The sequence below is a fragment of the Leucopleurus acutus genome, assembly GCF_964270905.1.
Source record: "Leucopleurus acutus genome assembly, chromosome: 10".
In the NCBI taxonomy this organism is placed as follows: domain Eukaryota; kingdom Metazoa; phylum Chordata; class Mammalia; order Artiodactyla; family Delphinidae; genus Leucopleurus; species Leucopleurus acutus.
Window position 1 is genome coordinate 84,315,588 of NC_139153.1, and position 70,293 is coordinate 84,385,880.

At 44.9% G+C, this 70,293-nt stretch overlaps 3 protein-coding genes across 8 annotated transcripts; all 3 read right to left on the reverse strand.

Annotated features, from left to right (window-relative positions):
* Positions 1-302: 302 nt before the first annotated feature.
* BTN1A1 (butyrophilin subfamily 1 member A1) lies at positions 303-5,771 on the reverse strand (the record flags this gene model as incomplete). The annotated part of the gene is made up of 7 exons (XM_082847511.1): positions 303-976; positions 1,396-1,422; positions 1,521-1,541; positions 2,033-2,182; positions 3,012-3,293; positions 5,091-5,438; positions 5,693-5,771. 7 exons carry the CDS (start codon positions 5,769-5,771, stop codon positions 303-305), a joined length of 1,581 nt encoding a protein of 526 aa, XP_082703637.1.
* Positions 5,772-17,759: 11,988 nt separating this feature from the next.
* On the reverse strand, positions 17,760-29,680 carry LOC309968060 (butyrophilin subfamily 2 member A2-like). 3 transcript variants are annotated; one of them, XM_082849174.1, is made up of 8 exons: positions 29,629-29,680; positions 29,016-29,130; positions 27,917-28,264; positions 22,957-23,238; positions 21,374-21,541; positions 20,890-20,910; positions 20,769-20,795; positions 17,760-19,282 (listed from the first exon to the last, which is right to left on the reverse strand). In XM_082849174.1, the coding sequence occupies exons 2-8, from the start codon at positions 29,098-29,100 to the stop codon at positions 18,660-18,662; spliced, it is 1,554 nt and encodes a 517-aa protein (XP_082705300.1). In that variant the 5' UTR covers positions 29,101-29,130; positions 29,629-29,680; the 3' UTR covers positions 17,760-18,659. The 3 variants fall into 3 exon arrangements, with proteins under 3 accessions (XP_082705300.1, XP_082705299.1, XP_082705301.1); XM_082849173.1 differs by having other exon boundaries at positions 21,320-21,541; XM_082849175.1 differs by lacking the exons at positions 29,016-29,130; positions 29,629-29,680 and adding an exon at positions 29,277-29,374 and having other exon boundaries at positions 21,320-21,541.
* Positions 29,681-32,636: 2,956 nt separating this feature from the next.
* On the reverse strand, positions 32,637-57,254 carry BTN3A3 (butyrophilin subfamily 3 member A3). 4 transcript variants are annotated; one of them, XM_082847184.1, is made up of 13 exons: positions 57,243-57,254; positions 57,127-57,153; positions 45,164-45,229; positions 44,034-44,155; positions 40,636-40,725; positions 40,051-40,398; positions 38,331-38,612; positions 36,298-36,498; positions 36,094-36,114; positions 35,980-36,006; positions 35,551-35,577; positions 35,080-35,106; positions 32,637-33,552 (listed from the first exon to the last, which is right to left on the reverse strand). In XM_082847184.1, the coding sequence occupies exons 5-13, from the start codon at positions 40,718-40,720 to the stop codon at positions 32,849-32,851; spliced, it is 1,722 nt and encodes a 573-aa protein (XP_082703310.1). In that variant the 5' UTR covers positions 40,721-40,725; positions 44,034-44,155; positions 45,164-45,229; positions 57,127-57,153; positions 57,243-57,254; the 3' UTR covers positions 32,637-32,848. The 4 variants fall into 4 exon arrangements, with proteins under 4 accessions (XP_082703310.1, XP_082703307.1, XP_082703309.1 ...); XM_082847181.1 differs by lacking the exon at positions 57,243-57,254 and having other exon boundaries at positions 44,034-44,229; positions 57,127-57,196; XM_082847183.1 differs by lacking the exons at positions 57,127-57,153; positions 57,243-57,254 and having other exon boundaries at positions 45,164-45,264.
* Positions 57,255-70,293: the final 13,039 nt, after the last annotated feature.

Sequence of the window (70,293 nt, forward strand, 5' to 3'; positions counted from 1 at the left end):
TAAGCCCATCTTGATCCCTGAGCTTCAAGTGCCTTCCTATAGGCTTTGGCCCCAAGGGCCAGGAGAACGCGAGAAGCGGTTGGAGCCCCCTCTCCGCCCCCTGAATATTGAAACAGAAACGGAAACAGATTAGGAAGGTCCTACACCCCACACTCTATCAGCAGCAACACAACCTTCTCAAGATTAATTAATCCCTACCCAACAGGAAGAAACAGGGGCTGGGTACAGCTGGCAGATGAAGCCCCAGGGGGTGATAGAGAAGGGGGTAAGAGCGAAGGGAAGCGGTTGAGCTGGGGTATTCCTTAAGGTACCCGTTGGCTGGGCTGGGGAGGGATCAGTTTAGAATGGAGGGTGTCTGTATCCCCAGAGGCAGAGTCCTGCCCTGTGGGCGAGAGTGGGATGTCCTTAGAAAGGTCCTTGGGATCAGCAACTACTGTGACTCCCTCAAGCCCATTAGTGATTGGGCAGATGGTCAGGGGCTTTTTACCACAGGACCACAGGCAGAAGAAGGGCCGGAGGGGGCCTGAGAAAGAGGCATTAGAGAAAGTATAGATATGGGATCCATCGGTCATGTTGTAGAAGCAGATGTCTCCTGACTCACAGTCCAGGAAGATCCCAACTCGGCGGGGGGGTCCCGCCAATGGGAGAGGGGTCCGCAGGGGGGTGAGAGCCCAGTACCCGTTTCCATACAACTCCACAGCCCAGAACCCATTCTCGGGAGTCATGGGGTCAAATCCTTTCTTCATCACGTTCTCCCTACACACCCCAATTGCCCAGTCAGTCCTGTCTCCCACCTCCACCTCCCAGTAATGTCTCCCCGAGGTGAAGGCCTCACGACCCAACACACAAGGCCAGGAGTCAAATCTCTCTGGTTTCTCAGGCAGTTTCTGACGTGAATCTTCCAGTCGGACAGATTTTGAATCCTCATACAGAAAGAGGTGGGGGTGGGCGGTGTCTGGATCCAGAGTCACATCAACTAGAGACAGAGAGAAAGTGAGTCTGAATATCAGTGAATGTTAAAGGTTGAAAGAACTATCCTTTCTTCTCCAAAGAAGTGGGACACTGCTCTACAGTTGACAGGTCTCCTCCGGAATAGAGCTGCCTGGCCTGCTCAGCTGTCTCTAGTCCCCTCTTCCATCCACAGCCACAGGGTGATGTATGAACTGACTGCCCCCCGTGCCCCATGGGACCCTGTCAGAGGGGACTTGTCTTCTAGCCATCTTCCAAGGACCCTCTATGTGCCTCAAGGAAAATGTTGAGGCCATTTGCCATCGTCTATCCCCTCTATATCCCCATCACTAAAATATGTTAGTGTTTTTATTTCCAAGTACTGTAGGACTTTGAATCCCTGAAAGGTAGCTCCTCGGAGCCCTTGAGATATTTAGAGTCACTGACCTGCATGCAATGTAGCCTTTTTCCATTCTGCAAGGGGGGAGGGGGGAAAGAGTGTTATTGACACGTTTTATAATAAGAGAGAGAAAACCTTGTGGATGAAATAATGAGAAGAAGATAGAACTTACTGAGCTCTTCCAGGAGTTTCTCTGGAAAACAAACAGAAATACCTTAGTGACCTTCTAGAGTGGGCATGAGGGAGGGGACAAAACAGGTGTAAGAAACGCACAAAGGAGTAACTGTTTACTTCATGACTACCTGATTGTTGAAGCATTATCAATAAAGGAAGAACAGGGATTATGTTTTGTTTTCTAAGAAATATGCAGGAAGTTCCTACTGGCTTGGGATCAGATCTTTAGTCGTTACTGGGAAACCAAGTTAAAAGTAAGGATAGAGTCTGAAGGTGAGTAGTGAATACACATCAGGTCTATTCTCTCAGAACTGGTTTTGACTCGTCTTGTACCCCAAACCTCTGTTATTCTTCATATTGGGTGCCACTGACTTCAGGAGCCTTATAATCCCCTCTGACTTTCAGAATTCTAGAATCAATTATCTTCCCATTGGCAGTCATCCTAAAGGACTTGCATCCAACCCCACTTGGAAGCATTCCCAAAAAGAAGACTGGGATTCTATGACTTACCTTTAGAGCTGAATTCATGCCTCTTCTGTCTGGATCTTTCCTTGTATAGTCTCCAAGTGAAAAATATGGACCCAATTGTGAGAAGTCCTAGGACCATCAAGACCACAGCCACAGCCACCATCCAGGGAGTCAGCCTTGGGAAGAAGGGAGCTAAAACAAAATCCCCAAGAAGGACATTTGTTGAGAAGCTCAGAGCAAGTCCAGCTCCTCTCCTGACTCCAAAAGGGGGTGGAAGAGAGGATGACCTGGACCTCTCACATTCCTCCCATGGCAAAATAGTCCCTCCAATGCCACTCTGAGCTTTTCAGATAAATTTTGATCTTAGGTAACAGAGAGCAGAGAAAGAGAGGAATGAAGATGAACAAGAGTCATTTGGGGACAGGACCTGTGAGATAAAAAATATAATGGACCAATTCCTGTTTTCATGGAAATTTCTCCTTAGCTATCAATGCAGGATGGGAGCCAAGGGGTTGAGGGAAGTAAATAAGGAAGGGGAAATGTCACATCTGAGTGCAACAGAATGGGACTCAATGACCAAAGAATAAGGAAAAGTTCCTGCCTGAACCAGAGATAGTGTGTAAGGAATAATGAGAAGATTTGCTTCCCTGAGGACCCTGGACACTTAGACAGAGCTCTAGCATGGAATGGGGAGGAAGGCAAGGCAAGGGTGGAAACAGGAGAACTAATTTAGTTAGATCCAGAAGACCCCCCCCCCCCAGAGACAAAGCTTCTCTACCAAGATATATCTCCCAAGATAGAAAATCTGGAATTTGTATGAGATCTAGGTAAAATTTATGCCTTCAGAATCTCTACTCTTTTAGTGAGGCTGGTGGGGCTTCGTGGGCAAGAGTTTAGGTGGGGGAAAGCTTAAGGTGAGGAAAATAGACAAGTCTACCATGAGGTTACAGCCGGGCAGGTGTCCCATGTGATGTGGCCCTGAAGCTGTGTCAAAAAGGAACCTAGCACTGATTTCACTGACCTGGTATAGAAATCTCTACTTCCTTCTCTTGGCCGAGAAGGAGGTTCCGGATACAGCAGGACACATTCTTCATGGAGGTGTCCCTGATGATCACTGAAGCTGCCACGGTGAACAGACCTTCTTCATCAGGGTTCCTGGACTCTGACACGGATGGAAACTCCTCTCCCTTGGGAGTTCGCCACTGTACCCGGGGCTCTGGGTACCATCCCACTGAGGTACACTCCAGCCAGATCTCTCCACTCTCTTGAACTTCCATGTGGATGTGAGGATCAGAGCCCAGAGCTATGGAGAAAGGAGACAACTTACTCCTTTAGCGGACATCCTTCTGGGAGGCTTATAACCACAGGGCTACGTAGTTTGAGAAAGAGAAACCCAAGGGAACTGGGGATGAGGGGGACTCATCTCCATAGTTTATTACACAAGGAAACAGAGGTATCAATAAAAGAATACATCTTATCAGAGAGGGGTGCTGTGTTGGGATTTAGTATTGGAATTGTGGGCAGGAGATGGTGGACAGACAAGGGGTCCGGTCAGCGGGAACAGCAAGCCCAGTGGCTTAGGGGTGGGTTAGTGAGTCTAGGCTGGGAGCTCCAGAGATGGGAGAGAGCTCTGTGGTTGGAAGTATCATGAGAAGGCTTTGGGTAGGAAAAGGGCTAGGATTGAGAATGTAAGGATAAACAGAGAAGGAGTATCCTTGAGGAGAAGGGGGATTGGAGGTTCTTTGCACTGAGATTGTAGTTGACAATTTAGGTTTCACTTACCTGTGATACTGATTCAGGAATTTTCTTGAATGATTTCAACCTCATCTACCCCCACCCCCCAATTAAATTGACGTAAATCAACAGGAAGCTGTTTTTCCTTTCTGTTCAGCCTAATTATTTTCTTACAATTCCACAAAGTACAGAAAAACAGCTAGCTTCAGAGAAGAGTTCTTAAACACATATCCACAACTATTGGTTGAAATCCATATACCAAGTTGTGCGTGTACGTGAAAATGTGTATTCTTTTCATGAAAAGGGCCACCACCCTCAGCAGATTCTCAAAGGTGTCTATCACTCAGAAAAGGTAACAATGACAGCTTTATGCTATCAAGTCTCTAGGGCTTTATAACCAACCTTTAAGATACTTCCCTAAAAAGGAAATATGAGTTATATATGATGCTGCCACGTGGGGCACTCTGTTATGAGGCAGGGACCCAGATTTCACCCAGGTATTTTTCAAACTTTATATTTATTTGACTACATACATGAAAAGCAATATAGTTGTATATTATACATTGTAGGGCAGTCGAGGCACAGTAATAATATCTTACAAGTACATAATGCTTTTAGAATTGACCAAGCAGTTTCTCATATATTGTCTCATTTTATTTCATTTCTGCAAAACCTTGCTTGAGAGGTGGTGCTTTCCCAGTTTTACAGTAGGAAATATAGCTCAGAAAGAGATCTGTTTGATGCCAAGTGGGAAAGTCAGACCTCAATGTATACTTTCCTCCTGAGTGTTTACCATTTTCCTTGTTGTTTTACTCTGAAATTTGGCTTGAAAGGAAAAAGGAAACAAAAACAAAAACTTTTGTAGGTAGATCAAGACCCTTAACAAGCAGCCGTGCTCCATGATTTTAGGAAATTGGCCTTTGGGTACTAATCCATAAAGCGGCGTCAAAGTATGCATTGGGGTTGCTCACCACAGCCTTAATGTAATGGTGAAAAATAGACACAACTGAAATGGTTAATTCCGGGCTTTGATCAAGCAAATTATGGTCTATTAATAGAAGAGAATGTTATACAGTCATTGCATCTTACACTTATTTAATTAATAACATGGGGAAATGCTTATGCTATAATTGAGAAAGGCAGGACATCATTGAAATAAAGCTCCGCCCAGAAAGGTAATTCCGCTGCTCCCTTTCCACTCTCAACTCAAACCCCCTTCCTACTCATCTCCTACCCTAGGCCTGCCAACCTCTTCCAGCCTAAAAGGGATTTGGGGAATGAATGTGATGGCTTCCAAAGTAACAGATCCATAGGAAAATATATCCCTCATGGAGTCACCGGAGAAAGTCAAAACCGGTCTACTCACCAGCCACCTTCAGATGCACGGTGGCCTCTTCGTAGTTTTCGTCCTGCCTGAAAAAGCATCGGTACTCCCCATCATCAGAGGTCTTGACGTCCTGTATCCTCACAGCGACGCGCCCCTCCGCGATGCGGTCCTCCACCAGCGTCACTCTCCCCCGGTACTCGGCCATCTGCTCTCCGGGCTGCTCTCGCCCTTCCCGGCGCACGAACACCGCGGGAGAGACCTTCTCTCGGAACCACCGCAACTCCATGCGCTCGGCGCTCACGTTGGGGGAGAGGTGACAGGGCAACTCGGCAACTTCACCCACCACTGCCAGGATGGGCCCCGGGGGTCCAATCACGTCAAAGGGAGCTGCCAAAAAACCAGGAGGGTCAGACAGAATGTGGAGGTGGGAGATGAGGACTGATACAGACCAGGATCCCGCCGAAGGGCGGAGACTCTCCCACCATTTCTCTTATTCCTACGACAGCCCAAGGGAGTCCATCTCGACCCTTATGGAAGTCGCTCAGGAGAACCAAATGGGATTGTTTACAATTACTGAGAAATTTCAACCTTGTAGGCCAGAGAAAGAGAGAGAGAGAGAGAGAGAGACAGGGGAGACCTACCAGAATCCAGCTCGGGCACCTGGAGGAGAATGAAGACGAGCAGACACCCAGGGAGACAGGAGTTTGGGAAGACTGCCATCTCCAACCTTTGTGGGCAGCAAGATGCTGCTGGACTCGAGTTTGTCAGGAGCTTCAACCTAGGAGGCAGATGAACGGATAGGAGATAGCTATGGGTTGTTGAGACACTGTTCTCCCAGCGTCCTCCCAGCACTTCTTTCCAACTTGGAAAGAGTCATTTGCACCTGAAGCTTCCTCCTTACCTCCCCCCACAGGGCAGACTTTCAGTCCAGGCGGCCCTCAGCACGCTCTCACCGACCACCCTAAGTCTGGTCAATCTTGTCTGTATAAAACAACAAAATGGGCCCTGAATCCCCAAGAGAGACTTAGGATAAGGGAATTGTGAGGCATAGTACCCATTAATGGGTTTCATATAAATAGAAGAACCTTGGAACCACTGCCCTAAAAAACCTCTTCTTTCAAATACAGTAATTTGGCATTTGCTTTTAGCAATGATAGTAAAGATACAGTGATGGAGGTAGAGATGGAGACCAGGCGAATAAGTTGGAGGAGAAAGGAAGAAAGATTGGGAGCAGATAGAACAAGAAAGGGGAGCTGAAGAGAGCTAAAGGGCTTGAAGAGTAGAGGGCCTAGGACTAGGGAGGAAGGAGCCAGGGGGAGAGAAAATGCCTCCTGGCTGCTGGCTCTCTCAAGGGGTGAGAGTAATCCCAGATACTGACCTCTGATGTTGGAGGAAAAGGCACCAACAAGCTTCTGCTACCAAATGAGAAAGTTGGTTGTGGCCCCAGGGGCAAAAGTTAAAGGAGGAGGAAGGGGGAAGTGCTCTCAGGAAAGCCTGCCCCCAGGTCCCTGATGTATTTACTTTGGGGAAAAAAAAAAGTTTTCTAGAGAGGAAAAGGTCTGTGGATTTGTGGTCTTCAGCTGAGAAATCAGGATATGCATTGATGACCTGGGCTAAACAGAAGGGGACAGGGCAAAAAAGAAAGAGGATTCAAGAAAACACTAAAAGAAAAGGTAAAGCCTTGGGCCATTAATTCACCTCTCCAAGCCTCAGTTCTTTTATCTCTAAAATGGGAGTATTGTTAATAATACCTTCTTTGGAGTGGTGTTGCAAGGATTAAATGATATTAAGCATGTTAAGTGCTTAGCATATAATAGGGATTTAGAAGAGAGAAAGTTGTTATTCTATTACTATTTATGTGAGTTGAAAATTAAAGATAGGCTAGGAATACATTTGTGTGTTTCAGTTTTCAGGGCCCCAAAGTTGTCTCTCTGCCAAAGCTACTTCCCTAAAAGCAATTCATGAGGCCTGCAATTTCTTGTTTTGGGTTAAACCCCTTATCGTTATGGAAAATTTAAAAATATGTATATTTTTGAAAGTAGAAATCACTCATAATGTCAGCAAATAATGACAGCCTCTGGCAGAATTGTTGATACTTTTGTAAATATAATTTGAAACATTGTTAATAGCTACATAATATCATATTGAAGGTTCCTATAATTCCCAAGACTGTGGGACATCTTGAGTTTTTTGCCTATTATAAATAGTGTGCTTTATACACAAGTCTTTGTCCACATCTTTGATAGTTTCCTGATAAACTTTCTGATGAATTCCCAGAAATATTGTCATCAGGTTAAACGGTATGAACATATTGTCAAAGTTTCTTCCTGAAATGTCAAGCCTACCACACCATCAACCGAGATGTCCTTCTCACCTAATTCCTGCCAGCATTGAGGGCTATTATTCCTCATCATCACTAATGGAATGGATAATGTTGACCAAATTATTATTTCACAATACGTTTATATAATGAGGCTGGTCATTTTTCATGTTTATATATTTTAATATATTCCGGAAGTGAATTTTTCGAGCTAATTGCCTTTTTTTTTCTAGATAGATTCTGGAGCTTTTTTTTTTTTTCTTTTTTAATCAAAATGTATGAACTTTTTAGAAATTAAAGACATCAACCCTGTATTATATGTGTGGCAAAAACCCTTCACCACCCATTTGTTCTTTGCCTTTTAATTGGGACTATGATTAAGACCAACAAAAAATAATTCCTCCAGTGGACCCACCTGAGTGCTAGGATTATGAATTTTCTCAAATACAAATCTGATCTTGTCACTTTTTGCTTAAAAATCCCTACATGTCTCCTTAGTGACCCCAACACCCAGTTCAGGCACCTTAATCTGGTCAAGAAAATGCTGTAAGATCTAGTGGCCTCCCTCTTTCCTTCCTCTCAGCCTCTTCTCACCAGAGCCTCTCAGTCTGTCCAACTCACATGAGAAACACTTTTGAAGTCTTTGGTCTTATCTATAATGTTTAAAGTAAATTAAACATTTTGCTGCATTACACATGAAATTTAAAAAAATATGACTCTGGCTAGACTTTGCCCCCTCCAAGTGAAATCAGCTCTCCAGGAAGATGGGCCAGGTTTATCCTGTGACATGGACAACTTCCTGGTCCCTCTTTGCTGGCACAAATCTGACCTGAATCCTACCGTGTGATGCAGATATATTTATTTTTGTCTTTTGTTTCCAAGTCTTTCTTCCCCTCCTAAACTGAGCTCTTTGAGGTCTCTGACCTCTTATCAACACATAGACCGAAGTAGAATTTGCAGCTTCAATCACACCCACCAGTCCTTGGTTTCCTAGTTTGAAATGTGCCTGCCTCATTCTCAGCTCCCATCTGTGCTTAACTTTCAAAAATATCACCGATAATGAGTTTCCTCTCCTCAACCCATTCTGATTAGACTTCTATCCCTCGCTCTACATTGTCAAAATATCTTAGAGGAAAATTTGGGGCAGGAGGAAGAGCTTTTACTTGCACCCAAGAGAGCTAGACTGAAAGAAAGGAGCTGGGGAAATAGAGAGCAAATGGTATTCAAGGTATTATGTGGCAGCCAAGGTTCTGATGGATAATATCTGAGTCATTTTGACAGAAACTAGCAGTTTTGGACAATCAGTGGCAGGATCTCTGAATTGTCCAGGCTCAATCAGGGAACAGACATTCTAGATGCCCCCGGTTTTCATGGCTCGCATTGTTTTTTAGGTGCCTTTGTGATGTGGGGCTACTATGAGCAAGTTCCTGTTATTCTGGGGTCCTAGAAACATAAACTGTTTCCTCTTAGACATGAAACCATTTGGGCTGAGGAGTGTGATGTGCTCCTCCGATGACAAGATGTCAGGGCTTCTCCCCCTACACTCCCCTTTTCACCACACACGATTCAAATTTCCTAATATTATAAATTAGTCAGATCCAATGATTATTCTCTTCCTCGTTTTACTTGACATCCAACAGCATTTGACTGAGGCAACCACTTACTCCTTTTTTTTAAGAAGTAGTTTTTATTCTGTCCAAGTAATTCATGCAAAGCATTTTTATTTTTTTTGCGGTACGCGGGCCTCTCACTGTTGTGACCTCTCCCGCTGTGGAGCACAGGTTCCGGACGCACAGGCTCAGCGGCCATGGCCCACGGGCCACGGGCCACGGGCCCAGCCGCTCCGCGGCATGTGGGATCTTCCCGGACCGGGGCACGAACCCATGTCCCCTGCATCGGCAGGCAGACTCTCAACCACTGCGCCACCAGGGAAACCCTCTTGCTATTCCTTGATGAATCCATTTTTAGATATTAATTTTCGATGCTCTATCATGAGCAGTGATGATTTCGTTTTTGTGGTGGCTGAGTTTATGTGTCAACTTGACTGGGCTAAGGACTACCCAGGTAACTGGGAAAAGGTCATTTCTGGGTGTGTTTGTGAGGCTGTTTCCAGAAGAGAGAAGCATTTGAATCCGTAAGTGAAGAGACCGTCCTCACCAATGCAGGTGGGAATCATCCAATCCTTTGAGGGCCTGAATAGAATAAAAAGATGCAGGGAGGGCGAATTTGCTCTGTGCTTGAGCTGGGACTTCCAGCTCCTGCCCTCAGACATTAGCACTTCTTGTTCTCTGGCATTTGGACTCTGACCTGGACTTACATCATCGGCTCCCCTGGTTCACAGTTCTTTGAGTTTGGACTGGAACTACACCACCAGTTTTCCTGGGGCCTCCAGGTTACAGAGGGCAGATTGTGGGATTTCTTTGCCTCTATAATCACGTGCGCCTATCCCTCATAATAAATCTCTTTCTATGTATCTGTATACCGTATAGCCTATTGGTCCTGTCTCTCTGGAGAACTCTGACTAATACCATTCTTTTATATCACCAATAGAAATATATCATTTTTGTTCAGTGTTTCCAATACCATGGTTTTGTGGCTATATTTTTATGGAGCTGAGGATCACATATGATTACATTTACTTTCCTGAACATCTTTTTTGTGTTTGAGGGGGATGGGGGAGGGAGGGAGTTAAATGATTCACCTTATTTCCTTTGTTTAGTTTTCTGTGTTCCCATCACAGATTTTTCCCAGCCCTTAACAGTCTCTAAGTACAGTCTCCGTAGTCAAACATCTCAGGTAATTTATTAGTGCTATTACAATCCCTCCCTAGCCCCATTCCCATCCCTCCCAGAGCAGCACTTCTCTAACTTAAATGAGCATATGCTTCACTGGAGGGTCTTATTAAAAATACGTTCTGATTTAGGTCTGGACTGCTACCAGGATTCTCCCTGCTGGCTGCTGCCGGTCCACAGGAGCTTTTTCCTCTTCCTTATTCAGAATCCGCAGCTGAAGAGGCAGCTGCTGGCTCTACACGAATTGCGGAGATGACCCTGGGGGATGGTTCTGGCTGAGTCTCGGGCTTATTTCTTTTGCACGTGTCTAAACCGAGCTAAGACAAAGGGCTGGGTGAGAATGGGCACATCCTGTGACTTGTAGTGAGCTTTGTGGTCAGCTGCTGTGTCTCAGGGCACACACTATCGGCATACTGGTAATAACTAGATGTGACCTCATGATATGTTGACATTATAATACTGACATAACCCCCCTATTTACCAAGCCTGTATTAAATTTATGTGCATCGTGTAGCGATCGCTTTGTAATGTATAGAGATATTGAATCACTGTGTTGTGCAGCATGGACTAACATAGTGCTGTAGGTCAATTATACTTCAAAACAAACAAACACACAAACTCATAGAAAAAGAGATCAGATTTGTGGTTATCAGAAGTGGAGGGTGGGGAGAGGGGGAATTGGATGAAGGTGGTCAAAATGTACAAACTTCCAGTTATAAGATAAATAAGTACTAGGGATGTAATGTACAACATGATAAATATAATTAACACTTGTATAATATATATGAAAGTTGTTAAGAGAATAAATCCTGAGTTCTCCACACAAGGAAAAAATTTTTCTTTTCTTTTGTATCTATATACGATGGTGGGTGTTCACTAAACTTATCGTGGTAATCATCTTACGATATACATAAGTGAAATCATTATGCTGTACACCTTAAACGTATACAGTGCTGTATGTGAATTATGTCTTAATAAAACTGGAAGAAAAGAAATTATGCGCATTGTAGCCCAACAGAGTGTTCCCTGGGAGCAAGAGGCTGAGGTCTGGTTGAGTGGTGACATCTTGAGTCATATTCCGGGAAACGCTTTTGAAATGGAGAGTTCCTAGAACAAAGAAGAGGGTCAGGAAAGGAACGTATGGGAGTCAATAAAATGAGTTTGGATTGTGCAAGGGAAAAATTAGAAGATTTAGGGAAGGGAGCAGTTGTATGGACCACTCTGAGTTCTTCTTAGAATCTACCCCATTGCCCCCTCTCTTCCCATTACCTGGTGGGGCAAATTCCTCCAAATCAGGGCTCTATCCACCCTCTGGAGGACAGGCTATAGAAAACATGAAAATACAGAGTTTAGTATTTTAGAAGCAGGCCATGAATTCATTATTGGTCTGACTTCACCTTGTTTTCCTCTTATCACAGATGTCACTCCATGTTCCCTGATCAGACCTTGTCTTAGTTTGAATTCTCCCTGAAACAGGCCCTCAGACACAGATATGGATGCAAGTAATTTATTTGGGAGGTGATCCTAGAAAACATGGTGGGGAAGGGAAGAAATGAGACAGGGAAGAGCTAATAAAGAGTGTGATAACACCCGGATTACTGTTATGGGTCCCTGGGACTCAATCTTGCTAGGGACTCTCTGAGAGATTGTGTGGAACTGGAAACTACCCAATTCAGAGTTGTCACCGAGGGATGAGAAAGCAGAAGGATTTATCCATAATCCAGCCCCTCATTGGCTGAGGATTTTCTAGGTGAACACCAGTAGGAAGGGTATGCCGGTGACCACCAAGGGGAGAGAGAGAGACAGACAGACAGAGGGGAGACTGAGAATCAGTGAATGTGAGAGATTCAGGGGGCATCTCTTTCTCTCCAAAGAAATGAGACACCGTGGTAGGAATTGTCAGGTATCCCCAGGAGACATTTTTCCGCCTGGCCCCTGGTCTCCATTCCTAGCCTTCCCCGCCCCAGCCCCACACCAACTTCTTTCCTGATTATCAACTACCGATTAGTGTGCCTGAACTTCAAGTTTCTTGGGTTAGCTAATCTTACGGTCATATTCCAAGGGATCTGTATGTCTCCTAAGGAGAATGTTGAGGTAATTTACCACTATCTCTGTTCTCTCCACCCTCATCAGTGAAATGCTGTCAGTATTTTTCATTTTGTGTGCCCTGAGGCTTTGAATCCCTGGGAGATATGAGCTCTGAGTCCCAGAGAAATGAAGAGCCATTGACCTGCACACGATTGTACTTTTTTCTATTCTGTAGTAACAGAGAGGTTTTATAAGAGATACAAAGCCTCTTTATAGAACAATGGAGGGAACACCAGGATTTTCTAAGCTCTTTTATGAGTTTCTTTGGAAAATAAACAGAACTAAGCCAGTTAAGATTTGAGTTAAAGATGGGGGAAGGAGGATTGAATGTGAGCATGAAACACACAATGGAGTGACTGTTCCCTTCTGTGAATACTTGATTATTGAAAAATTATCAATAAATCATGAACAAAGAATACTTTTTGTTTCAATTTTTGTTCTGAGAAATCTGCAGGAAGTTCCTCTTGGCTTTAGATACTGAGAGATTTTGCTGTATCTGGAGAACTGAAAGTCTGGGGCCAAATTTGGGGTGGAAGGGAGTGAACACTGGAGGCTGATAGTGGGGTTCTGCTTGCCTATGACCATGTTGAAGGCCACCAGCCAAAGTCCAACTGCAGTTGAATGAAATTGGATTTGTCGCTACTTGTTACAGCAGCGTGGATTCAACACACCATGGGGGTTTGGGGGGGTGTCTCAGTGAGAGGGTGTGGGAGAACTTATTACAGGATTTAGGTTTTTGTTGGGTGATTTGGGGGAGGTTCAAAGAATGAAGGGTTTGCTCTGGATGACTGCTGTAAGAAAGCAGCGGACTGATGTGTGATTGAATATTCCAATTTTTATTAGGAAGTGGAGGAAAAGAGTGGGCCGGAATTTCCTGGTGGTCCAATGGTTAGGACTCCATGCTTCCACTGCAGGGGGCGGGGTTCAATCCCTGGTCGGGGAAATAAGCTCCCACAAGATTCGTTTTTGTCTCACTCCATCACAATCACAGAATGGTGAAATGTTTAAGTGGAGAACGCTGGAGCCACTGCCAGGCTTGTTTCTTTCTTCCTCAGTCAGAGGCTGCCTTTTCCTTCAGATCTAAAGGTATTTGGGCCTTTATAACCTTTAGAGTCCCTTCCAACTTCGAAAAATCTAGAATCATATTTCTAAATTTCTAAACTAGGATGACTTTTGAGTGGAAGTCATCTCAGAGGGTATGGCATCCCAGCACATGTCTACAGATGGGAGGAGTCCTGTGGATGGAAATTCTAAGAGAAGGCTTTGAGGAGGACATAGAAATTTGGTTACATCTTAATATGATCTTGAACAATGGTTTGAAAGATTGAATTACTGAATCGCTATCATATTAAAAAACAACCTTCTAGGGGAGAGGAGCAATATAGAGGTTGGGGTATGCTGTTAGGTATAAAATGAACTACAAGGATATATTGTACAACATGAGGGATATAGCCAATGTTTTATAATAACTATAAATGGAGTATAACCTTCAAAAGTTGTGAATCACTATATTGTACACCTGTAACTTATATAATATTGTACAGCAACTATACGTCAACAAAAAATTTTTTTAATAAAAAATAAAAAAACAACCCTCTGAGGGTCTTTGGCTGGGTGTGAAAATTAAACTGATAAAGACAGATGAACAGGAGAAAAGCATCCACATTTTATTGAATTTTTACATGTACATGAGAGCCCTCACAAGAGGATGAAGACCTGAAGAAATGACCAGAGCAGGAAGCTTTAATACATTTTAGGCAAAGAAACAATAAATTTGTGAAAAATTGACATGGCAAAGGGGCTTGGGCTAGGGGTAGTAAATGGTGAAGAAGTAGCAAGGTTTGTTTATATAGCCTTCTCTCTGGTGATAAGGCTATCTCCCTTCCTCCTGGTACAGGGAGGGTACCTTTCATATGCGAGATTTATTTCCTGCTTTCAGGGAAAAAAGGCGAGAGCGGGAAGCCTTTCTCCTGCAGATTTCTCAGACTTTTTGGAGGAGCGTGCCCAATACCAGCTTCTAGAGGCTACCCATTTCTCCAACTTCAAGGCTAGTGGCATAGCATCTTCAGATCTTTCTATCTCTATCCTCTGCTTCTGTTGTTCTGTCTCCTCTGACTCTCTCTCTTAGAAGGAAATCATTAGGTGGTTTTTTGTTTTGTTTTGTTTTCTTGTTTTTGGCTGCGGCACAACCAGGAATTGAACCCGCTCCCTCGGCAGTGAAAGCGCGGAGTTCTAACCACTGGACCGCCAGGGAATTACCGGAAATCATTATGTTTCTTCCTTGTGTAAAATCATACAGTGGCTTCCCATTATATTTAGAAGAAAACACAAACTTCTTTCGCTGCCCCGAGTCTCCACTGACCTGGCTCTCCCTGTTTCTCTGGTCTGCCCACTCTTTCTCCTACCATCCTTTGGCTGCTCTCACCTTTTTGTTCAGGTGGTACCCCAGATCCAATCGCACCCTAGTCCTTTGCCCTTGACATTCTTTCTCAAACTGTGTAGTAAGAGGTCTGGCCTTTGTCCAGCTCCTGGGAAATAACCTAAACCCTTGGGATTTCCCGAGTGTTGTGTCATTCCTGGTGAGCTCTCTGGATTGTACCTGATCGTTTACTCTAATGAGATGACTCATGGGCAATCACCAAGCCAGAAAGTCCAATCATGTGATTAGGGGGTTGGGGCTTTGGGCTATGTGCTGTCAGCTTGACTCAGCAAGAGAGAGGGGCAGGAGATGGAGTTCAATCACTATGTGGTCAATGATTCAATCCATCAAGCCTGCATAATGAAGCCTCAATAGAAAGTGTGGCCATCGAAGCTTGAGTGTACTTCCTGGGTTGGCAATACTCCACTCATGTCACCTGTCCTAGTCACTGTTATTTTCCTCAGTGCCTAGACAGTGCTTGGCTCATGGCCAACAGCCAGCGATTGTTGCATGGATGTAAGAATAAGCTGCAGGTGCGTTGACTCATACACACCAGAAACTGCGGATATAAATGGATATAAATGGATATTAATGTTAGCTTATTTACTGATTATTTTACATGTACCTTATCTGTGTCAGATTACTTCTGTCTCTGATACCAAAGTCCTCTAAGTTTGATTAGTAACCGTAATTGAAAGGTCTGGGATAATTATACATGTGCCTTGTGGTACAAAAGGGTTGGTTTGGGGCCAAGCATGGGGGAGGCCGGGGAGAAAATGAAATGATCCTGTGAACCAGCCTGGCAGCAGTGTGCCAGGCTGTTTCATATATGATTAAGGAAAGCTCTTCATGAGTCCAGGGATATGTAAGTTTCACTTTCCCAGAAGTTGGGAAAACTTCTAATTATGGTAGGATATGCCAAGAAGACCTAACTTCCAATATCCCCACCCCATCTCCCTCCTTGGCCCAGCCTACTCTCTCCCACACGGGGATCAAAGGGTAACAAGATTAACCGTTGCCCAGTAATAACCGCTGACGATAACTTCCAGCCCATTCGAGGTAAAAGATTAAAGTCTCTCTTTAATCCAACATGCCAAAATCTGAAAAACTTCCACTGGAAGGTCTTGATTCAGAATTCTTTTTTTTCCCCCTCCTCTTGGGGTTGATCTAAGTTACAGAGCCAAGAGGGCAGGTGGGATCACAGATGCCGTGGATCTCAGCCACTGAGGGTGCTGGGATCACTACGCCAGGCCTGAGCCGTGACACCCAAAGAAGGGGAAGAGTCCCTGGGGGGCGTTCCCCTTTTCTCCATACTCTACTCCACTTCACTCCCAGCCCCCAAACCCAGGAAAAAGGAAATTCTGGAAAATTAAATTACTCATGCTGCTAAGAACGAGTAACCCAGGAATTGCCTGGCGGTCCGGCGGTTAGGGCTCAGTGCTTTCACTGCCGGGGCGGAGCCTGGGTTCAGTCCCAGATCGGGGATCCAGCAAGATATGCAGAGCAGCCAAAAAAAAAAAAAAAAAAAAAAGGTAAGCCTGCTGCCTGCTGGGAAAAGGAAATAAAAATAATTCTCGGGTGACTCCAGACATCTGTTCATTTGAGCTCTGGTTTTCAGTAAGACTCTGTTTGATTCTCAGCACTTTGCTGCAAGGCTCCAGATCGTCTGCTTTCTACTTGTTTCCTTCCCGTTCCATTCTCAATCTTTGCTCTGACTGTAGGGGTTTATGTTCCTTTAACTAGTTAGTTTATTTCTGCTTTGGGGCTCGTAATGCACAAGATTCCCAATGCTCGGGAATCTTTCTTAGTCCTCAAGTCTCAGAAAAACCATCACTTCCTCCAGGAAGCCCTCCTTAACTTTGCCATCTAAAGTGGTCCCCCTCAGCCCCCACCCATTCCTCTCCATAATATCACCCTGTTTATTTCCTTCGTGACACAACAGACCGTACATTGTCGACACATTAAAGGTGATAAATTTGTTGAGAGTGAATGAATAAGCAAAGATATGAAGGAAGACAGTAAAGGATAGGAGCCGAGTTTTACACTATTTACATATTTTATACAGTGACTAGCAGAGCATTGGGTTCATGCTTAGTTTCAATAAATACTTAAAACATTTGAAATTTATGTTTATAAGGCACCTTAAGGATGAGGCATGATTTATCAAAAAAAAAAGTATGAATGAAAACTCTGTTTTCCTTGAACAAACAAACAAAAAAATTGCTTTAACTTGCTAGACCTCACTATTTCACTGTGAAATGGGGATCAGTATATTTGCTATGAGAAAGCAAGGATACTGCATAAGTGAAAGTGTTTTGTAAACTATAATAAAAGATATGCAAACCCACTCAAAGCCTTATTTTACAGAATACCAAAACACCGAAAAGCTCTAACTTGCCTAAGATTAATATAGGCAGTTATTAGTAGTACTTGTTTCCTGACTCGCAGTCTGGTGCTTTTAGTTAAAACTGTTCAAATATTATTATAACAACAATACCAAAAATAAAAACAACACACGCACATACACATTAATAAGCCAGTCTTCCATCTCAACAAATCACTTACTTCAATGTTCCTGATTTTTTCCAGAATGTCTCCGTTTGAAACTGCAGTAAAACAGTTTTGAACTTTTGAAATACCTTTTAACGTTTTCAGCCAAGTTTTACAATTGGATGGCTGAATTATGTAAAGTCCAAAATACTGCCATTTATGTCATCATTTTAGATGACTGACCCAATTCCAGGATCCTCTATCCTGGTTCTCAAAAGATGTTTTGCAGATTTCTGGGTGGTCCCTGGAATACTTGCAAACAGTGTACAAGATTAATACTATTCCATAATAATGATACTAAGATACTATTTTTCATTTTTGCTCTCACTCTCTCACTAGTGTACAGTTACATTTTTTAGAGCCTACATGACCTGTGATATCCCAGCACTGAATACAGAGGCAGATGTGAGGATCTAGCCACCTTCGAGAAGCCAGACATTAGATTTGCAAAAACGTTAAAGAATACCACACTTCTCAATAAACTTTATTGTGCATTGGAAACAACAGTTATTTTTCATGAAAAATTTTTTATGTTAACCTGTAATTGGCTTGTTGCTATTTTTAATATAAATTAATAAATAAATACATTTTAAACATTTCTCAGTTCCAATCTCTAATGCCACAAATATTGATAGATACATAACCCAAATGAGCAAAAGCTCTTTAGGGTCCTCAGTAATTTTTAAGTGTCTAAAGGCAACCTGAGGCCAAAAAGCAGAAAAGCACTGCTCTCCCCACTGAACCTGAACCTTGAGATCCACTTGGTCCAGTGCTTACCTGCTCAGCTGGGACCTTAAACCTTAGGCCACTCTCAAAAACTAAGTACCGACACCTTGTTTATTGTAGGGACACCTGAGCCAGGCCACGCCCAGAAGTATCCTCATCCTTCATCCTTCCTCATATGGATCTAGGCCTGGGGAGCTTTACTGTATGCCCTGGAAATCTTGGGGGTGGGTGGTAAATGGACCATCAGCTCCTGGGACCCCTTAGCTGTAATGGTGGGGCTTAACCACATCCATAGCCTCGGCCCACCTCTCAGGTCTCACTTCCTCTATCTCTGACTTCCATTTGTGGTTCCCGCTCCCCTCTTACATCCTAGTGCATCCTCGCCCCAGTCCACAGTATCTGACGTCAACTCCAGTCTCAGGCTGAATGTGTCACTCTGATGTTAAAGCAACCGGTTTTCTGCCTGTCACGTTCTCACACTTCTTGGTTGGGAGCTATGTGGCAGCACTTGTGTTCCTGAGACTGGCCCCTGCCCCATCGTTACGTGCAAATGAGTTACTAAAGCAATGGCCTAATGAGGGAGAGATGGGGCTGGGGCTTGAGGAGGTGTCCAGGGGACCTCTGGAGGAGATTTTCTTCCGTGACCAGAAGGAAGGAGGGTGGTTTTCCTCCAGGGGGTGCTGTGCTGTGGTAGTAGAGGTGGCCTGGGCTCTCTACTTGGCTCTGAGACCGGGGAATTGGTCCTGGAGGCTGCGGTGGGTCTCTGCCCTGTGAAGGACCAGGCCGCCCGCAGGCACTGTGACCCCCTGGGCCCCTGTAAACGCTGGACAGATAAAGAGGGGGCTGTCATCAGACCCCAGCCTGAAGAAGGGCCTCAGGGGCCCAGAGAAGGGCGAACGGGGACACGTGTAGATGTGCGACCTGTCCCTCATGTTATAGAAGGACACATCTCCAGCTTCATAATCCAAGAAGATGCCCACCCGGCGAAGGCGCTCTTTCACGGGGAGAATCTTCTTCGGGGAGGACAGGACGCGGTACTTGTTCTCAAACATCTCCAGGGTCCAGAAGCCATTCTGAGGAACCAGTAGGGTTTCCCCTTTCCTCTTAACACTGTCTCTACAAACACCCACAGCCCAAACCATCACGTTTTCGACCTCCACCTCCCAGTAATGTCTCCCTGAGGTGTAGTTCTCTAGGCCCAGGACACAAGGCTGACAGTCAAATCTCTCTGGGTTGTCAGGCAAGCTCTGCCTGGAGGGACCCCGTCTCACACTTCTCCGGTCCTCTGACAGGAAGAGCTCGGGATGAGCGGTGTCTGGGTCCAGTACCACATCAGCTGCAGAGGAAGTCTCAGGTTTAGGCCTAGGATCTCAGGAGATTGTGAGATTCCTGGTCCCCAGAGAGATCCCAGAAAGCTGGTGGGAGATTCCCCCATGTGACCGCCTTTTCCGTGAAGGCCCCTCGATCCCAGATCCCAGGCAGCTCACAGAAAATTCCTGAGGCTGCACTTCTATCTCTTAAGTGGCAGGAGCACTGCCTCAGGTCGAGGAGAACTGGGGCTCTAAGAAATATAGAAAGTTCAGCAAATGAGCTGAAATTAATGGCTCCTGCTTTCTCTCAATGTTCTTAGATCTGCCCCCTTTTCTATTCAAAATATATGATCTCTGGGACTCTCTTTAGTTAAAAAGTTTCCCACATGGCTTAAACCAGCAAAGAGGACCTATCCCCTCCCCCTCCCCCAGTTAAGCCATTAAGGCCAATTTTTCCCTACACAGATAAGGGTGATAAAGTGTCCCTACACTGGTCCTCTGTGTTCTACCAGTTTAACCAGGTGACAACTGATTTAAATGACTAATAAGCGTATCCCTCAAAGGGTAAAAAAGAAGGATAATGTCCCCCAAAGTCTACCTGCCATACTTGCCTGAGAGGTGAGTATGGCAAAAGGTAGTTTTGCCTTAATAACATTGGTGTGACATCTATAGCTATGACCTCTCTGCATACAGGAAATGCCTCAGACCCCCGACTTTCTGCAGCCCTCTCCCATCTGCAGTTACTATTACTTAGTCAGTCTACATCGAACACAAAATCACTGTGTTAAAATGATTTGCTTCTTTCTCCAAGTTGTTATGTCTGATGGTGATAATTTTGAAATTCGAAAGAGGAAAGGTCCACGTGCTGTGGGATCTAGTAAAGCCTGCATTCTTTGATGCTTGTGAGCAGAACGTGACAAGTCATAAAACTCAAAGTGCTCATTAGGACCAGGCAATTGGACCCTGTGTTCTCCCACCTGCCCAGGTCCTCTCCACTGGCAGGCTATACACAGGGTTATCAGCATTCTCTTGGAGCAGGAAGGCATTTCTGGTCCCTATTTGTACACCCCTCAGCCAGGCCTGGGAAGCTTATTGCTTTTCCCACACGTGGCTCTTCCACTGTGCAGTCTATACCATCGCCCAGGTTATAAATAGCTAAGCCAGTATTGTCTTCTTTCAAATTAAGCCAGGATCCAAAGAGCAACAGCTACTAAAAGGTAAGCTTTCGGGACATCTATTATGTATGGTAGACCTTTGGTAATCATGGATGAACTTATTCTAAAAAAGAAAGGATGGTGGGAAGTAAGCTATAGAGTTGGTTAAGAGCTGCGGGGCTTCCCTGACAGCAGAGGTAGGCTCCGGCATTGGGTGGGATACTGCTGGTGAATCGACCCCAGGCTCCTGCCCCCGCTAGCCAGCCTTGGGTCTCCTTGTTCATCTCCTCTAATGTGTCCTGTTCGCTGCCTGGTGGGGAGAAAGCTCGGGATCTGAGGGAATGTCAGAGGCGCTCACCCGCATGTAAGAGGCTTCTTCTCCATCCTGCAATGGGACAGGCAAAGAGGTGAGCTTCAGGAGATAATGCAGGGCAGAATGCAAATCATGCAGGGAGTAGTTCAGGAAATGCTCAACTTACGCAGTTCTTCATGAAGTTGCTCTGAAAAAGAAACAGAAACAAATGAATGTCCTCAAGAGAAGAACTAAGAGAAATAGAGTTTGTCTTAAATGATGATGGCTGGTCTTCTATTTGACCACTGTCCCCCTCCCCGGCTGCCTTGGGAATTGTCAAGATACCAGAAATAACATATGATCAGGTGGCTGGATATTATCAGTACTTATTTGGGTTTGCTCTTGTCCAACAATATAGGGCTATACGTAGCCAGGTGAATGGATGCAACATTTGCAGAATGGAAGAAAGCGAGGTCTGAGGGATTCATTACTAGGACACGAAGAGTTCTAAGCCCTTGCCGCTGCCTTTATTCACGTCCTCTCTCTCTTTCGCAGGCTTTTAGCTGCCCGAGCTGTGTCCTTTTGTAAGACAGTGAACTGTGTTCCTACTCTTTTACCTTTTATTTGACGTTCTTTCTCTTTTTCCACACGTTCTTTCCCCAGTTCCTTACGTGCAATTTCTTTCTCTTCATTTTCAATCTCTATTTGCATGGACAGAAGCTTTTTTTCCATTTGGAGTTTCTTGACGATACAGATGCTTCCAGCGATGATGAGGAGCAGAGAAGGCAGGATGACAGTCAGGGCCACCATCCAGGGAGATGTGCTGGGAATAAAGGATTCTGAAAAGGGAGCCCCAAAGTCCCATTTAGTGAGAAAAAGGAGCCCTGGGATTAGAGCCCTTCCGGGCGCAGATCTGAAGAGCACCTCCCCTGCACCCCTGGCCCCCACCAGGTCCCTGCTCCGTCAGCTTCTCTCTCAGAAACCCCAGCTAGGGAAAGAGACTTTGGCTCTGCACTGGCTCGCCCCACAGTGATTGCCAGGGTTGGGGCCCCAGAAGACAAAAAAGCAGTAACATCTGGAGTCACCATGGGTAAGACCAGGGTGACTAAAAGCTAACCAGCCATACTGAATCAGCACGGCCACCACATGGTATAAGCCATCATCCCTTCTTGCCTGGAATTTTGCAATGCCTTCTCCCTGCTTCTGTCCATATCCTCTGCGGTCTGTCCTCAGCACAGCAGCCTAGGTGAGATCATGTTGTTTCTCTGCTCAAAACCCTGCAGTGTTTCCTACCTCACTGAGACTAACAGCCAAAGTCCATTTGTGGCCTACACTGCCTCATATGATCCAGATCTACTGTCTCTCTGGATTCATCTCCTCCAACTCTCCCTGCCCTCAATCCATTCCAGTCATACCTGTGTCTTGGGGGGGTCCTTGAAACTGCCAGATATGCTCCTGCCTCAGCTCTTTGCATATGCTGTTCCTGCTACCTGGCTTGCTCAGTCCTCAAACATCTGCATGGCTCACTCCTCACTTCCCCAACTGCCATCTTTTCCATGAAGCTTTCCCCGATCGTCTTATTTACAATTACAACTGCCTCATGCCCCTGACACTCTCTATCCCCGCCTCACTAATTTTTTTCTACGGTACTTATCACCATCTGATATAATCCACAGTTTAATTAATTATTTCACTCCTTGTTTTAATTCATGATTTCATTTACTGCCTTCTGCTCTTCTAGAATGTGAGCCCCATGAGGGCAGGTATCTTCATGTATTTTGTTCACTGATTTACCTTCGGTTTCTAGAACAGTGTCTTGAACGTATGAGACGCTTGTTCAGTATTTAATGAATTTATGAATGTCTACAGACAGAGAATTTCTCCAGCTCTGTCCTTTGGGAAATCTCTTGGGCAGGAAGGAAGGGCTTCAGCAGATACTACCTGCCCATAGATTTATGATTGTTCTACATGTTTGAAAATTGCTGCAGGATAAGGACCATAACAGAAAAACAAAACAAAACAAAACTATCAGATTTACCCTCAGAGAAGAGGCTTCCTACTCCTGTGTTTTGAGGTGATTTGATTTTCCTCTTGTGACAAGGGGAGAGGCCTCAGCTCAGCTGTAGCCTCTAGTTCTTCAGGGCCCAGGACCCTTCCACTCCATGCCCCTACTCCCATCCCCATGCTGGGCTCCGGTCTGTCTGCTGAGGATCCCGCCTCCACGAGATGAGCCTCCAGAGAGCGGGGAACTAACCTGGAATGAAAATCACAGTTTCCTTCTCCTGGTTGAGCAGGGTGTTGTTGACGGAGCAGGTCATGTTCCTCACAGACTCGTCCATGATGATCACAGCCGTGGTGACCATGAAGAGGCCATCTGCGTTCGTAGTGTAAGCCTCCTCCAGCGGGGGCATGATCTCACCATAAGGGTCCCTCCACACGGCATGGGGCTCTGGGTACCACCCTACAGATGTGCATTCCAGCCGGAGGCCTCCATCCTCGTGGCCCTTCATTTCAATAACGGGCTTAGAACCCAGGCCTGGGGAGAGAGACCAGCTAAAGAGGTAATGGTGTCTTAGCCGAAGTGTCTTAGCAGATCAGCTGTTAGTGATGAGAGCCAAGGGAAGCCACGAGAGAGCAAGAGGTTGGTGTCCAGAGAAACTGATGACGCACATTCCATTCTGTGAAGGGAGAAAGGAAGGAAGGAAAGGAGGGAAGAAAACCTTGATGTTGGAGAACACCAGGTGACCAACATGTCAAAAAAATTGTGAGATCTCTAAGTGGGGAAAGGATTACATTGTACTTTTCTTTGTGCTCCACCTACGGACCCCATCACAGAAGCAAGCATTTATCTGCCTCCTAATAGATACTGGTTGATTGATTCATTCAGCTAGAGATTTTAATTTTCTCACTTCCGGGTGGGTGTATCCACTGTGACCAGAAAGAAGCAGGCTTTCACTTTCTGCCCTGAGAGGACTTCTCAGTAGCTCTGGCTTCCTGAAGTTCTAGGTCAATACAATAAGGACAGAAACCTGCCAGGCTGGCAGAATCTTAAGAAACTTTTTGAGTTCAAGGCACTGACCCTCTTCTCCTGGTTTAGGACTTCACATCGCCACAGCTATCTGATAATCATAAGCAGCTGTTGGTTTTTAGGAAAATTGACAGAGCCAGTGTGCAAAGCCAACCCTTACCCCAATTCAGAGATGTTTACCTTCCAGTCAATTGGGCTCAGTCAATTAGGTAATTTTCTTACAGTCCCTTGACAACATTCCCCTATTAGATCTGGATGCTCCCGGGATCCTTAAGATAAAAACATCACCTCCTTGGGCTTCCCTGGTGGCGCAGTGGTTGGGAGTCCGCCTGCCAGTGCAGGGGACACAGGTTCGTGCCCCGGTCCGGGAGGATCCCACGTGCCGCGGAGCGGCTGGGCCCGTGAGCCCTGGCCGCTGGGCCTGCGCATCCGGAGCCTGTGCTCCGCGGCGGGGGAGGCCACAACAGTGAGAGGCCCGCGTACCGCAAAAAAAAAAAAAGAAAAAAATCACCTCCTTAATGTCAGCAGATCATCGTCAAAAGTCCTAAGAATCTAGGCTCTTCCTAACTTATTCTATCTTTCAGAGAATCCTCAATAAAAGAGGGTAGGAGAGAGCTGCAAATGCATGGTCCTGGGAGACTTCTGCCCCTTTAGCCAGGTGTCCAGCAATCATCCAGACTTCTTTTCAGGAGTTCCTTTGTTAAGCCTGTCCAACCAATTATACCAAAGACAAAATTAAAGCAGCCACTTAAGCCTTGCTGCTTCTTGCTCAATTTGAGCTTTTCAAGATGGAAAATAGAAAACAACTAGTGGCATATTGAAAGGCTCACACAGAAACTTTGAAGTGGGATAAGATTCAAAAGAACTTGGCCAGATGGAAAGAAATCCTACGGAATGTTCCGGAGGGGGTCGATAAGGGCAAGCAGGAGACAATAGACTTAAGGACAGAACCAGCCAGCCGATTAACCAAACTGAAAAACGGTAAGCAAACAAGCAAACAGGTGTACACCAACTCGCTTCAGAGTGGGGCAGGTCAGGGTCTTGTTTACAGGGGAAGAATGGAAAATTCCTGCCACATACAAACACATGGTGGTCAGCTCTGTAGTGCTGCTGTGAACAGAGTCAGGACACAAGGGTGGAGAAACCCTTCTTCCATGATATTCTATATTAATCAGATACAAAACTGCCCTTCTGAGTAACAAAGATGGGATCTCCTGCCAGTCACGTTTGAGGCCCACTGGGCAGGTCGCACTGTCCACAAACCTCCATTGGTCTGGTGGACTGAAATGCCATTGATTTATGTGTGTCTTAAAGGCTTTTCCGTTCTTCAAACATTTCTTTTAAAGTATAATACTCTGACACCAGAAGTGAGGTCATACCTTAAAGCCAATAAACTTATAGAAATCCCAGTTTAAATGCCACTTCTATCCTGAAGCCTGGCCGAATTCTCACTCATTTTCTCTGCGGGACCACTAGGCTTAATATATAATTTACATGTCAGTCACTCACACGACAACTAGTATTTGAGGAAAGGGAAAGAAGGTAAACTTAATGTTTATCAAGAAATGAGATGTCCATATATGCTGTAGTTTCCTGGGCAGTCCTTGTTGATTCCACTTGTCCCTGTGCAATTATTGACAGTGCCTCCTCTCACTCTCAAAAGTGTGCAGTTTGAGTGATAAACTATATGGTCCCCTATCAGGAGCCCACACGCCCTGTGTTGTGCTAGATGGGACTTCACACTGGATGCTCTCAGTGGCCCTAGACGTGCATGGCTCACTTCCTCACTTCATTCTCGTTTTGTTCGATCGCCATCTTTTCCGTGAAGCTTTTCCTGACCATTCTATTTCTAATTATCTTACCTCCTTGCCTCCTAGAACTTTCCATCTCTTCCCTGCTTTATTATTTTCTATAATACTCATCGCCATCTGATATAAAATCCAGTTTAATTATTTCATTTATTTCTCTGAGCACCCTCCAGAATGTGAGTTCCACGAGGGTAGGGATCTTCATGTACTTTGTTCACTGATTTATCCTCAGTTTCTGAAACAGTGACTTGAACATGAGATGCTTGTTAAGTATTTGTGGAATGAATTTATGAATGTCCGCAATGAGGGGTGCGCAAGGGTAAATTTTTCCACTCTGATTTTGATATCAGCCATTCATCTTTTTCACTCCTTCATTTTACAACTACTTATTAAGTACCTGCTAGGTGCCAAGCAATTTGCTAGATGCTGGAGACATAGTTGTGAATAATTGCTGGTTTTGATTGTGGTGTGGACTATTAACGCTTTAAAAGAATGTCTAGTAACAAAAACCTGAAAGAGTACTTTTTAGTGCTGTCTACAAAAATTTTCAGTTCACCTGGGCCCATGGTTAGGCTTGTACTTCCCTCTCCTGTATAGTTAGGCATAACCATGTGACTTGCTTTGGTCAATGAAATGTGAGTATAAATAACATGTAGCACCGCCCAGGCAGAAGCTTTACAAACCAGTGAGTAATTTGCCGGGCTCTCTTTCCCTCTGCTCAGGTGAACCACAAAGCTCCAGGCAGATATGTATGAAGTAGAGCCCCACCAGACTCAGGAAAGATATATTTCATGTGTTAGAAACAGACCTTTGTTGATTTAACGTACTGAGATTTGAGGGCTGCTTGTGACCAGAGCATAACCTTGACAATCCTGACTAATGCATACTTCAAAGATGATTAAAAGCATGGACTGGTAAGAGGCTCATGGAAAAAGGTTAAAAAAAAGCAGATCTCAGGCTTAGAATAGAGATAGCTCAGGCACGATGTGATGACCACTTACAGCTTTATGGAGCAGATTCATTTAATCCTTCAATAATATTTGTTGAGCACCTGTTATGCTCCAGGGTCTGTTCTAAAGGTGTGGATATAGCAGGAGAAAAATAGAAAACAATCCCTTATGAAATCTACATTCTAGTGGAAGAGCCATAATAATCTGGATAAATACGTAAAATGCATATACGTAAGAAGGTGAGAGGTGCTGAGGAAAACAGTAGGGACGGAGGGTAAAAAGGGTCAAGGATGGTGTTTGATCCTCACACGCATGGAAAATAACTTATGAAAAAGAAAAAATAGATTGAAATCACATGTGAAAAACTTCTCTTTGGACTTAATGAAAAAGGTATGGAGCATCATATATGACTGGCGAGAGTGTATATTGGTACAAACACTTTGGAAAACAAATGTGTGGTACCTATTAAGGATGTATATTTCTCATTATACAGCATGTCTCTTCCTAGGAACCTGTTTAAGTTGGGGATTTTGAGAAGTGGCATGTTGTGGACTGAACTGTGCCCCCGCAAAATTCATATGTTGAAGCCCTAACCTCCAGGCCCTTAGAATGTGCATGTATTTGGAGAGAGGGCCTTTAAAGAGATAATTAAGTTAAAATGAGGCTGTTAGGGTGGGCCCTAATCCAATCTGACTGGTGTCCTTATAAGAAGAGGAGATTAGGACACACAGGGAAAGACACCAGGAACGTGGACCCACAGAGGAAAGGCCACATGAAGACACAGAGAGAAGACCACATGAGGACCCAGTGAGAAGGTGGCCATCTGCAGGCCAGGGAGAGAGGCCTCAGAAGAAACCAAACCTGCTGACAGCTTGATCTTGGACTTCCAGCCTCCAGAACTGTGAGAAAATACATTTCTGTTGTTTAAGCCACCCAGTCTGTGGTCCTTTTGTTATGGCAGCCCTAGCAAACTAACTCGGTCAGTAGAAGGCAGTGTTCTAGTTCTTGACATGAGTAGTGGTTACATGGGTTATAGCTCATAATAATTCAGTAATCTGTACATTAATGTTCTGTGAGTTTTTCTGTATAATTCTTCACAATAAAGATGTCTAATTCTAAAACATGTTACTGAGGAAGATGCTTAGAGATCTCTCACAAGTAGGCATAAGAATAATTTCTAGGGATTAAGCATTCGCCCCTACTCAAGGTGACAGCTGAGTTCCGTGTGTGCGTCTCAAGAGTTGATGCCCACCGTTTAGCAGAGCAAACCCACTCACTGGGTCCTTGAGCAGGGGAAAGCCACCCTCCCTGTTTAAAGGGGATTCTAGGCAAAAATCTGCTGGTCTGCAGGGGGCCTGAGGTGAGGAGAAAAACTTTCCCTAAGAGTCAGGCTGTGAAAAAGCAATGGAGCAAAATGGAAGGTCGTACCTGCCACTATCAGGTACATGATGGCCTCGTCGTAGGATCTGCCTTCTTGGAAATAACAGCGGTAGATGCCGTTATCGTGGGCTGTGACGTTGTGTATGATCAGCCCCACGCTCCCTTTGCTGATAGCTTCGCTCACAAAGGTTGTTCTTCCCCTGTACTCCTCCATCTGCTCCTCCGTTCTCTCTCGATGGCCCTTGTACACGAACACTGCAGGGGAGAACTGCGTCCGGAACCACCGCACCTCCATGCCCTCAGCGTTTTTCTCAGGTGACAGGTGGCAGTGTAACTTGGTGTCTTCTCCCACCATGGCCTGAATTGGATCAGCTGGTCCCAGGACAGTAAATTGGACTGTTCAACAAAGCGGTAGAGTCAGACAAGGGCACCAGCCATCAACTCTCTAAGGTGGGAAAAGAAGTGGATATGCCAGGGCACAGACATGTTCTTTCTAAGGGGCTTCCTGGGCTCAGGATTCTGGCGGCCAAGAGATGTGGCTGGTCGATAGTAACAGACACCTAGCAGGGGTAGGAGGGGTGTCTATTGAGGATGCTAATGCTTCTTGAACAACACATTGAGAAGCATACCCTGATACCCACCATGGACCCTGAGCTTACACAGATCTTTTTCTATTTCCCAAACCAGCACAGTGCCTGGAGTATACTATAAACTTGAGCTGTCCAATATGATAGCCACTAGCTAGTCCCAATTGGAGTGTGCTGTAAATGTACAATACACACAATTTTGAAAATTTAGAAAAAAATGTTAAGTATCTCACTGTTAATATTTTACATTAATTAGAAGTTTAAATAATAATATTTTGGTTATGTGGAGTTAAAATAGATTATGAAAGGTTGTTTTATCTGTTTCTTTTTACTTTTTTAAACGTAGCTACTAAAAATTTTAAGTTATATATGCAGCTCGCCTTTTGTGGCTCTCACTGGATTGCTAAATGGAGGGCGCTGGGATCCGTTCGAAGACCGTGTGCAGAACGAAAAGGTGAGGGAACACAACTGCAGCCCTTCTTTACCCTTCCTCTTTGCAGAGTGAAGTGCTGATTTTCCTTTCTGAGAAGTTGATAGGAGTTAGTGGCATGCACCCCTACCTGAGACCGCTGCAAACAAGCTGAGGAGGTGGAACAAGAGAAGGGAGCCTGGCAGGGAGAAATGCAGAGAAGCAGCTCGCTCCATAAGCACCCACGAGAGGCAGGGACGGGAAGCCTAGAGAGACGTGGAGAATCAGCCAGGGAGACTCGGCACTACGGTTCTGATCTAGGTCAAACTTTCCTGTAACCCGTGTTGGTTATCATCAGCGCCCCAACTGCTGTCTTGGGCAGCCCCCTTCCTCTCCCGGTTCAGGTATTTACCGATAGATGGCTTCATTAAACATTCCAGGGAATAAGCCAACAATACAACGATCGGGACTACAGTTTTCCGCCCTCCTCGGCTCACTTCTCCGGCCAGAGTTGAGTTTCTTCAGACGTCACTTGATATTCTTCCAAACCCATCCTCCCTCCCGTCCCTTCCTCCTCGCCGCGAATCTGGCTCGGCACCAAGTCAAGCCAGGGGTGGAGAGCCTCCCTCCCCTCACCCCCGCCCCCGGAAGCATCCTCTACCCGGGACCCCGACTTTCCCCTTATCAGGTTCTGTTCCTCCCGCCTACCGCCCCCCACTCCCCGCCCCACCCCCGAGCGGTAGCGCGTCCCCTCCCTTTCTTACCTTCTAGAATTAACTTCTGCGTTTTCTTTTCTCCTCTGACGCTCAAATGATGATTTTCCGGTTGTCCGTCTTCCCCCTAAACCCGCCCATGGGCACAGGCACAACCAGACCAAACCTTCCCGAAAGCGGAGAAGGAACTTTTCTTCACCTCCTGTTAGTCGCGGCCTGGGGGCTGCGGTCCCTGGGACCCGGTCCACTCGGGGACCACAAAGTCACAAGATCTCCAATGAATGATTTAGAGCAGGCCGTGGGTCAGCCAGCCAATGGCATCCCTGAACCTGCTTTCTCACCAGTTACTGGGTAGAATACACAGAAACAGCTTAGGACTTAAAAACGCACAGCTGCACGGAGCCTTTAAAAAACTTTCCTTTTTCTTTCTTCAGAAGCGAGATACTTTTCATTTTTTTATTGAAAATCCTTGAGATTCCCCGAGGATTTTGGCGTTGCTGCTAATCACCAGGAGAGGCCTGCCGTGTGTAGAAGTCTGTGTGTGTGTGTGTGTGTGTGTGTGTGTGTGTGTGTGTGTAGTGTTTGGGGTTGGGGGTGTGATGACGTAAGCATAAGCATATCTCACAGCTTCACATGTTTCTTAGTCTTGGGTGGGATGGAGCCCAGTTGCCCACATGATAACCAACTGATTAATGTACCCTTTATGTAATTTTTCTCTCAGTTGGCTTTTCTCTTTTTATTTATTTTCGAACTTGAGTTTTCTGGGATCAGTTCTCAAGTAGACAACGTGACTCCGAGTCCTTGACTCAGAGTCAGCTTTTGGGGAACCCAAACTAAGAGATGGATTCAGTAGAAAGTTCACCAGACATCATCAACAGTGAGAATTATCTTTTCTGCAAAAGGACACTCTGACATGTATACCTGGGTTTAGTAAGTGAACGAAGGGCTACAGATAAAATTTCCAAAGAGTCACTCATTGAGATTCACGGGAATCTCCAATCATGGAGGCCCTTAGTGTATACAGGACAGAGGCCTCCTCCAGAGTGAGTGAGGCTGTGACTACGTGTGCTAGCTTGAAGAGTTCACACCAGAGTCTTTACAACCTGTGATTATGACACATTACATGGCAAAAGAGACCTTAAGGTTATGGATCTTAATGTAGAGAGATTATCCTGGATTCATAGGAAGATTATCCTGGATTATCTGGTTGGACATATCTAATTACATAAATTCTTAAAAGTGGAAAAAGGCAGGAGAGTCAAAGAGATTCAGTGGAAGAAGAAACAGGGTGATTCAAAGGCTGAGAGGGATTCAATCTGCCATTACTGCTTTGAAGCTGGAGGAAGAGGACCACGAGCTGAGGAACGTGGCAGCCTCCAGAAACCGGCAATAGCCCTCAGCTGACAGCCAGCAGGAAATGACAGCCTCAGTCCTACAACTGCAAGAAACTAAATTCTGCCAACAGTCTGAATGAGCAAGGAAACAGATTCTTCCCGAGAGCCTCCAGAAAGGAATGCAGCCTGCAGACACCTTGATGTTAGTCCGCTGAGACCCATGTTGGACTTCTGACCTACAAAGCTGTGAGATAGTACATTTATTTTGTTTTAGGTCACAAAATTTATGGTAATTTATTATGGCAGCAATAGAAAACTAATACAATAAGGACTTTGTGAAAATGTTGCAGTGAGGTAAATTGTGAAACTGTGGTGAGTAAACTGTAGGGGCTTAAAATCTAGAAAATGCTCAGTTGAAGAGTGAAGATTATTAACACATTTATTTAACAAAGGTAACTTGACAACCACACGCCCTGTGACGGGACACGCTGTCCCAGAACGTACAGTTTCGATTGTAATACTTGGAATTAATGATGAAATGTTTTGGTTTAAAACTGTTTGTACTGTAACGGCTTTTATTGCTAACCGCTTGACTCGGCTGCTGTGAAATTGAGCTTTGCTTCCCAGCATAATGTGAACAGGAAGACACTGGGTTCCAGATGGCCGACCCAATAGTTCAAAATTAGAACGAACATCCTGTTACCCTGGGATTTAAAAACCACACCTGTACAAGACTCGGGGTCTCACCCTTCTTTTGGTGAGGCCCCAATCGGTTTGTGCTTTTGTGCTTAATAAACGCCTATCACTAATCTACTTTTGATTTGCACTGGATATTGGTGTTCTGTCTTGGTTCTGATTCCTCCCCGAGGGAAGTTCGCAGGTGTGTGCAAGACCGCAACAGCCCGGTAGAGGGGATACACTGGTGAACAAAATAGTGATGATAATGAAGAGTAACTTCTGCCCGGTACCCGTCAGCTGCAAGGAACATTCGTTAACATCAGTAACTGATCAGGCGTGGAAATATCCCTTTCCTGGAGATGGACTCTACAGTGTGATCAAAATACTGCTAAAGTTCATCTAGCTTCATTCCTCCCAAATTCTTGTTCCACAGGCAGTCTTTAGGTATTAAGTTAGGCTTTCTAGAGACCTTAAACTTAGGAGGACTGCTTCTGCTCCAGGATTACTTACCACATTGGCCGGGGTGTGGGGGTGGGGGGGTGGGGAGGTGGAGAGGGGGTGGGGCGGTGGTGGTACTCATGCCCTTTAGTAGTTAAGATTTTGGCCTTTAGTCCTTTTGCAGTCCTGTGTGATGCAGTCACTGTGAATTCATTCTCTGGACCAACTCACCCGGCAGAGCCAATCCAGCGAAGCGCTGGACCTCTGGCTCTGACTGTTGACCTTGAAGGAACCCAGTGGGGTGTGGCCTCCATAGACACCTACAGTGATCCTTACCCTGGGGGGCCCTGGGAAGGGACACTCAGGGCTGCTCATGGTCCCTTCCCCAGAGGGGCAGTCGGGCTGGAAAACAGGCCAGCGGGTAGAGGGTGGGTGGAGGTGGGGGACAGGGGCCAAACATCCCCCGGCAGCACAAACTGATGAATTATATAAGTCGCTTAACTCGGCCCTACCTCAGTTTCCACACTTGCGCAATGAGGCTATATAACAGGGTTGCTGTGAGGATTAAAGGAGAACATTTATCTAAAGCTTTGACACAACCCCCAGTACACTTACATCATCCGTAAATGTTTTATATTCAAATCACAGCTGTCATTTACTAGCTGAGTGACCTTTGGGAAGTGAATTCACTTTTCTGCACCCTGGTTTCTTTCTCCATATAAAGGAGACAATAAAGCAGTATCAAACTCAACTGTCCATATGGAATAAATAATTGTATTAATACTAGTGAAGTGCTTCACACAGTGTGTGCCTCTGGTATTTTACGGTTGTGATTTGTTGCTGGTAGGGAAGAGGCCCTCAGCTTCAGGCTGGACAGGGAGAAGCAAGGACGTTACTTCAGCCTGAGGCTCCCCATTCTCATCAGCTGAGTCCAGGGCCACGGGGGTCTCCAGAGAAAGGTCAGGCTCTAGGTCAGGAACACTGGAACGCCCCACTCCTGTCAATGCTGGGCAAATGGTCAAGGCAGTGGGCTCCAAGGTCAAAATCCTGAAAACGGGCCACAGAGGCCCAGAGAAGGAGGTGTGCGGGAAGGTGTACACATGCGATCCATCCGCGGCGTTGTAGAAGGAGACCTCACCAGTCTCGTAGTCCAGGAAAATCCCCACTTTTTGAGGAGGGTTGGCAATTGTCAGTTTGGTCCGGGGGTCAGTGAGAGCCCGATAGTCATTCCCATCAGACAGCCCCATAGTCCAGAAGCCATTCTCGGGTGTCATTTTAATCCAACGTTTTCTCTCCACGTTCTCCCTGCACACCCCGACGTGCCACTCTTTCCTGTCCCCAACCTCTACCTCCCAGTAGTGTCTCCCTGACGTGAAGCTCTTGCAGCCAAGCACACAGTAATGCCAATCAAATCTCTTGGGGTTGTCTGGCAGATTCTGTCGTTTGTCTGCTCGCTGCAGGCTCCTCTGGTCATCAGAAACAAGCAGGATGGGGTTTGCTGTGTTCGGATCCAATATCACATCCGCTGCAGAAAGTTTGGGGATGGGGTCATGGGTCAGCCATTGTTCCTAGATCTCAGAGCCTCAGCCCTCAAGGCCTGGGTCTGGTTGAAGAAACCCAAGTCCAGAGCTGGGTGTCCCCAACCTGCCCTAAATGTGACCCCCTTAGCAATACCAAAAGAAAGCCATCAGGGGTCTTAAGTTCAGTGGGAAAGAGGAGGGTGATGAGGGTCAGGGTCTTCTTAACTGACACCTGGAGCTGGCTCTTTCCTTCTGCCTTTTTCCTGTTTCCCTCCCCAAAATGACTCTGCCCACCTGTGCTTCATAGGCACATAGGTTTAAATTTCAATCCTTGCACTACTGCTCATGAACTGAATGTCTTTTCCTTTTCTCTTTTCCCATAGACTTAAGCTATATAATATCTTTAAGCCTCAACTTTCTTAACTGAAAAATGGGGATAAAAATACTAATCTCTAGGGTAGGAAGACAACACATGTTGTGTATTTGGCTCAGGGCTGGGCATGGAGGAAGTGGCCTGATCTTATAAAAGCTGCCAGGCCTTTTCTGTGCTAAGGGCCATGTTGGGGGCTTTATGTGCTCCCAGACCCACTCTCCATCTTGCTCCACCCTCTTCTGGGCCCCGGGAATCTGTCCTCTATGGACAGTGTCCCTGGGTTCTCTTGCCTCTGGTCACCTGCTGGATTTGGCCAAGGGGAGGTACTAGCTGAAGACTGGAAGGAGAAAGAAGAGAGGCACAACATTTACTCTTCCCCCTTTCTTCCCTGCCAGCTTCAGATGGTGATGCTCTAACAAAAGGACGCCTCTTCTCAGGCAGCCCTCTCCTTGAGCTATAGCTTGCTCTGTGCTGCACCCTCTCCCTATCTCTTCAGGCCCAGGGGTGGTGACAGCTCCCCACTGTTGTGAGTCCTGGGGGACAGAATGTTCCTTTGTCGGTTTCCCTTTACTCTCTTTTTTGCCTTTGTAAATAGTTCCTTCTTTAAACCCTCTTCAACCACCCATTTTGAATATACCATCTCTTTCTTGCTGTTTTTTTGACAAAATACACATTCACGAGCTCATTTAGTCTTTACCTCAACTCACATAAATAGGAATTACAATCATCGTCTAAAATTGAGGAGAGTGAAGCTCAAAACATCAAGTGACCTGAGGACACACAGCGGCAGGAGGTGGCATACGGAGCTTGGGAAAGGACAAGATCTCTGAGCATTGCTCTCTCTCCTTGGTCACGTTGCATCCTCGCTCTCCCTGTAGTATTAGTTCGCTCTGCCTGTCCTTCCCCTCAGCTCCACCTCTGATGCCTCTTCCTTCCCATAAAGGTCTACAGAAGCCCAGGAGAGCAATTCTCCCTGGTTCTCTGGGCTCTCAGTGGCAGGGCATGGGAGATGGGCACGGCCTTGAGATCGAGACCTCAAGTCATCTGCCTGGAACTCTCCCAGTCATGGGGACTTGTCCCAGAATCTCAAGACTTGGAGAAGAAAAAGGGAATATGGTCCCTCGGGTTGTTGTCCTAGGGGACATAGTGATTCACTCACCAGCTTGGAAGAGGGCCTTCTTCCACTCTGAAAGAAAGGACAATAAGGAAAGGTCATTAATTCTGATCTTTCCCTTACCCATTCTCCTCAATAAGCCTTTTCTGTGTCCCTTCAGTCTCTTCCAGTAGCCAGCTTCCTTCCTCTACAGCTCTGACAGATTAGGCATAAAAGGTCTCAAAAATGGTGGACTTCCTCATCACGCTGGGGCTGCAGGTGACATGGCCAGGCTATAGTAGGCTGCGTGCTTGTGTGCCAGCTGGGTGGGGAGTGGCTGAAAGTGCCCAGATGCTGTATCTGAAGGGCCTCTCTGAGGCTGCAGAAAAGCAGGGGTGGTATTCCTCACAGAAAATGAGCCTCTTGGTTAGATCCGAGTATTCCTACTGGGAATGCCAATGCGTCACACAGCAGGGAAAAGGTTTGAATGCTTATACACATGAGCCAGGAAACTCAGAGGACATCCAGGTCACTCACCAGGATAGGCCTGAGACTTCTTCCCACCTACAAGGGAAGAAAGGCAGACACGTCAACTGAACTCTGTCATTTCCTTTCTCCTCCTTTTGCACCCATCTCTCCTTCTTTTTGACCACCTACCCTTCCTACTTCCTCCCTCTGCCGTTCAACTCTCTCCTTCCCTCTCTTCCTTACGGGGGCGGGAGGGAGGGGGAATGAAGGCCCCTTTCTCCATTAAAAAACCAAACAAAACACTCATGATTCTCTCCTCCTTTCTCCCCAACAACCACTTCCCCCCAATCAGCCTCCCATATTTCTTTTCTTGGGAAAAAGGATCCGGAACATTCCTTCAGCCCAGGGCAGAGTTAGTGGCTGAGGAAACTGGCTGGAAAATACTCAGGCAGAGACAGTCTTGGATGAGAATTTGGAGAAAATGTCAGAGCCACTCACGAGCCATGTACTGGATCTTTCTCCACTCTGCAATGGAAGAAGGTGATGAGTCATTAAGAGGCCCAGCGGGGGATAGGAAGATGAGCTTGGGTCCCTGGGGGCATCAGAACTTACTGAGTTCATACTCGAGTGTCTCTGGAAAAGAAGCAGAAAAAAAAAAAAAAGTACTGTTATGGGGATGGAAGGAGGAGGACCTCTAGAATATAAACCTTAAAAATGACCTAGTGCCGGGTTGGGTGCACAGGATGGGGATGCAGAGAGGTAGTCCGGCTCCCTCCTGTAGGCACAGGCCTTAGATTCCCTCTCGCGGTCACATACCTTTTATTCTTTGTTCCTCCTCTTTTTCTGCCCGTGCTGTTTCTTTTTCCTCTTCTGCTCTCTCTTTCTCCATGAATAGAGCCTCCTTTTCTTTCCTCTGTAGCCACAGGAAGTAACCAGCCCCTGCGAGGAGCAGCAGACAGACAGGCAGCGTCCCCGCGAAGACATCGATCCAGAGCTGGGCCCTTCTGAAGAAGGGATCTGCAATGGGATACACAGTCTCAGCCTCTCACCCTCAGGACAGGGTTCGTGGAGTTTATCTCCTGCCGTCAAATGATCTTTCTCTTCCTAAGTTCTCAGGGAACTTTAGGGAAGACTGCAGTAAACCCTAGTAAGGGTTTGTAGTTATAGCAATAGCAAATACCATTACTTGTCTCGAAAGGTCTGCCTCTCACATGTAAATGTGATACTTGAGCGTCGCAATCAAGTTTTTTCTAATTAAAATTTACAATAGGTTATATTCACTTGGTTCAAATATCAAATTAAAAAAACATAAAACATCACCCAAGTCTCCTTTTCACTTCCTCTGCCCGCCTCCTTTAATTAGACTCATTTAATCAGCCTAGTATGGTGACTAAGAATGTGCACTTGGGAGCTGGGGGGGCCTGGGTTCAAATTCTGATTCCTCCACCTGACTAGCAGTGTGACCTTGGACTAATTAGTTAACCATTCTATTCCAGGTGTCCTCATCTGTAAAACGGGGGTGATAATAAAATTAATAATAATAATAGAATAATAAAACCTAACTCATAAGGTTAAAGCATTAAATTAATGTTTATAAAGCATTATAAACACATAGTGAGTGCTATGCAAGAGTATATTAAATTTAAAGATATAAACGTATTCTTATTTTTTCTTGTTTACTCCAAAGATAACATTCTGTATAAACTGCTCTGTGTCTTGCTTGTTCTGTTCACATTGTATCTTGCAAATCTTTCCATATTAGTACAGGCAGAATGCCTGTGTTTCCTTTCAGAGCTGGGCAATATTCCATTGCATAAAAGTTCCCCATTAATGGATATTTGCATAGTCGCTAACCTTTTGCTCTTATAGTTAATGCCATAAGAAATAACTTTTTACATGGGTAGTTTTCTACACATGCAAGCATATCTGTCAGATAAATTCCTAGAAGTGGGATTTTGGATCAATAAGTAGGTAGTTTGGATATATATTGCTATATTGCCCCCAATAGCAATTGTGCCAATTCATACCAAAAATATATCAAATTATGTATACCAAAAAATGTCTAAGTGACTGTCTCCCCACAATCCTACCATCAGAATGTTTTATCAACCAGCACTGTTCTGTTTTGTTTTATCTTGTTGCCAGTCTCACAAGTGGAAAATGTTTTAATATACATTTCTCTATTGAGTGAGGTTGGACACTTTCATAGGTCATTCCTTTTCTGTGAATGAATAATTCATATCCTTTGCTTTTTTTCTACTGGTTTGTTTCATATTTTAAGGAGATTAGTGCTTTCTCTAAATTATGAGTTGTACATATTCCCCCTGCCCTCATTTTGTCATTTGTCTTTGCTTAAGGATTTGATCTTTACCACTTCTCCCCCAATTCCCATTGCCTGTCACAGTTTCTGGCACATAGGAAATGCTCAGTAAATACTTGTGACATTATAACAGGGGAAAAAAAAACATCCCCGGAGCAAGAAGGCACCTCTGGAACCCTGCTCAGTGCCTCGTTTTCACTGCAAACTCAGCACAGAGAATCACACGTCTTCCTTTTTTCTTTTCTTTTTTTCCTTTTTAAAATTCATTTTTATTTCATTTTATTTATTTTTATACTTTTCTCTTTTTAATATGGCTATGCTACATTTCAATTGGTTAATGTTTAAATTGTCATTTTTTAAAATTTTCTACAAATTAAATTTTACATATGCCTCTTTTAAGGCGCATTTAATGGAATTTTAAAAATTGAAGTATAATTGACTTATAATATTATATTAGTTCCAGGTGTTCACATCTTTCTTCTTCCAATAGCCACAGCTCAGTATACCTGAGGCTAAGCAGGGTACTGACCTGCAATGGAAATCTGGGCTGTCTTTTCCTGGTTGAGGAGGGGATTTCTGATGATACAGGACACCCCTTCTCCAGAGCTGCTTTTCACCGTTAGAGATGATGTGACTGCATACAGGCCCACTCCATCTGTAGCTGGAGGTGCTGCCACAGCTGGCATGTTCTGGCCCTTGGCATCTCTCCACTGTATTTGGGGCTGGGGATACCAGCCGGTGGATGTGCACCCCAGGTGGATCCCTCCATCCTCATGGCCCTTCATTTCAATGTGAAGATCCGAACCCAGAGCTGTGGAAGGGACAAATGAGCCTCAATTCTTGGGAGCCTCCAGTATCAGTGAGGGTCTCAGCGGGAACTGTATGGCGCATCCACGTTAGATAATTAAAGTAGGGTTTCATTAAGAAGCTGTTTACAAAAGGGTGGTCATTAGTGAGGAGAAAACTATATGGGGCAGAGCAATAGCCCAGGGCCAGGAACAATAGAGCTGTTACCACCCACCCCTAAACCCAAAGGGAGGTGGAGAGGAAGCCGTTTTGAAGACCTAAAAGGAGACAGTCGTTTTGAAGACCTAAAAGGAGAGAGTCATGTAGAGAGGACTTTAATAAGAGGAGCTGTGATCTTTGGGAAGAGCACGCAGCCAGCTAAAGGTGGCCCTGCAGGGAGAAAGCCAGGGGCATAAGCACCTGGACTTCTCTCCTCCTCCCCTCCTCTATCTTCAGCTATGGCTCCCCATTGACCAAACTCAGCCAGAAGCCACAGTGCAAGGGAATGCTCTGAGAAAGAGAAATGCAACCTTTGACATTGGACATGGGCCTGGTCTTGGTGTTCTCCTGGGGAACACAAGCCATTTCATGGAACGTCAGCATCAAAGGGCCCTTTGTCACTGTGACGGGTCAAGACAAAAACAAGGCCAACAACAATCATGTCTGAACATAGAGAAAAACACGAACGCTGTCCAAAACACAACGAAGACCAAACATCCTCCTGTCCTGGCCGTGAGTGACGATGCTCCTTTACCAGTCCCAGCTTTAGCTTCACTCTAGTCTTCCTCCTGGGTAAGATTTATGAAGATACCCACCCACAGAATTACACTCCCCTCCTCCCTGACAGCATCCAATCCAGAGCAAAGCCTACTTCCATAAACGCTGCCCCAAATCCCCTAACAGAAGCCCAAAGTCTGTACCAAGTCTCCTCTAACAGTCTCTTCCTGAGACCCCCAGTTCCCACATGGCATGGACTCCCCCTCCTGCAACAAGGATTAAAGTCAACTGGTACAACTGCAGGGGTGTTCCTGGGAACTCGGGTTGGAGAACAGTTGCTGTACAGACGCTGTCCCTACAGGTCAGCCTCCCAGGGCTCACAGCAGGGTGTACCTGGTGGGGCGCCAGAAGCCACAGGGAATGCAGCTGAACCCAAACCACTGTGCACCATCTCTGAGGAGATGTTTTCTTATCCTTCTCATCCCCGACCTTCCACTTTCCAGCTTAGACCCTGGCCACCAGCAGGAGGGAGTTCTCTACTTGATATGATAGGGTATAGGAGGGAGTCTTCCTGGAGGAAGACCTGCATCTTTCCCGAGGGCCTCAGATAAACAAAGTTGGAAGGCAGCGGAGGCAGTACCTGGTGATCAACCAGGAGCTCTGCGAGGTGGATTTGGAGAATGAGCTCTGTGTCTGCCCCCAGGCCCCACAGAGGAATGAACTCAGAACAAAACCCGGAGGCTCACCTGCAACTTTCAGCTCCACCAAGGCTTTTTCGTAGAAGTTGCCATCTTGGAAATAACACAGGTAGTTTCCACTGTCAGAGGCTCTGACGCTGTGAATTTGGAGAGCAGCCTTCCCTGCAGTGATGCCATCTCTTAAAATCTCAGTTCTCCCTCGATACTCTGCTGTCTGTCTGTCTTCTACTTCCTTGCCTTGTGCATACATGAAAACTACCTGCCTGAGGCTGGATCTCACCCACGTCAGTTCCATGTTCTCTGCGCTCATCTTCGGGAACAGGTGGCAGGGCAGCTCAGCGTCTTCACCCACCATGGCCAGGATGGGCCCAGGGGGTCCAATCACAGCAAACTGAGCTGGTCAGCAAAAGGGGGAAACTCCATGAGAGGGAGTTGGGGCCATGATGGTAAGGGGGTGTCTCAGGCAGAAAAACCTAGAGAGGAACAGGATCCTGACAGAAGGACATTTGTCTTGATGGCATGTGTACTTTCAGTTTGTGATGGGACTTCCAGGAATGAACAGTCAAAGGTTCTGACTGGGCACTAACAGGTAATTGTCTGCTTCCGATACATAAAAGCAGCATCGTTCCCTACCTGAGCAAGAGGTGAGCAGCTGGACCAAGATGATGCAGACAAGGAGGTGGGGCAGACGGAAGTCTAGGGACGGCGCCATTTTCATCTGTGCTGCAAATAGAGAGAGTCAAGGAGTCAGGCAGAAATACGGCCTGGAAGAAGATGGATAATTCTGCGTGGAATTCTGAGGTTTCCACGCAGAATTCTTCACCTCAACAGGGCCAACTCAGGGCGAAACACAGGATCACTAGGGTGATGACCCAAGATCTTCCTCTGCCAAAATGTCTGCTTGGGAGTCTCTTCACCTTTGCGTTCCAATATGGGAAATCTCCCGTAAAAGTATGTATGCTAAGTGTACAGACAGTAACCCTAACCCATCAGGAAATCCTTGGCTCTGCTGTCTGAACATATTCAGAATCTTTACCCGTGCCCGCACTTCCCCAGCTACGCCAGGTCCAAGCCTCCACCATCACACTCTGATTAATACCGGACCTTCCTCTCTGGGTCCCCTGATTCTGCTTGTATCCCCTACAGTCTCAACACAACATCCAGAACATTCCTTGAGTCACATCCTGTCACTCCTCTGCTCAGCACTTTCCAGTGGCTCCCATTTCACTCAGAGCAGATGCTGACGTCCTTCCAGTGGCTGGCATGGTCCTCCAGGACCTGCACTCCTCATTTCATCTCCCGTACTCTCCCTGTCTCTGCTCTGGCCACACTGCCCTTCCTGCCGCTCCTTGACCAGGACATGACAGAGGACGTTGACCTCAACTCTTCCCTCTACCTGGAACCCTCTTCCCTGCATATTCACAAGCTCACTCTCTTGCCTCCTTCAAATCTTTGCTTTAAAGTCAGTTCCTCTATGGGACCTTCTCTGACCACAGAATTATGGCAAACTGCTCCCACCCCCCTGAATCTGCTCTCTTTTTCCCATTGAATTTTCACCACTGAACATTTCATACATTTATCGTGTGTCTCCACCTGCTAGAATGTAAGCTCCACAAAACAATGATATTGGTCTGTTTTGTTTCCTGATGTGTAAGAAGCCTGTAGCATGGTGGTGGTTCACATGGAAACCTCAGTAAATATTTGTTGAATGAGTGAATGGATGAGGAGTTACATATTAAACCATCAATACTCACTAGCATTTTAGTTCACTTTAGATGATCAGATTAGTTGGTGGTCATCCAATTAATGGATGGAGAGGAGGGGAGGCGGAGAATTTATGAGGATAAATGTTTTTCTCCATAATGACAGTGCTCTTTTGGTCTGGCTTAGAGAGCAGAGCTTGGCCTCTTGTGGTCCCGCTGGGCCTTGCCTATATTAATGTGTTTGTTCCTATTTTTCAATAAAGTGGTTTCAAGGAGCAAGCCTGTCCTGGACATGCAAGTGTTGCAACTTGATGTGCCTTAACGCACTCTTTTCACAATTGTTCTGGGAATTCCCTGGCGGTCCAGTGGTTAGTACTCTGCGCTTTCACTGCTGGGTTCGATCCCTGGTTGGGGAGCTAATCCCATGCGTGGCCCCCCAAAAATTGTTCTTTGGGGGAGAAACACCTGTTCTTTGGGGGAGAAACATTTCTGGAAAGGAAGTGATTCCTTTCCTTTCTTCCCTTTCCTCATGTGTTCACCAACGCTCCTCGGCAGATGGCCTGCTTCTGGGCTCACCAGCAATGGATAATTTTCCTACCTTGGTCTTTGCACTGCTAGAGAAGCGCCTTTTAGGGGCGGAGATGTATGTGCACTTGCACAGAAGGGGCAAATATGTCAACCGAGAAGCACACAGCAGCCCAACACAGCTCAGACCTCTATGCAGTGCTGGCGTTCTTCCAGCTCAGAGGCAGGGCCCCGCAACTCCCCAGTCCCAGACCAATGTTTCCAAATGTATCTTGGCTCAGAAAAGCACCTTTACATCCTTTTAGGCATGGTCTGTGGGATCACTGTGAACTTTTGTGTTAAGGGAAGTGTGTGGCCCTTGCCAACTAGCCAGGCTTGATTCTAGCTGGAGTTCTAACTCGGCTTCCATCCCAGCCACCCCAGAGTTGGCTGCATCCCTAAATAGTAGAGACCCTGAGAGTCGGCCTAGGTGGATTACTCCAAGACAGGACTGAGAACTCGAGAAGTAGCCCCCTCCCTTCTCCCATCATGTATTCTTTCCTTCCCTGAAAACGTCAGATGGAATGGTATGCCAACAAATGACTCAGGGTGCCTGTCTGAGGAGCAACACTGCCGTCTCCTCTAGGCCCCAACCCATGGCCATCACCAAGTTCAAATCACTCTTCCATCAGACTCTGGTCAAGATCCTGGCAGATTCCCTGGGTCACCCAGAGGCTGAACCTACCACTTCTTTTTTTTAATTTTGGCCAAGCTGCACAGTTTACAGGATCTCAGTTCCCCGACCAGGGACTGAATCCAGGCCACGGCAGTGAAAGTGCCCAAACCTAACCACTGGACCGCCAGGGAACTCCTATGAACCTACCACTTCTTAATCCCAAGGCAAGTGAATGGGAGAGTTAGGAATAAGACCAGGTCTCACCCGTGTGTTTTCATTCATTCAACAAACGTTTATTGAGCACTCACTGTGTGCCAGACCCACTACAGGTTAGGTGTTGGAAATAAAAAGGGTGTGGGAGGTAAGTCATGGCACTATGATTCACGACCTTTGTGATCTCAATCATGTGACAAAACCTATCTGAACTTCAGTTACTCATAAAACATTGTGAAACTTGTTTAAAGTTCTAAAGGAACTTTAGAACGTACATAATTGGCTCAGCAATTTCCCTTCCAGATATCTGGTCCAACAAAGCACTTGCATGGGTGCAGAGAGAATTATGTGTAAGGATGACACTGAAGCATTATTTTTAAAAGGAAAAAAAAAAAAAAAAGATAAACAACCTAACCAGCCACTCTAACCACTAACAGGAGACTGGTTAGTTAAATAAAGGCTCATCTGTATGAGGGAATTCGATATGGCAGTTAAGAGTGATTTACAGTCACTAACTCAGATAATCAAGATATATTAAACAAAAAGAACACTGCAGAAAAATACTAATGATACTATTAAAAAACAACAACAAAGCTATAAATTTGTATATACATTTTTATGGGATTACCTTAAAAGAGTTCTGAAGGGCTACATGCTAAAATGAAAATCAGAGATTGAGTGAGAGACACTTGTCCTTTGCCCCCTATACTTTGAAAATTGTTTGAATGTTTTCAATTTTAAAAGTTTTCACGTTTTACTTAACAATTAAAAATTGTTACAAATAATTATTGTGACTGTAACATATTAGTTGTTCAGAAAATACCGACTCCTGTAAATCAACTGTATGTCAATAAATAAATAAATAAAAATAAAATACCAACTCTTCACACCAATCCCCCCAAAACAAACCAGCATGAGGCCCGCATTCATAGTACCTGCTGTCGTGATACGTGCACCGGGAACTGCCTTTGAAGACAAGGCCCGCAGAGGCGGGTGGGTGGGTTGAAGAGGAGCCGGGAGCAGAAATCTGTGCTGCTGGGTATTTCCTGGAGCCTGCCTGAAACCCGGACAACTCTCAGACAAAAGACTGCCTTTCACCATATCCTCTGCTCTTCAAAACTACTCCCTAAGCTGCTAGAGAGAGGACAGTATTATTATTATATAGGTAACAATTTCAGTGCTGTCCTCAGAGTGAGGAATATATTTTCACTAATTTTTTTAGGATATTTATTGGGTTTTGTTCCTGATTATAGACAACTTCAAAATGGAGAAAAATATGAAGGAATAAAATTTAAATAATCTGTGATGGTAATCATATACTTTGCTTCATGGGAATATAACTATTTCTGGAAGTATTTTGGCCATAGATATATACTAAATGCCTGAAAATTGTCAAAATTATAATTTGACCCAGAAATTCCACTTGTAGAAATTACTCCTAAAAAAAAAAATCAGGTATTAACACAAACATTCATGTTTAAAGCGGTTCATCATAAGTAAGATCTACAACTGCAAAATGTAGATACAATTTAAATGTCCAAATTCGATCCAGTTTTGTTACAATTAGAAATAAAAACTCTTTATTAAAAATATGATTCCTAATGACTATATGAAAATCCCTTTTATGATTGGACAGTGTGTTTGTATCCATTCTCCAACTCTTGTATATGTAGCTTGGTTCAGATTTTTGTAATTGCAAATAATTCTGTAATGCACAGCTTTACATATAAATCTTTAAGGCACATCTCTTTTTAAAATCTCTTAGAACAGATTCCCAGAGATGACTAAGAGAGATAAGAGTCCTTTGCTCCTTTCTGACCACAGTAAGCGCCTAAGAACGTGCAGTTGGCAAGTTTTTTCGTTCACGTTGTCTCCTTCCCTTACATTTTCCAATTCAGGTCTTTAGCCTTTGCATAGTCCTGCTGCCTCCACCCCCTCATCCTCACACACAAGCACCAATCCCTTTCTCTGGTTGAGGGCCTCCCTGGGGGCCCACTCTCAGCTCTTCAGCCTCTCTCCCTCTAGGGCTCGTGGCCCTGGCTTTTACCCATTTTCCCACACTTACCTCTTGGCTATCCCATCTGAAAATCACAGCCCTCAGAATAAAGGTAATCAATAGAGGCTCTGTTACCTGGAAGAAAGGAAAAAGAAATATGCCTGCTCACTATGAAAAGCAGTAACAGGGTCATTCTGTGGAAGAATTAGTTTTTGGATTGGCTCAGAGGGGTGTTTCTCATCAGTTGCTGGGCAGAAACCAGTGAGGAAGTTTAAAATGAAAACTGAAACTGTATTGGATTGTACACGGTGAAGAAAAATTCCAGCCTAATTCTCACACTGTGTCACTCTGTGTTTTCCTAATTGAACCACTTATGTATATGTATGTGTATAATCAGTCTTTCATTATATATACCTGTTTTACATCTTCTATATGATAATAGATTTATTTTATATCAGAAAAGATTTACTGAGTAACGAAATAAAAGATTTTAACATGTGAAGAGAGGAAGATGTGCATTAATTAAAATGTTTCTGTGGCTATTTGCTGACATCTGTTTGCATGTACACAGGCACGTGGCGGAGGATTTATCTTTTACAACAGAGCCAAATGAGAGTATGAACAGAAAACCAGACCCACTCCACCTTTTTTAGCACCTCTGAAATTCAGGTCTCGGATCCATCACCAAATAACATAATTTTCAGATTTCCCAAAGCAGTGTTGCCGGTGACCGATTGGCATGTTTTACATTTTTCAGAAAAATTCTTATTTGGGGTGTTGCTCAGAAGCCTCATTCACCTTCTGAGCCTTATTTGTGCTACGTTTGTATTTTCACGCGTATTTCTTTCTACTCTGCCAGCAGGATTCTGTATTTTCCGAGGTTAGATTCTGGATAGTCTGTGGATACTGTTTCTATAAGGGGTCTTTGGGACAAAGTGGTCTTACCTGTGGCCTAGAGCCTCCCAAGACAATTTATTTGCCTCTTGAGACAATGATTAAAGCTCAAAGGACTTTGATATGACTTGGCTGATGGAATTTAATTATATATTGGCCTGGCCAAAAAGTTTGTTCGGGTTTTTCTGTAAGATATTATGGAAAAAACCTGAACCAACTGTGTGTGTGTGTGTGTGTGTGTGTGTGTGTGTGTGTGTGTATTTTCCTTTTTTTTTTTTCCCCCGACCAGGGATTGAACCCAAGCCCACAGCAGTGAAAGCATGGAATCCCAACCACTGGACCTCCAGGGAATTCCCAGAATTTAATTATATTACAACAGTTTGAATTTAGGCTCTGTGGTGGAGATGGCTGGTTGCTTGTGCAAGCTCTATTTCCTGTTTTTTTTTTGTTGTTGTTCATTTTGTAATGTACAAAGAGCTAGCATTCTTTCTGTGGTAAGGTAGATGTCTTGGATGGCCCATTCAAGGAAGCTCATGGAGTCCAGCTTAATAAAACCTACACACCTCACATCCTGATGGAATACTGGTAGCCCATATTGAGGCAGTATTTCTGGATCAGACTGTGAGGGTTTGAGCAAACACGGCAAGACAACCCTGGCCAAATTTTCTCAGATGGCTCCAGTAGAGCTGGTGGTGACCCACCTTGCTTTCTCATTTCCAATGAGGCAAAAGGTCCCTGCTTCTTAGTACTCAAACCGAATTTTGGGGAGTAGTGCAATGTGCCCATCCTTATAGATAAGAGAGGCCAAGGGACTAAGTTTGAGCCAATGATTTTTTTTTTTTCTTTTTTGCAGTACGCGGGCCTCTCACTGCTGTGGCCTCTCCCGTTGCGGAGCACAGGCTCCGGAAGCGCAGGCTCAGCGGCCATGGCTCACGGGCCCAGCCGCTCCGCGGCATGTGGGATCTTCCCGGACCGGGGCACGAACCCGTGTCCCCTGCATCGGCAGGCGGACTCTCAACCACTGCGCCACCAGGGAAGCCCTAAGCCAATGATTTGAAGGCGGAAGTTGTTGGGTTGTTTCTCAAGACAGGTCTACGATCTTCTACCTCTTTCTTCCTCTTGCCTAGAACATGGTCTTTGGAGCTGGAGTGCAGTGACCAACTTGTGACCATGAGGCAACCTTGAGAATGGAAACTACATGCTGAGAGGGCAGAGAATAAAGACAGAAGGAGGCTGGGGCGTGGATGCATCTCTGAGCTGCTGGACCAGCTCTGGACAGCTGCCCTCTGAATTCACTTTACGTGAAAGGAAAATAAATCTTGTTTTATTTGAGCCAGAAGTACTTCTGGTCACTATCATCAGCAGCAAAATACAATTCATCCCTCCCCAGTGCCCACTTATCAACACTTTATCTTGAAACTTTTCAAACTGATAGCAAAGTTGCAAGAATTTTTCAGTGAACGTCTAATGCACCTATGGTCTAGACTCTACAGTGAACATTTTACTATACTTGCTTCATTATAATCTATCCTTCTGTTCACACCCCTATCCATCCTTATTTATTACTTATTCCAATATTTATTGATTTATTTGGTACCTTCTAAAGTAAGTTACAAACACCAGCACTTTCCCTTGGAGACTTCAGCAGGCCAATCAGGTAGAGCATAGTTCTGAAATGCTTGAGGCACCAATGCTATGTCTGAAATATAAATGTAGGAGTATCTTTAAGTTATATGTTCTAAAATGATCAGGGGGTTATTTTTATCTGGCTATCCCTAGCTCCTAAATGCCCAGCCATCCCCAAAGACATTGATGGTCTGGCCCCAGGTACCTGGCCACTCTTACTAAAAGTCAGGGCTACCTCCAACAGGCTATGTGTAAGCAGGAGGGCTCCAGGACTGCCTCTCAGGAACAACCTCGGGCAGGGACAAGCAGCAGTGCCTCAGGTCCCTTTTGTCCCTTCCCTGGCACCTACTCAGAGAAATGCTCCTTTCTCTGCTGATACCACAAGAAGGGACTTGAGGTTCTTGAGGACCTGTAGGATTTAGGCCCCCAAATCACATGAAGAAGGGCAGGCATAAAACCACTTATAAAGGAAACTGAGGAAAGGCATGGGATTGAGTTCAGAAATAAAATAAAATAAATAAAATAAAATCGAAGAGTGGGCATGATATCACAGAGAGGTGAGAAGATATAAGTCAGCTCAGAAAGTAAAAATCTGCCCTCCTGGTCATCAGGCTGGGACAACCGACATGCCTGATAAAGCCAACTCCATACTTAACAGGAAATAGTATTTCTCTCAAGGTCATGTTGCAGCTGCAAAACCCTTCTCTGAGTGCTTCCTGCTTTCTGACTCACTGGGAAATTTCGTTTTTAAAATTCACAGTCTGTCAAAAAGCTTTGCTGCTGGAAATCATATCAATGAGGATGAAATATTCCCCGCTTGTCTGGAGGGTCCAACCTACTCTGACACAGAGAAGCAAACTTGATTTCAAGCCTAGATGCTAAACTTCAGAGAAGGGGTTTCTAGGCACAACATTTTGTACCTCTTAACTTTATGGTTTCCAAAGAAATAGGCTCCAGATCCACTTCTCATCCAGACCTTTACATAAAGCCTGGGGAGAGAAATGCATATAAAATGGAGCAGGAAAGAATTCATTTGCAGGAAAGAATTCATTGATTCAGCACACTATTATTGAGAACCTACAGTCTAGTAGGTATCAGGCACTGCAGTTAATATTGGAATGGGTAAACCATAGACTTGGAGGCCAGGTTGCCTGGGTGAACTTAACCAGCTGTGTGACCTTGGGCCAATCACTTAACCTCTCTGTGCCTTAGTTGTCCTATATGTAAAATAAGGGTAATAACAGCACCTGTCTTTTGGGTTATTGTTGTGAGGATGAAATGAGATCATTCAGGCAATTTGCTTACAACCATGCTTCATAGAGATTAAGACATAAAAATGTATGTGCAGTAGGGCTTCCCTGGTGGCGCAGTGGTTGAGAGTCCGCCTGCCGATGCGGGGGACACGGGTTTGTGCCCCGGTCCGGAGCGGCTAGGCCCGTGAGCCATGGCCGCTGAACCTGCGCGTCTGGAGCCTGTGCTCCGCAACGGGAGAGGCCACAACAGTGAGAGGCCTGCGTACCGCAAAAAAACAAAAAAAAACAAACAAACGTATGTGCAGTAAAAGGTAGATTTGGTCCTCCTTCTTAAGGTTGATAGATTGGATTGTCCTTTGAGGATGATGAGATGGCTGGGTTTGAAGCTGAAGGAATGCAAAACCGAAGGGCGGGCTTCTACTGTTGACTTTAGGAAAATGAGCCTGATAGATACCAAACTGTAGGCAGATACTTCTTTTGCAGGAAATAGGTAGCCCTGTACCTAATAATATTTCAAGTCCCTTTTGTATGGCAATTGTACTTTCAAGAATTTATCCTAATGACAAATGCAGTTTGGAAATTTATTCCGTGGAAGTGACCAGAGCTGTGCAAAACGATTTACATACAAAGATGTTTATAGTAGCATTATTTGTAACAGGGAAGAAAGAAAACCACGTTGATTATGAATAATATAAGATTTGTATTTAAGATTTGGTGTTAAGTAAAAGAAGCATATCGTGGGACAAATATAACAAGGTTCGATTTTCATTAGAAAAACTGTGTGTGTATGTGTGTGTGTGTGTGTGTATTTGTATAAGCATAGAAAAAAGTTAAAGAATGTGCACTTAACTGTTGATGAAGTAAAATATTCTAAAGGTAGGAAGATATTTAGGGAAAGGAGCGGTAAACAAATTCACAAACTGGAAAAGAAATCTTGGATCTGGGGTGAAAAGTGTCACTGAAAGGACCATTGCAGTTGCTTTATAAAGAATGACTGGACTCTTGGAGGTGCTATGATTGGCATTAGATGTAAGAATGTTGAAGGCAGCATCGATTCCCAGAGCACCAGGGTGATCTGGAGAAGTGACTTTTCTCTGTGCACTTTATTCAGTCTCTCCCTGGGTTGTATATGCGTCAAAATGAAATAATGTCTTTGTATGAAAAGACTCAGAAGACAGCCAAGGCCCATCCAGATCCAGCTTCCTGCCGTTCTATTATGCAGACATTAATGACAAGGAGCTCAAGATCAGAGATCACTCTCCACCCAAAGTATCTTGTCTCTGCTTCCTTTTGGGGTTCCCTTTTCAGTTTCCAGCTGGGATGGCAACACCAGACAGACTCTCTTGACAAGATTCTGTAGGGTCGCATTGTCCTTTCTTGGCCTCTGCACCACTCAGCCTTGGAGAATTATAAACTGTCCCTAGTCTTTATCTGCAGCAAAGGTCAGAGGGGCTCAGCCTCCACTGCTGGCTCAGCTGGAGCCTTGGGGGCGTTGTCCCCAGAAATACGGCACCTCAACCCCAGTGCCAAGTTCTCCCCTGGACGTTTAACCGAGAGAAAGTCTGGAGACAGATGGCCTCAGTGGCAGATAGTCAGAGGGTTTGGGTGATAGAATCAGAGGCAGAAGGAAGGCCGAAGAGGCCCAGAGAAGGCGGCCTGGGGGAAAGTGTACATGTGGGACCCATCGGCCACACTATGGAAGGAGACATCCCCAGCCTCATAGTCTGAGAACATCCCCACCCGGCTGGGGGCCTCGCTCAGGGGGAGGACAGTCCGAGGGGAGGTGAGGGCCTGGTACTTCCCAGCATAGAGTTCCATGGCCCAGAACCCATTCTGAGGTGACTCTGTGATTCCCCCACATCCTTTCTATGTTTTCCTCACAAACCCCCAGCTCCCAGTAAGTCCTGTCACCCACTTCCGCCTCCCAGTAATGTCTCCCCGAAGAGAAGGACTCGTGGCCCAGCACATAAGGCTCAAAAGAAAAGCTCTCAGGTTTTTTTGGGAGATGCTGCCACGATTTTCTCCGCCTAACACTTCGGTGATCTTCAGACAGAAAGAGTTCAGAGTAGGCAGCGTCTGGATCCAGAGTCACATGAGCTGCGGAAAGAGCGAGAGAGAAGAGAGGCCTGTCATCTCTGGCATCCCAGGGCCCTCAGTGACTGGGAAGAGGGGGAAAAGGAGCTGGTTCTAACCCATGAAGTTCCCTTGCTTCCTCTACAAAATAGCTGGAGTGGTAAGTATCTCCCCCAAATGTCCTCAAGAACAAGCTTCAAAGAGCTACTAGGAGAGCTCAGAAACTTACAAGGAGGAGAAAATCCAGATTCCCCAAATCCGGAGGTTCCTGGACCCCAGGAGCAGGGAGTGGCCAATCACATTTCTCTCATCTCCCACAGCATTTTGTACAACCCCCTCTCATGTCACTGCACTATTATTGTTTATTTCACGTTTCTCTCCTCTGCTAGACTAGGACCCCAAAAGGTAGAGACTATGTTTGTTCATCTTTGCATCCCCACTGTCTAGCATTGTCAGATACTGCCTCACAACTGGTGCTCAATAATACTTGCAGAATGAAGGCCTGGGGAAGGTCCCACGGGCAGCCTTCAGCCATGCCTCTCTGCCATCCTGAAGCCCCAGGAGACTGCGTGGAGGACCACTTGGCCAGAGCTTTATGGCCAACTGCGTAAAATATCTGATCTCATCAATACCCGTCTTTAATAGACTTTCCCTGAATCTCCTAGCTTAGAAGAGTCATATGGGAGAAACTTTTACCTGTCACCAAACATTGGTTCCTTTTCCTCCTGGGGACAAAGCTAGACGACATTTCCCAGCCTCCCTTGCGTATCCAGGAGAAGAGTTGGCTACTTCAGGCCTGGCCGATGAGAAACCTTCTGCACATTATTTCCACTCCTTTTTCTGCCATTTGCTGGCTCAGTACGGAGTAGAGTGAGGCCCTGGGTCCATGTCGAGCAAAGCTCCCGCATCCCCATATGATCTGTCCTGAACACTGAGGAGATGGAGAAGTACACTTTCATTGTGTTTACCTAATGAGCTGCTGGGGCTGTTTGTTGCAACAGTTAGCCTACCCTGACGAATACAAGCCATGACCCAAAGTCAGTTCCCTGCATATACTGTTTCTGTGGACATTTCTTCCATGTCCTAGATACCGAGCACTCCCAGATGGTAAAACACAGGCCATGCCCTGTCAAGGAACTCAGTCTTGAGATAAAGAAAGAAACAAACAATATCACTTCAAAGAGAAAGTCTTTCAGTTGAACCAGTTATTTGAAATTACTGAGCCTCCTTCATGTTAAGGATAAGGGATCAGAGCAGATCTATTACAACCCTACGTCACATAATGAGGGGAGGGAGCATAGCCGGCGGGACCAGACTCCTTGGGCTTGTATCCCAGTGTCACCACTTCCTGGATGTGTGATTTGAAGCCAAGGTTTTTGCCGTCTCTGTGGATTAATTTCTTCCGCTGTAAATGGGCATAATAATAGCACTTAACTCTTAGGGCTGTTGTGAGGATCCATAAATGGAAGAATATACGTTAAGCACTCAGAGCTGCTTCTGGTGCACGTAGTAGCTGCTCAATAAACGTTAGCAATTTTGAAAAACAATTTACTAGGTTTTATTTATCCCTCCTCTTTCTAGGATTCTCCATGGGGGAACTGGGTACCAAGTGGCACCTCTGCTCTGAGGGGAGAGGAGCTTAGGTGGACAGAGTCGCCAGATCTCCTCTAAGATGCACATAACCCACTAGAGACTGACCGTCTTTTGAATGAAGCCTTTCTAGTTGTACCCTCAGGTCCATGATGCTAAAGATATTGAAGAGTAGAAAAACCCAAGAGAGAAAGTGGATGAGCAGCACTTTAAGAAGAGAAAAGAAAAAAAAACAGTCGAAACTGCTGGAAAGGCAGTAGGTGCAGGTGCTGAACTGAGATTGGGCAGCACCTGGTCTTGATGCTATGTGGATTCTCCCTGGGTCTCCATTCATTGCCCGCCCAGCCAGGCCACTATTTGGAGCTGGAAGATGGAGAAAGACAACTAAGATCTTCTTTTATGGAGTCCTGGGCCTGAGGCCATAAGAATTAGACAGCCGCTCGCCAGAATAGGACCAAGCTGTTCTCCGATCTGCAATAGAAAAAAGAGAGGTGAGCGCTCTGTGGCCAGAGCCATACATTTCTTGGCCCTTTCTGTGTTCTGGCTGCCTCTCTTTCCCGTCCTTGGCGTCCTCTTCCCTCATCTCGAGCACTTGTCTGGCTATTTCCCTCATGTTCCTCACAAGGACAGTGTCTAGGAAGAGGGAGGCTGGACGAAATGCACTCTTCTATTTCCCCTTCTTGGTTCCTAAGCATGGACTTGGACGCCACGGGGAGCTCTTTACTCATCTTTCCTCATTCCCCAAATTAGACGGCTTTGTGCCTTAGTGGCTGAAAGGCACCAGCTTCTGCAAACTCATGTGAAGGCTGCCGTTGCTTGGGACACAGGACACAGGACACAGCCCTGGACACAGGACACAGCCCTGGACACAGGACAGAACTCTGCTGGATTCACTCCTTTCCTCACTGTGATCATGCTTCACTCATTCCCACGGTCAGGCACCTGACCTCGTCTTCTCCTGCATCTTTTCCATGACCTAGTTTACTGTCCTGCATGCAGGAAGGATGGCCAGCTGCCTGGAAATCTGTCTCTTTTATTTAGTTAGTCTCCACAGGGAGCATCTCTTTTTCATAGCTAATATGTCACCTCTTGCTGTGATTAGGGACTCCCACACATTTTTTTGTACCTTCACCTGGGGAGCTGCTAGTGTGTTCTGGGCCCTGTGTCTTATTGGCTATTAGCTCACGGCTCTTCTGTCGATCCCAATATGTTATTAGCCACAACACATTAGCCATGAAACCCAAAGCCAGTTCAATTAACTATTCAATGTTCCTGTTTCTTCATCTGTAGGTTGGAGATCAGACTAACACTTGCTACTTAAGTTATCTGGGGAGGACTTAGAATAACACCTGCAAAAATACTGAATGGCCATGCTGCACACCTGAAACTAACACAATTTTGTAAACAAACTATACTCCAATTAATACAATTTTTTAATCTAGAAAAAGGCATTTTAAGTTATGCAAGGTCACCAGAAAAAGAAAAAGATCCAGAGGAGCAAAAAGAGTAAGTTATATTTCTAGCCCTGACCTCCTGTATGGACTGCACACTTGGTTATCCAACTGCCTACTCTGCATCTCCATTGGATCACTAATACCCTCTTGCACCTTTCCATTCCGTGCTACTACTCCCCTTGCTCCCACTACCTGTTTCTCTCTCGGTTTCTTATCGCAGAAAATGGCAATTCCATCTTTACAGCTTCTTAGACCTTGGACCTTGGCGTCCTCCTTGATCCACTCCTTTATTTGCACGCCACATTGAAGTCTATCAGCAAGGCCTTCTTACTCTATTTTTAAAATAAATCCAGCACTGACCCCTTCTCACCACTTCCAACACTCCCTCTCGGTATAAGCCATCCTCATTTCTCCCCTTGATCTCTGCAGCAGCTCCCAGCTGGTCTTCAGGCTTCTATCCTGCCCCTCCTAGCCTCCCCACTTTCCCCCCCAGCGCAGTCTCAGTTTAGCATCTAAAGTAACTTCTCAAAATGTTAAGTCAAGCTCAGTTCCTCCTCAGCTCAACACTCACTGGTGGCTCCTCTCTCAGGGGCAAAACCAAGGCCAGCATGATGACTTTCGAGGCGTGTGTGGTCTGGCCCTCCAGGCCCCTCTGATCCCACCCCTTCTGATTCTCCTGGTCACTCCCCGCCCTCTGGCTACCCTGGCTCCTTTGCTACTCTTCAAACAAACCAGTGTGCTTCTGCCTCTGGGCTTTGGCACTGCTTCTCCCTTATTGGAATGCTTTTCCCCCAGCTATTCCTGTGGCTTGCTCCCCTACTTCATCATCACCCTATTTTATTTTAATTTTAATTTTTTTATAAATTTATTTATTTACTTTTGGCTGTGTTGGGTCCTTGTTTCTGTGCGTGGGCTTTCTCCAATTGCGGCAAGCGGGGACCACTCTTCATCGCGGTTAATTTTTTAAATTGAAATATAGTTGATGTACAATATTTTGTAAGTTCAAGGTGTACAATGCATCACCCTATTTTAAACTATACCTTCCAATGCAATATTCTGTTATCTCCTGAGTACATACTAACGTGTGCCAAACTGTATATTTTACTATTTCTTTTTTTTTCTGTCTTCTTCCACTGGAAGGTAGGTTCTTTGTGAATGGGAAAGTTCTGTGGTGTTCATTTCTGTGCCCTGGGCACTTAGAAGAGTAACTGGCACATAGTTAATAGTCATGGATCTTTGCTGAGTTGATGAATGAATGAATGAAATGAATAGGGAATCCCTGAGGGAAGCTGGAAAGTGAGGGGTCTAGGATGAGAATGGGAAAATAGCCTCAGAAAGGAAAAAAGACATCTGCTCTGTTGAAATCAGAATAAACAGATTAGAAAGGGCAGATGCAGGTCATGGGGCAGGAAGTTTGGCAACTCCCCCTCCTCTTTCTCTCTGAGGTTGCATTACCTTCAGAGATGTGGGGAAAGGATGTGGTGATGAAGGATCACAGCTAATGTTCACTGAACTTAGCTACGTGCTACGTCTGTACTGGGTGTCCTCCACACCTTTATCTCATTTTCTAACATCTGCTCAAAGTAGTAGTTGTAATTAAATCAATTTCTGGGTGGGAAAAATAGAACTTCAGAGAGGTTAAGAAGCCTGTCCCAGTTTGTCTGAATGAGTAGAATAAACAAGGCCAACCAGGTGTGGTGAACAGGCAGAGGAAATGGGCACAGAAGTAGGAAACCGAATGATGGATTTGGGGCACTGCAGGTGGTGTGGTCAGGCCAGTGTAGGGTGGTGTGTGTCAGGGAGTGTCCAGGGATGGAGCAGAAGTAGGACTGGACCATCGAGTGACTGCATTGCGGGGTTAAAAAGTGCACAGACTGGACTTTACCTTTTCGTGTAGTGTTTCTTCAACTGAGTTAGGTAAGAACCCTGGTTAGGCAAAGATTAATTTTCAAATACATCTGAAAATATACCTTCAAAGTCCTGAGGGAGCCAATTAAAAAATGTAGCATTAAAAGTTAAAATCTGTCATTAGGGAGTTCCTTTGTCACTAATGCAATTATGAACATAGCAGTTAGCTTGGAAACTGGAACCACTCAGCAATAACTGATTACAAGGATGTTAACCAGGTGATATAGGATCTGCTTAGGTTGTGTTTGTTTTGATTAAAATTAACATTAAGACAATTTTTCAAAAAAAATATTGAAAATCCTTTTAGGATTACAAATGTCCATAGCACCCCCCACCCCAGTAAGACCGCAGAAGGCAATGGGAAGCCACAGAAGGTTTGGGACTTGAGAGGAACGTAATTGGGTTTCTATTTTAGCAAGTCTACTTTGAAACTCTAGACAATGGTAAACTTTTCAGAAACAATGTCTTGCTTATGCTGGTTGTTTTTCAGATTTCTTGTCTGTTTCCTAATATTTATTTATACTAAAAGTCTTAAAAGGAAAAAGGCAGCAGCAGCTCTTGGGGGAATGGAAGCAGCTTGCTGTTAAGAGAAGGGTCTTGGTAACCTAATCCCAGGGATCTGTGTTAAAAGAAGAAAAACTGGGGGAGGTATTCTATGCCTCAGAAGGGGTCCTGGGCTAAGCAGTAATAGGACTTGCCCTGAGGGGAGGAGAGGAGGCTCCTTGGGTGGGTGGGTGCTGGCAGCATTGTGCAGCAGGGGGTCCAGGAGGAAGGGCAAGTTGACAGCAAAGGAGATGGAGTTCAGTTTTGGCCACAGGTTTGAACACCTTTGGGGAACTTCCCTGGTGGCGCAGTGGTTAAGAATCTGCCTGCCAATGCAGGGAACACGGGTTCGAGCCCTGGTCCGAGAAGATCCCTACTTGCCGCGGAGCAACTAACGAGCAACTAAGCCCGCGTGTGGCAACCTCAGAAGCCCGAGCGCTGAAACAAGAGAAGCCGGTGCAATAAGAACCCCGCGCTCCGCAACGAAGACCCAATGCAGCCAAAGAGAAAAAAAAGAAGAAAAACCTTTGGGACATCCATGAGGTATGAACAGAACTATTGGGATTCTATGGCGTAAGTCCAGATAGTGTAAGAGTAAGCAAGGCCTCAGGGGAAAGAATCAGGAGAAAGGCACCTATTAAGTGAAGCACATAAAGTCTTAGAGGAAAAAGAAAAAATCCAATTTACTCACCATCCACTTTCTGGGCTTTTCTCCAGCCTGAAGTAGGACAAAGAAACCTCGTGAGATAAATGGCACATGAGAGAGTCTCAAATCGTATACACAGGAGAGGGAAGCACAGAACTTACGGAGCTCTCTTTGGAGTTTCTCTGCGAAAGGACAAGAAATAAATCAGTACCGTCCACAAGAGACGAGCCAGGTTTACGTGGAAAGGGCCTCGGGGAGACCCCTTCCTGCATCATGTGTGCAGTGAGTCCTGTGAGCTGTCCTAGAACTAGGAAAGCTAGGGCACGGTCAGCGTCACAGGGTGAGGGAAATAACGAGTAGGGTTGCTGGTTTTGAGGGAGGAAGGACTGAATTAAAAACCTCACCTTCAAATCCCCTTAATCCTCTTCGTCCTTGTCCTCTCCCTTCCCCTCTGTCCAATCCCTTTGCCACAGTCTTCTTTGGACCTCACTGCCTCGGTCTTCTGATTGCTTTACCTTTGGTCCAGCATTCTCGCTCTTTCTCCTGGCGAAGCTTCCAGATGAAACCAAGAGCAGCCAGCAGAAGTCCCAGAAGAAGCAAGAGTGAAGTCTGAGCTGCTGCCCAAGGAAAGTCCTTCAGCAAGAGGGTGCCTGAGCCGGAAGTGCTGGGCGTTATTCCTGCAGAGAAAAGCAGGCAACGGCCAAGGACTGTGGGTACTGGAGCACACAGAGGCTGTCTCCGGACTCTCCAAGATTCCTGGGCCAGCCCAGTGGCAGAGGGGCCTGGCTGGGAGAGTGACTCCAGCTTTGCCCCATTCTCTCCCACAGGATGGTTGGGAAACCAAGATACCTTGAGAGTCATCATGGAAAACAACAACAACAAATAAACATAAAGGCTCTGGGACCCAGTGTTAAATCAAGGAGGCTCAAATCACTCCTGAAATATGCAACTGAAACTGGGATCCCGAGGAAGGGATGGACATTTTTCCCTTTTCCTCAGATCATGAGAAGAGGAGCCTTCCACTGAGAATCACCCCGAATGTGGGAGCCCCTCAAGTTACTTGCAATAGTTGAGAGAAGTATATTTTTGGTAGGGAAGTGGATGCTGCTGGGAATCAGAAGCCCTGGGTCCTAGTCCCACCTCCACTGCTTATTCCACCTGTGGTTTCAGCCAAGCCAAGCAGTGTCCCTCTGTCTTGATTTCCTATAAAGTGGAGAGTTCAATAATATTACCTGTGCCATCAACACCACCAACTCAATAAGAACATTGTGAGAAGAGAACTTGGCTATCTATATGAACTTTTATGCATGTGTTTCTTTTCAATCTCCCTTAGCACCCAGCCCATGCAATTCATTTAGTTAGCATCCAATAAACACCACTGAGTTGAAAAAGAAAAGTGAGAGTGTAAACCCTTTATCTCTCTATCAGAAAAAGGATTCCATGTGAACAGAGAGCCTTTCCAAAGAGGTTTTACAAATTCAGTGACACATTATATGTGTAGAAAAAGTTAAATTAACAAAATAAAAAACTACCTGTACAGCCAGAACAGAGTCATAACTGGACATAAATGTAACAGCCTAAGGTCAATGCATGGAGCATAACCAAATTTCCTCCCAATATCTGACAAATGTCATTGTCGTGAGGACTAAAGGAACAGTGAAAAATCAGTTGTTGTCACCTTCCTAATACAGTAGAATTTTTATTGACAGAGTAGGTTCTAGCAATTTTTCCTGAAACTAAAGCATCATGTTTTTTTGTTTGACTAGTCATTATTTCCCACAGCAACCTACAGAGGACTTCCCCATTCCTCTATTTTTGTTCTTCCCTCCATAAAATTTAACCCTAGATTGTATACTGTTTTGTATCATTTCCTAGCTATTTTGTACTGGTAATGGCTTTACAGTGAAAACCCTGTATGTCCTAATAAAGAATAATTTTTTAAAAAGGTAAATATATAAAAAGAAAGTGTCAATGATTTAACTTATTAATTAATAAGAAAACCAGTAAAAATGTTAAAAGTGGTTCAAATGAGGATTTGATTTATAAAATCTTATATTCTCTATCAGAGAGAAGTCGTCTGCGTCACCAAGCACAAGAACCATTTGTATTACTCTCACTGTTCTATAAGTTAACATCTGCCTCTACAAAGTTGTAAATGGTCTAGAAAAAGAAACAAGGGCTCAGTCCTACAGAATCAGAGATCTCCAGTGTGAGGTCTGCTAGACAGTGTCAGTATTCCATTGAAGAGATACCCAGTAATCTTTTTTTTTTTTTTTTTTTTTGTGGTTGGTACGCGGGCCTCTCACTGTTGTGGCCTCTCCTGTTACGGAGCACAGGCTCCAGACGCGCAGGCTCAGCAGCCATGGGTCATGGGCCCAGCCGCTCCACGCCATGTGGGATCTTCCCGGACCGGGGCACGAACCCGTGTCCCCTGCATCGGCAGGCGGACTCTCAACCACTGCGCCACCAGGGAAGCCCTAATAATTTTTAATGTGAAAACATAGTTAACAAATTTGGGGACTACTGGGGACTAACATATTTGGGACTGTGCCTCCCAAACCTTCAACATCTTTTACATTCTTGACATTTTTTTTTCAATAGTATGAGAAGGTCTGTGCGGATGCAGCTTCAGGCCCCCAGGACATATACACACATCTGCCCTCTACATAGAATTCTGAAGCCTCCCCTCACTTTCTCACAAGAAAACTAGAGTTCTCTGAAGTGAATCAGATCACAGAAAAGGAGGGAAGAATCTCATTCATTCCAACTTTGCTCCTTTTCGGGAGCAGATCACATTTCAGAATCCCACTGTACCCTCTTTCTAAGACACCAATCATAAAAGCCGAGAGTTACCCAGTGCTCTCCCTGCTCTAGGAGCTGTGTGCATCCCCAGGACTCAAGTAAGCCCCAGGGGTGCGAGTTTCTGTTTATTCTCTCTTTGCACCAAACCTGCCAGGGAGGTATTATGGTCCCAATTTCTGCATAAAATTGAGGCTGAGAGAAGTTGAATAATGGAGCAAAGTCACTCAGCCAGCGAGTAGCAATGCCAGAGTGAACCTGGCTCAGTCTGGCACAAAGCCTGACCTCTAAACCGATTCAGCTGTGCGGCAGGCCTGCCCTGTTGCTGTGGCCGCCTGTGCTGACCCCGAGGAACAGGACCTCAGCTCAGACCAGCCAGTTAGGGGGCAAATCTGCTTCTGTGCAGGCCCATGAGCCAGCCAGTGAGGGCAAGAGAGGAAGCTCTGGCCAGCTGAGAAGTGTCACACAACAGTGCAAAGTTCCTTGGTTCAAGCCCAGCGGGTCTTTTTCCTGCCCGAACAGAGTTTATTTGGCCAGAGAACAACCTGAAAGGGATACTATGGTTTTCTTGTTCCTTCTCTCAGACTTTTATCTACACTTACCTCCCACACATGTCCCTGCCCATCTCCCCTTTCTCCTCTGCTCCCCGTTTCTAGCACCTTGGCTTCAGTGATAGGAAACGTTTCTTCTCCGGAGTTTGTCAGAATTGGGTCACAGGAGCAGAAGAGTCTGGCCCAGATGCTGGACCAGGAGAGGCCAGGCAGGGGGGTGCACAATATTGCCCCCCCCGCAACCGCCACCGCCTGCAGAGCGGGGCTCAGTTGCACATCCAGCAACACGGCTGCTGAGACAGAAGAAGGGAAGAGCCAGGGCGGTGACGAGGCCTAGAAACAGGGAGTGTGTGGAAGTAACAGAAACCAGGGTGGAGAGCTGCCCCAGGAGGACCCCCAGGGGCCTGGGGAGGAAACAGCCCTGTCAACAGGAGCCTTCCTGGTCCCGGGATAAAACCTTAGGCCAGGAAAGTTTTTATAATCTTCCTTCTCAAAGTTCAGGTTGGCATTTAAAGCAGGTACGTTCATTCAACAAGCACTCCTCATTTGTGTGCCAGGTATTGTATTGGAGCCAAGGGTGCAATAACTAGAACACAGGTTCTGCTGGCCGGGAATCCTCAGCAAAGAATTACCATTTATTATGTGCCAGCCATCATTCTAAGTGGTTTACACATGTACGAACTTCTGAGTCCTTACAAGAACCCTGGGAAGTAGGCACTGTTACCCCATCACCACCATCCTCATCATGCTCACTTTATAGATGCAGGAAGTGAGGCAGAAAGAGATTCAGTGACTTGTCACAATTAGAGGAGAGTGACTCTAGACTTTGAAATCAGGCTGCTTGGCCCCAGGTCTGCTGGGGGCCAAACATCACGGACCAAAGAGAGCAATGTGTTGGTGTTGTGATGAGGGAAGTGACAGGAAACCTAGGGAGACTTCCAGGAGGGGGCAGCCTCTGAGGTGTAACTTGGAGAAAAAGAGAGATCCAGTGGCTAATACAGTTAACATCCAGTTCAAATTTGAATGTCAGATAAATAACAAATAATATTTTTGGTTAATATGTCCCAAATATGCATGAGACAAATTTAAATGGGCATCCTGGATTTTTATTTGTGAAATCTGGCAACAATACTCATCAGTCAAATGTTTGCTTGGATAAAGACTACTTTGTCAGGGGTTGAGTGTTGGAGGAGGTGAAACTGCAGGGCTGACGGGCATGGTCACTGAGGGCCTTGGATGCCACGCTTAGCATTTTATACTTTATTGTCATAAAAGGATGTAAAAGGAGCGGGGTTAGAAGGACCAGATTAAATGTGTGCTTTATGAAGGTCTCTCTCAGGACAACATGGAGGAAGGACAGGGAAGGCAACAGGAAGTAGGGAAACTATTGTAACAGCTGCGAGACAGGTTCCAGTGACTTGGATGGAGACCAAGGGGCTGAAAAGGAGAGGGCAGGTCCAGGAGAGTGTAAGGTGACTAGGCTGGCTTGAGAGGCGCATCACCTATGCAGGGGCACGGGATCCAGACTCAGTAGGGCGCCACTCTTGGGTTAATGCTCTGCTGTTGCCATCTTGAAATTCTTAATAATTTTATCTTTGAACCTGTGTATTTTAAGTGAAGTCCAATGGGCCACCAGAGCACGCTCATGAGGAAAGGATATATTCAGAATATGTGTGTCCACCATTTCGGCAACTCCATTCCAGTTACAGTCTTTGTGATGCCCCATGAGCACAGAATTCCGGGGGGCCCACGAAGCGTGTGAATTCAGTGAGACTCAGAGTGAGTACAAGGTAAGCAAGTTACACACACAACTGAGTAAATGCGGTGCTGACAGCCCCTAGGGGCCATGCTTCCCTTTTGAAGCAAACTTGGCTTCAGATGCAAAAAAAGCCAATGAAGTCCTAAGAAACACAATCCTATCATACCCTTTCGTGTGTTACTTCCTTGTATTTGCCAACCACTTATGCTTAAAATGATGACAGAGAAGGTCAGGAAAAGATAGGGCAACACATCACTCCTTTTTTCTCAGTCCTTCCTCATTTATCGATAAGTCAAAGAGTGTGTTGGTAGGATGTACATATATGAAGAAGACAAATAAAAACAGTGGAGTTAGTTTTGCGCATGGTTTCCATTGTTCTGGTAAGAGTGAAATACATGTACACTCTATGAGATACAAATGGTGTAATTTTAGTGATTCTACTCCGGAGTTAAATGCTCTGATATTTGCCTTTACAACTGACATTGCACATTTTAAAGATGGACAGTGAAATTCACGTTAAGAATTAAAATTCTAATCTTTCTTTACTCAGAACAGTATTAACTAACAAAAGCCACTATGATGAGTTGAGGGAAAGACAGACTGTAGAGGGAAGAGAAAAGCTTTCTATTTTAGTATTTTTAAAGGCTCTTTCCCTGCGTTTTGAACAACGGGCTCCACATTTTCATTGTGTCCTGCAAAGTCCGTTGCCTCAGCTCTGGGTAGAAATGGCACTTGCTGGAGGAGGGGGTAGAGAGAATGACTTTGCTGGCTTATTCCAAGGTCATGGTTTGGTGACTGAGGAAGGCAGTAGTACTTCTAGTACTACTAGTGACAGGGCAGCCAGGAGGCAGCGCAGGTGGTGCGTGGTGATGGCAGCTCAGCACCTCTTGCGTTGGAGGTGCCTGGGGGACGTTTAGACAGAACAATCCTCAGCTGGAGAGGCAGGCCTGGTGCCTAAGAGAGAGATGGATTATTCATGAGAGGCAGGCCTCGGGTTAAATGGTCAAAGCCTTTCAGGGAGCAGTCAGAGAGAGGGCGGGAGAAGAGCTGTTCACGTTTGCAGAGCAGTTGCTAAGGCCTGTAACTCATTTGTTCCTCACCTTAGGAGGTGAGGGCTACTGTCCACATTTTACAGGTGAGGAGATGGCTCAAAACCTTCCTTGACCACTCCCTCCTCCTCTGTCTTTCTTTCTTTTTTTTTTTTTTTTGCGGTACGCGGGCCTCTCACTGTTGTGGCCTCCCCTGTTGCGGAGCACAGGCTCCGGACGCGCAAGCTCAGCGGCCATGGCTCACGGGCCCAGCTGCTGCGTGGCACGTGGGATCCTCCCAAACCGGGGGGCACGAACCCGCGTCCCCTGCATCTGCAGGCGGACTCTCAACCACTGCGCCACCAGGGAAGCCCCCTCTGCCTTTCTTTATCTCTCTTCTGTGCTTAATTTTTCTCCATAACATTTAGGTCACCATCTGACATATTGTATATGTTACTTATTATTTTCTCTCTCCCTCTCACTAGCATGCCACTCCCTGAGGGCAGACTTTTGTTACATTTTGAGTACTGCTTTTTGTCTCAACTGAGCTCCAACATGAGGACCCATGGGTGACGGGTTTTTCAGCATTACCACAGAAATGGATTTAATAAAACTGTAAGATCAAGGTCCATTACTCTTGATACCCCACTCGCATGTGTCTCTTCATTTTGTCATGTATAAAGCATGCTTATTTTTTTTTGATCCTCAACATTTCAGGCTGAGATAAAATAAAATGTATCAATATTAACATATACACACTACTATATATAAAATAGATAAACAACAAGGACCTATTGTATAGCACAGGGAACTATACTCAATATCTGGTAATAACATATAATGGAAAAGAATCTGAAAAAGAAAATATATACATATATATGTATATAACCAGATCACTTTGCTGTAAACTTGAAACTAACACAACATTGTAAATTAACTATACTTCAAAAAAAAATCTCAGAAAAAAATGTGAGTAGGAATCATTATCCAGCTGGGTTGTTTCTGTGAGGCAAAAATGAAACAGTATCTATAACGCTTTGTAAAATGTAAAGTCCCTATGAATGTCACTAACCGCTGTCCAGAAAATTATTTTTTCCCTTTAGTAACTTGCTTGTCCCTCTCTCCTGCTCTACCTCTCATTCCTCCTTCCAGCCCTCCTATGCCACCTCTTCCTCCTTCCTCCCCCTCCTTCCCATTCTCCACCCCCCACCCCCGCGCTTTCCTCCTCCCTCTCTTTCCTCCCTCCTCCTCCCTCTCCCTCTCCTGGGCTCTAGTCCCTTCCCCCACGTCTCCTTCTGCCCCCTGCGCCACCTCTGACTTCTGATAATTATCTTTAGGCTTTTCCGCCTCCTGGTGGCCAATATACATCAGTGCATGTGCTACGTGCCTGGGAAACAGTCTCCGTCTCTCTACCAGTATGAAAGGAGTGGGTAATAAACAGGCAAGCCAAGGGCTGTGCTGTGCAGAATCCCCAAAGCCGAAAGACGTGGTGTTTTCCCGCAAGAACATTATAAAAGATTTAGAAGGTCCCATGAATAGATTAGGATTCTGTAGGCCACAAATTCAGGAGTTAATTCTGTATGCTTATTTAATATACAATATAAACTGAGGTATATCTCAGTCCCCAGCCCTTTTCTGCTTAGTGGCAGGACCTTAGCCAAATCGGGCTACATCTAAGTCAGTGGGCTTTGTCTTAGTCCAGGACTTTATCAACTAACTTGGGGACTCCACGTTTTTTCGGAATTTTATGTCAGTTTGCGCATGAAGAGAAGAGCTCTTTGTCCAGGTACCCGGAAGAGTTGCCGGCTCTCAACTGATATCTGCCCACTAGGAGATCTGCCGCTACATCCTTGTGCGCTGGTTTCTCAGCGTGGAACCTCGCAAATCCCCGCGTCTTTCCTCTACATCCTGGCGAGGTGTCCGGGACAACTGTGCGCCTCTCAGCCACGTGCACACCGAGCGGGACCCGGAAACCTGCTTCAGTGGAGCTTCCGTTCCACGCTGTGGTTCTGCCTCAGCTCCTCCGGAAGCCGGGTCCACTGGGTTCCTGCATCTTTTTTTCTAAAGTAATCTTGATTTTTTTTTTTTTTTTACTGTGATCCACAGTAAGAAATACATTTTATATTGTAACTCAAGACAGCATCCATATTTATATAGGTACCATTTGCTCTTATACCTTTTTGCTCTATTTTGATATTTTTAAAATGTTGGTCGCTACTCAATGTATTGATTTTACAATCCATTAATGAACCAGGACCTGCAGGTTGAAAAGAGGTTGAAAAGCACTGTCCTGTGATTATTGTCTGTGGCATAAACTTTATGCCTCAAGTCCTGCAGGGCTCTGCTTTGTTACCCAAAAGACAGGATTTTGAGGCTCGAAAGTTTACTTTCAAATTACAGTTTTTGACATGGATATTTTAAAATGATTTTGAAAGTAAAGATGCACTTATGTCTCATCATATTACTGCTGTAAGAACACTTTTATTCTGGCATGAGGCCGAGCAGAGTTTTCTGATGCAAAAGGATAAATACATGAGTTAACATTTCTTAATATTTTCTTGCCTACACCTTCTCCCAAATATGCCAAGGTGGCATATTGATTATTTTGCATTAAAATTACTTGAGAAACGTTCAGTACAAGAAGAATACTCTGACTCTCCTTTTTCTCACTGAGAAAGTTTCCATGGAAAGGTATCCTCCCTATGCCGAGAGGATGGAGGACATCCTTATCTGGGGAGACAGGGAACTGGAGGCTGAGAAAGCTGTATACACAAACTTTGTTACTTCTTCATTAATTTGCTACCCCAAGCAAAAAACCCTTTGTTTTGTCAAATCTTCACAAATAATTGATTATTTGTGTCTAAAAAGGAAAATAAACAGCCTGCTTTGGTCACTTCTTAGGTCCTATGCCTAAGGGGCTTCCGTATACACCAAATTAAATTTCTTTTTCTCCTGTTAATCTGTTTTATAACAATTTGATTGTTAGACCAGCCAAAATAAACTAGAAGGGTAAAGGAAAATTGTTCCACGCCTACACGAGGGATCTGGAATTTTTTCTGTAAAAGGCTGAATATGATATATTTTTGGCTTTTCTGGCCATGTGGTCTCTGTCATAACTACACTTGTGTTGCAGCCATAGATGAATGGACATGGCCGTGTCCCAATGAAACCTTATGTATTTATGGGCGCTAAAATTTGAATATTATATAATTTCGATGTGTCACAGAATATTCTTCTTCTTTCCATTTATATTCAACCATCTAAAAATGTAAAAACAGCTGTGAGTGATACAAAAACAGATGATGGGCTAGATTTGGCTCAAGGACTATGCTTGCCGACTCCTGCTTTAATCTAACGACTTGACAGTTGAGAACTTTCCCAAGGCCTAGTTTTAAAATTCTACAAAAAAATTGGGAAGTGATTTACTCAAATGAAGGAAATCTGGTGAAGGAACTGACCTTAAATCATAGCTTGACTCTTTGTTAAAGTGCTTTATATTTAATACAAATCAAGATGCATAAGTGAATTATTAGCATTTCTATACCTGCGATCTACTGTGTGTTTTATATACTGGATGCTTATATCTTAAAAAGGAAAACTTTCTATTTAGTGGAATATTTGTAATTTGTTGTTCTCTATGATGTTTATGCTATAAAACTTAGGCACTTCTATAAATACATATAAAATGTAAATGTGTGTAATACTAGAGTTCTTATAAGTTCTTATAAGTATATGATTATTGTTGTTACTGCATACTAAAAGGAATTGATCCAAAGGGCAAACTCTAATGAGAAGATTCATTTATAGGTTTATTAAAAAAATTTTTTTTTGTAGATTTCATACTTTGATCATAGCTGAGGGGGTGGCGGGGTGTGTGGATACTGTGTCAAGTTGCCTGTTGTCAGATTCATCCCCTACCCTTATCTTGCTCTGCTCTGTACCACAAGGAACTACATTTCCCAGGCTTCCTTCCCCTCAGGCTTCTGGGTAGGTGTAGCCAATGGGAGGACTGATAAAAGATTGGAATGCGGGAGGAAGGCAGAATCCAGGGCATTTCTCCAACTCTCTGCTTCCTATAGCATTTTCTGCTGCAGCTGCATCTGTTCTCAGACTAGAGCTCCTCCCTCTGGCATCCTAGTTCCTGCTACTCATCCCTGGGTCATCCTCTGTTCTAGCCCCCCGCTCTGGGCTCTAACACCACCTCTTCCCATTGTCCCTCCATCTTTAGGAGCATAACAGCTTCTTGCTGCTGATACTCTCTGCATTACCCTCCTGTGAGTCCCTATACAGACAGCCAGTTCATTTTGCTCTCTCTTACAATGTCTCTTAAATATGGCCCAGACCATCTGCTCCTTGAAAGTTGGGAAGGCAATCTCTGATATGAAATCATAACTCAAAAGACAGACGCCTAAGGACTCTTAAGTGTAAACTTTAATTTTCTCTCCTGAAAAGTCAGGTTACTGACACTGTTAAAGTCCGCTGACCAAAGACCTCCAGGAATACACTTGTAGTCAAAGTTAGGTTTGGGGAGAGAGCACACTGGAGGAATCTTGGGGCATCTAGCTAAAAGGGAGTTGGGAGAAGCTTATTATTCTGAGGAGGGTGTGAGGAAATCAGACATCAGTTATGGATTGGGTGTTGTCAGGAAGCAGGACAATTCAGTGAGTAGGTATTTCAGTAATCTTTATGTAGGAGGAAGGAGGATTAAAGTGGGGCTGGAGCTGTTACTGGTCAGAAAGCACAGTCACTTAAGCTGGAAAGGGGGTTACTTATCTCTGTGATTGCAGAGTATCCTTACCTCTTTCCTGTTTCAGACATAGTTATGGAGGGACCTTGTCTCCACCTTGTTCTATCACAGGTAACAGAGTGGCCTTTTCTGATTATTGTTGATACTGTAAAACATTGTGTTCAAGTGTCCTGGCATTTAGCTTCCAGCTCCTGGAATTTTTTTTTTTTTTAATAGTTGTGACACCAACCTCACAGATATATTGAGAAGATTGAATATAATTATATAACACCATATGAAAATTCAGAGAAATGTTTTCGGGCACATAGTAAGTGCTTAAAATAAATATTAGCTTCTTCTTATTGTCGTTATTGCTAAGCAGTGATAGACTAGACCCTGGAGCCAGCTTGTACTGGTTTGCAGGAGCCAACTGTACACGTCTCTACCTAGCTCAACATTCAATGATTTCAGTGACGTCACAGCTGTAGCTTGAGTCAGCTATGGTAGGAGAATCTATACCAGAATAGTGTTTTTCCCTGGAGAGCTGGTTATTAAACATATCAACATACCACTGCCTGGGATGACCAGGAGCCTCAATAGCCCAGTGAGAAATGAATGTGGAAATGGAAGGGCACTTAAGAAAACTATTTGTTTTGATTGGAGTCAGAAGAAATTGGAAAGTCAGTCTAAAGTAAAGTCATACCTAATATGAAGTCCACATTATTATGAGAATTTTAGGGTAGTATAACACTTGCAGAGCACCACTAGCCATTTCTACATTTCTTTTTTTTTAATGTGTACAAAGCTTTATTTTTTCTTGATCAATATACTTTTATTGAAGTATAGTTGATTTACAATGTGTTAGTTTCTGCTGTATAGCAAAGTGATTGTTATACACACACACACACACACACACACATATATATACATTCTTTTTTAAAAATATTCTTTCCCATTATGGTTTATCATAGGCTATGGAATATAGTTCTCTGTGCTATACAGTAGGACCTTGTTGTTTATGCATTCTATATATAAAAGCTTACATCTGCTGACCTCAACCTCCCACTCCATCCCTCTCCCAACCCCCTCTCCCTTGGCAACCACCAGTCTGTTCTCTATGTCTGTGATTCTGTTTTTGTTTCATAGTTAGGTTCATTTGTGTCATATTTTAGATTCCACATATAAGTGATATCATACGGTATTTGTCTTTCTCTTTCTGACTTACTTCACTTAGTATGATAATCTCTAGTTGCACGTTTCGATATTTCTGCCCAGCTTGGATTTATAAGGTGAGGAAGTGAAGTGCAGGAAGAATCCTAAATTAGTTTACAAAATAATTATACATTATTAACGAGGTAATAGTTTTTAGAATTTTGGAGAAATTTGTGTATTTTCTGCCATATGTGTAGCATGTGTGTGCTAATGACTCCCATTACTTTATCACTTGGTGTATTATGAGAAAGATGTAATTATGATATTTAGAGTTAAGCACTAAAATGTGGGACATTAATAAGCAAGCAACAGTAAAACAGTGTTGTATTAGTGATACCAGTTGCTTTATAGCACTCATAAAAAAAACATAAAAAACCCCCCATAAATCTCAGTTTTTCACCTCAATAAATGTTTTTCTCTCAGGCAACATCTAGTGCAGATTGTCTGGCTGGTCTTCACATGGTCGCTGAGAGACTATCGTGTGACTTTGGAGTCTAGGACCATGGAGTCCTCTGCGTTTGACAGATAGAAGCAAAGGGACATAGAGAGGAACCCCCGCAAGGAGAGGCTTTCCTGGGTCAAGCTTCAAAGTTTCAAACTGGCCGGTTACAATTCTTTCCACATTCCATTGTCCAGATCTCAGCCACATGGCCGAAACTAATTGCAAGGGAGGCTAGGAAATGGAGTTTAGACTGAATGTTTGGGTCCCCCCCAAATTCATACGTTGAAACCTAATCCCCAGTGTGATGGTATTTGGAGGTGGGGCCTTCTTCGGGAGGTGATTCAGTGGAACCCTCATGAACGGGATTAGTGTCCTTATAAAAGAGACCCCAGAGGACTCCCCGGCCCCTGCCACCACGTGAGGACACAGCCATACTGAACTGCTAATGCCTTGATCTTGGACTTCCCAGCCTCCAGAACTGTGAGAAAGAAATGTTTTTTTTGTTTAAGCCACCTAGTCTATGATATTTTGTGATAGCACCCCAAACAGACCAAGACAATTGTATTTCCAAGAAAAGGAAACAGACTTTGATAACTACTCTAGCAGCCTCTGCTGCAATAATTTACCACGTGTTCTGTGTCACAGGGGATCCACAACCAAAATGAGGGACCTATATCAAGTCTGAGAGTCTGATT

What these genes read in the sequence shown, in the direction of transcription:
- LOC309968060 (XM_082849173.1), bottom strand. Translation starts at nt 29,100, where the DNA reads ATGGAGCGAGCTGCTTCTCTGCATTTCTCCCTGCCAGGCTCCCTTCTC. An exon ending in CATGTACCTGATAGTGGCAG is followed by an intron (nt 23,239 to 27,916) that starts GTACGACCTTCC and finishes CTCTCTCCCCAG; the next exon opens with GCCTGGGTTCTAAGCCCGTT. An exon ending in GCAACTTCATGAAGAACTGC is followed by an intron (nt 20,796 to 20,889) that starts GTAAGTTGAGCA and finishes GTCCCATTGCAG; the next exon opens with GATGGAGAAGAAGCCTCTTA.
- BTN3A3 (XM_082847181.1), bottom strand. Translation starts at nt 44,199, where the DNA reads ATGGTGAAAGGCAGTCTTTTGTCTGAGAGTTGTCCGGGTTTCAGGCAG. An exon ending in GGTGGAGCTGAAAGTTGCAG is followed by an intron (nt 38,613 to 40,050) that starts GTGAGCCTCCGG and finishes TCCCTTCCACAG; the next exon opens with CTCTGGGTTCGGATCTTCAC. An exon ending in AGCCCAGATTTCCATTGCAG is followed by an intron (nt 36,499 to 38,330) that starts GTCAGTACCCTG and finishes ATCCCATTGCAG; the next exon opens with ATCCCTTCTTCAGAAGGGCC.